This window comes from Homalodisca vitripennis, chromosome 5 (genome assembly GCF_021130785.1).
Source record: "Homalodisca vitripennis isolate AUS2020 chromosome 5, UT_GWSS_2.1, whole genome shotgun sequence".
Lineage (NCBI taxonomy): Eukaryota > Metazoa > Arthropoda > Insecta > Hemiptera > Cicadellidae > Homalodisca > Homalodisca vitripennis.
The window spans coordinates 132,258,419-132,330,507 of NC_060211.1; the positions used below are offsets into that span (position 1 = coordinate 132,258,419).

The 72,089-nt window shown below is 31.8% G+C and overlaps 1 protein-coding gene across 1 annotated transcript; it reads left to right on the plus strand.

Moving 5' to 3' along the window:
* The first annotated feature begins 38,634 nt into the window (after positions 1-38,634).
* LOC124363629 (vegetative cell wall protein gp1-like) lies at positions 38,635-46,143 on the plus strand. The gene is made up of 4 exons (XM_046818889.1): positions 38,635-38,693; positions 44,866-44,939; positions 45,064-45,233; positions 45,769-46,143. Exons 1-4 carry the CDS (start codon positions 38,635-38,637, stop codon positions 46,141-46,143), a joined length of 678 nt encoding a protein of 225 aa, XP_046674845.1.
* The last annotated feature ends 25,946 nt before the right edge of the window (positions 46,144-72,089 follow it).

The window sequence follows — 72,089 nt, forward strand, 5'->3', positions numbered from 1 at the left end:
TTTTTATAAATCTGTGATAAACATGGTCTTCATTGACAATATAATTTTTTTTAATTTTAACTTTTTTCATTATAACAAACACTTTCGATCGCCTTTCTTAATATACTAAAGAAAAATACCTTTATAAAATATTAAAATAAAATTATATATACTTTATACTCAGAATATGTGCAGTTTTTATGTAGTTTCAGAGCACAGGATCATTGCCTGATTTTGGAAAATTTCTCATCATTTTTCCAATTAAAAAAGTGTATTTAAACTATTTTGACTAGTAAAAATTTTAAATACACTCTCAAAAAAAAAGTTCTAAACATTAATGTTTTAACTCAAACTTATAACATAGGTTACCACGTACGAGAGGAAAATATTTTGATATGTTAATATCAACTTCTACTTGTATTGGACATTGAATCTTACTTTTTAAAGCAGTTAGTGTCAGATTATTGTAGCTAAACACCGATTATTTTGGACTTTTGCTCTAAATTAAAGTACCGTAACACACTACGTTAGTAAAATTTAATAAAAACTGACATTATTTATGTGTGTTTATGGATTTATTGAGGCATTTGACTGAATTTTATAATTTGATTAGTAATGAATCTCTCTAGTAGACGTAAAGATTGTCTGCAAGATGGTCGCTCAGCTTGGGTAGTTAAGCAACTGCAATACTCTCCATAACGACTCGTTCACATGGACATGTAACAGATCATTAAACTATTTACTTTATAGTAAAATCGTAAAGGCGAAGAAAATAAAATCTCTACAGGAGTATTAATAACGGTAGAGCACTCTTGTGTAAATTCCAAACACGAATAAAAAAATATTAAAATTGAACTAAACAATTGAAATAATATTAGCGTCCTATAAAATCTTAAACTATAATATTTAAAATCAGTTAGGTAAGTTTTTCACGACTTTTAGATGCATAATTTAATTTTGACTCATCGCAAGTAACTGTACTATTCCACAATATTGGTATTTCTAGTGAGATTGAAGTAAGAAATTTATTCTTGTAAAGAATTATATGGTTCTGTTTAAGAAGAGTAGGGAGATTATAGCGTTAAGTTCTGGTTTTTGACTAATTCCTCCTAATTCTCTTTGTACACTTTGGGCACAGAGAGGATTCAGAACAAATCAAAACTCGTTATTAGTAGCTTCTATACAAACCATTTAGTAACTGTATAGGTAAGAACAGGACCAAAGCATCTAATCAGGTCAGTCATATATTAAAAAGAATTTGTTTCTTATCAGCAATACCTCTATTAAAGAACATAATGTAATGGTATTAAAGCTAACCAAATTATTATTAATGCTGTTATTAATCTATGTTGTAACTGAGTATACGTTTTGGAAACTAGATATAGCGAGAAATACATCTATGATATTAATAAAATTATAAAAGTAACTCATCCATTTTGGGTCCTCGAGATATCTTGCTATGTATATACCACGTGTAGATAGGCGGCCGAATGGTGAACAACGCAAACGTCTTAAAATTTAAAATTATTTTAAAACTCCAAAACTTTATTAGTCGTTTCCAAGGCAATTATTAAAATTGTAATTAATTGTTCGAAATGTATGTTTTTATTTATTTCATATTTACATAAATGTTTCATGCAGTGGTAAAAAAACTTTTTGATTTATAGCAGTATAGTATATTGCAATAATTGCATTAGGTAAGACTTAATAATAACAGTTCTTGGGATTTCATTTTATTTTATGGTAAGGGATCCTACTTATTATTAAAATAATTGTAAAAGAAATTAATTATGCTATGATGTTAAAAGGACATTTACGATTCAGTTTGATATTAGGAATCCTCTAATTTTATGATACTATAGCTACTTTTTATAACTTAATAATTATATTACTCATTTACGAAACGTTCTAAGAGAAATAACTTGTATAATTATTTAGTAATGAATTCGTAATAAAAATAAATTAAAATCTAACTAAACCTTATATAACCTAGAATACAGTGTACTCGTATATGTAATAACATTAAGATGGCAGGGTAATAATGTGTTAAAGATAGAACCAGTACTAATGGGCATTATTGCAGGCAAATTATGCTGCAGGGAGATGCATTGCTTTGTGGAGGAATTTACATACCAGGACCCTAATATGAACGCCATAGTTGTACGTTTATATTGACACAAATATATATATATATATATATTATATATATATATATATATATATATATGTGTGTGTGTGTGTGTGTGTGTGTGTGTGTGTGTGTGTGTGTTTACATTCATTAAATTCGTATTCATTGCAATAGCCGAACTTAATTTCATTAAACATTTACTCGCCAAAAGTAGAGAATTTAAATTCAATACAGAAAGTGAGAGATCCGGGTTCGAGTCCCAGCGGGACAAGTACGTTTTGAAATTAAATTATTATTGAAATTAAATTCGGCTCTTGTAATTTATACAAATTTAGTGAATGTAAATAAAGTGTTGCTTGGCAGGTACTTGGTCTTCAGATCATATGTTAGTTTGGTTATTTAAACGCATATGTGACAGAAACGGTGAAGTACAATATAATTTAATCGTAAAAAGTAAGGACTGAGTGGTGTAATGGTAGCACACTTACCCGGCAAATGAGAGATCCGGGTTCGAGTCCCGGCAGAGCAAGTACTTCTTGTGATGATATCATTAATATTTATTGAAATTATATATTTATAATTCTACGTAATGTTCTTATATTTATATTATTTGCCTAAGTTAGTGCAATGCGTATATGTTTCTTTAAACAATACAAACATTGCATAATTGCAAGTTGTCACTTCGTTATGCTGCAAGTACATAAAATCACGCTACAGCAATTGTAAACTCGACATTAAAGTTGTTTCCTCACAACCCCTAAAATTTTATAAACTGTGACAACGACAGAACACAATGACAATTAGGGGCGACTGACCAGTCACTCATTACAGCGCTGTTGTTCATTAGAAGCGTTCATTGTTTAGGCACATCACGTGCTTCTTTTTACGAGATGTTCGCAAACTAAAACAGGATTTGTCGCTTAATATGTCTCCTATTTTCATCTCAGTCGTTTATTTCATTTGTAAAAGCTTTTACTAATTATTAATAATTAAATATATAGATTAAAGCAGTATTTCAATAAATCTTGTACAATTCCAATCGTTAGCACAGTTCAGAAACTTAAACAATTGTAAGTAAAGGGCTAAAGAAAGAATGTTTGGACCCGTCTTCTTATTTTTAAGAAGTGGAACTCTGACCTAAAATATAGCCTATTCCCCAAGGTCGAGACTACATATAGAATGGCTGGATTATTGCAATTTTATTCCTGTGACTTGCCCGTGGTTTTACCGTCGTTTTAGACAGTGCTCCATGCACTTGTCCCAAATCATGCTACAATATTATGCCTACACTAAGTTTAGTTTGACTGATTAGTAACTGTTAGTTCTAGACATAATGTACTGTTAGTTCCATTATAAGACTGTGTGAGGGAGTTTTCCCTCTCGCACTAAATTTTCTATCGTGCGGGAAAATGCACCTTCGTACTAGCCTTTTGTAAGTGGATTCTATTCATGGTTACTAAAGTAAAATGGGAAACAGGCTAAATGAACCACTAGTTTGTTTGATTTAAATGCTCTTCCGCGTATATGTACAATACATACGGGTGAGCTCTATTTCCTTAACCCTAATATATAAAACTTTGTTTTCCCTTAAGAACTCCCTCACTAGAACTAAAGCTGGATGGCCGACCTAGGTATCAAACCACGATCTCGTTAAGTGCAGTCTGGGACGGACTGGTAGCCCCCGTAAGCTCCTTATCCTACGTTAAAGTGCTCGAGGTCTAGTAGCGGGTTTCGTAGACCGACATAGCTGTCATGGCTCTATGGTCCCAGGTTGAAACAACGGCGTGTGTTGCCCGTAGTTCTGTGTCCTCTCGACTGAGTGGCTAAGCATTACATCCAAAATCACGACTCCTACGAGTACCTCTGATCAGGTAGCGATCCTGCATCACATTGCATATGAAAACATACCCAAAATCTATTCATATGTGTCAAATAAGATGTGGAGGTAGTAGAGGTCTATCCCCATCCAACCACACTTGTTACTAATGACATCGGTGGCAACGTGCATTTCCGATGTCCTGCTGGCTCAACACACACATGAAAGGATGTTGGGGTCTCATTCCCATGGGCTTTACATATCCTCAACACCTCCAAAACGGTTCGAAATAAAAAACTGTGTATAACAAATAGCTTAGGAAATGTTATAAGCATTCCAGAAAAGTTTAAGTTTTCCCCTAGGTTTGTAGATAATTGAGTTGTGAATGCTTATAGGTTAAACAACCGCCATATAAAAACGTAATGGCGAATCAACATGCCCAATCGCCTTAGTAAAGATATGTATTAACATCAATAAACGCTTCTTTTAGTATTCCTTTCGTGGGGATCTTAGGGATTGAAAAACTCTTATGAGATTTACATGATATATATATATATATATATATATATATATATATATATATATATATATATATAAATCTTGAAAACCGTTAACCGTTTGAGGTACAAAATATTTTATATAAAAATACCTTTAGGAGAATATGTGATTATATACCACATTGTGTTTATTTTCTAGTTCCACAAATAACATAATTGTGATTTTGTTTTGTTGTAATAACCGCGAAATAGAAACGAAATTGTCTACCATTCTGGCCAAAGAACTTAGCTAGGATATATATAAGATACATTAGTTTTTTTCAGGTTTCAACCTATATGGGCTTTAAACGGGTGGTAATTTTTGAGTTGTAGTGATCATGTTCATTGAAAGTTATAGAGATGTTTTCTACATGCTACCAGGAGGTAAATGATATTATAATTACTTTGTAAACACTAGTGGGCAACTATGATAACGAAAAGAAAATTTTAGAAAAAAAAAATATGTAAATAAAATCATTATGTTATGCAAACTGTATTGTGTCATCCAACAAATATATTATATTTAATTAAACAGGTCAGTTAAAAAACATACGGAAATAAACAATAGTTATAGCTCACTTATATGAAATTTACAACTCTTTAACACTTATTGATAGGCATTACTTGAAACAAAGCAGGCTTAAAGTTTTTATGAACTTTCGTATAAGTAGAGAATACAATTTCCAAATGTAACTTAACATATTTTTTGTATTTTTCTTCTAATCCAAATGTTTTAATGCTTGAAATAAACGTTATTTCACAAGCGAATATTAAATCCAAGATCAGTAAGTTCACAATACATCACAAGTATAACGTACAGGAAAGTACAGCCATACTGTTCTCTAAATCACACCCACATCACTGCGTAATTTTCGCCAGCAACGCTTTCGTTTTCCACATGACAACTTCCTCCGCTCCAGTGGCGTTTTCCGTGTCTTCTAACTGTAGCCTATATGGAGACTTTAGTTTTTTTTAAGTCTGATGTTGATATGTTAGCTGATGATAACCTAAGCGAGTTTTCTCTTAAAACTAAAAATAATTTCTTCCAATCTAAATAATTAGCTGGGGGTAGCGGAGCTTATCATTCGAGAGGGCTAAACAATTGTCATTTATTTATGTTTATCCGCACGATATCTTAGAAAGTAACTGGCCTATAGACTAGAAAGTTAGCATCAATCTACATTTATATATAGGTAACACTGAGTTAAATGATGGTACATGTTTCACCATAGGATTTGGCTAAGCGTTACCGAATATTTTTACTTTGGTCTTATAGTTGGTAACAAGAAAATACCAAAATAACTAAATTTGTAAAAAAAACTGATTACTGAAATACAGAAAGAGACCGTGCATATTTAATTCATAAACTTAAAAATGGTAAAAATGGAATACAAATTCAATGTTATAAATAGGTGAAAATATCTATTTATGCGCACTCTTACGTTGTAATAACCTTACATTGGATCATTTGCATTAAACCCTATTTCTATAAAACCAAAATAAGTTCCATAATAGTGCATGTTCAACTTTTAATTTGGCTGAGCGTAATTGGAGTCAACTCAGCAATATGAAACATTTATCGTTTGTATGACGGTGGGATGTAAAAATTTATTTTTTTATATAACTATTACAAGTCCATTTGTTCTCAGGACATATCGATAGTGAAAACGAGTTTTAGTATTACAATTTTACAAGAGGCCATGCGTTGTGGCATAATCGATATTGTAGTCCAGCATTAAGATTATAAACGTGAAGTTATTTTTTGATTTGTAAATTTCTGAATATCTAAATATCTGGCAAATAAATATTACTGAACCAATTGCGTAGTAATAATTAAGTAAATTTATGTACAAACACTGATCAACACAATTCTCAGAATGTTTTAAGGTTATTGTACTTTGAAAGTGTTAGCCAAATGGGTGATTCAAAGTGGGATATGGCTAGACTCCCAGCATAAGGAGGAAATTAAATTTATATTTTTCCAGAGTGAATTTATCCCCCAACACAAATAGTTGTTTTGGTGTAGCACGTATCAATATTCAAAACAGAACTTAAATGTGATATTGTACGAGAGCTATATATATCGAGATTTTTTGTAACTCTTCTAAGTATGAACATTTGGTTTTATTTTATTATTAGCAGATAAGCAAAAGAATGTAACTTACTGATGGGAATATTTTGTATCACGTACATACCTAAATAATCTATTATTTAAAATGGTTTAAATTTAAGATTGACTCAAACCTTGTTACTGTTTTCATATTTTTTTAATATTGTCGTGTAAATATAGTCATCAATATGTTTCTAACTGGCCAATCCTTTTAACCCATCGTTCCTTACGGTATATATCATATACTACAATACCTAACAAAGATTCTACAGCACTGGTGGGCAACAATTCGTTTCACATAGAATAATACATATAACTTTCTCAAACAGCTACATTGGTGGTAACCCTCTAACACCAAATCACTACCCCAAACTAAACTACTGTAACCTAACACCGAAGGAGTTGAGACACAAACACAAATTTATACATTTCACTTGAATATACACTAGTGAAACTTCATTGTGTAATTTTATCTGGGCAAACGTATGGACGCCCAAGGGGTGACACGTCACTAACCGCAATTGTCGAAATATTCTATTGGAAGGGTAAATCCATAAGCACAATCTACTGAGGAGGATGACAGTTTTAGGGATTGGAGCTCCCTTTGTGATAGCCAGCTTGGACATGAAGCATTGCTGTCCTTCCAAAAGGATTGATATATCGTCCGCTAGTCCTTCTCATTTGCTATAGACAAGAGTCAGACTCTAAACCAGAACCTTAGTCAGAAGAAAGCGCAAAGTGCAAAGAGAGGTTTTTCAGCTTCTTATCCAAAGTGAAAAAGATTCACCACCTCTGCTTAGTGCTCAACGACCAGGGTAAGTGTCTCCACCAACTATGCACATAAATATTTACAGCTGCACTTTTACTCACAATATATTTGAAGACCAGTTTTGTCACATATAACGTAGATTTACTACATTGTAACGCACAGTGACTATGCATGTCTTAGTTAAAATAGTGTACAGTCGATGCTGTCGTGAATGTTATATGCACTTTCCTTGGTTTGTTTTTAACAAATCAAACAAAAAGCTTATACAAATTAAGTCAAAATGCTTGGTTTTTTGCCGTGTCTATATGTGTATGTGTTTGTTATTTCATAAACCAGTAAATATAATAGAAATTCCAAATTATGCAAACATTATTTTTCTTGCAGTCTCAAATTAAGAAACAAGATTGTATCATAATATCACAATGATTGAGGACGCTAGAATATTTAAAGCATAATTTCGTAAAAAATCATAAGGTTATTAATAAAAGAATTATAAAATGTTCTAAATCCAATTACAAAAATTTTGAGACTTAAAACAAAAACATCAGTCAGTAAATAATGTATATGTAATTTGTTTACTGTTGTATAATGTGGTTAATGATGTTGAAGACGTGTATACAAAAATATTGTTTCTCATTTAATAAAACTGTATCCATCATTCTGAGACGTGATATTCCAATATAATAATAATTTACGATTATATAAAAATATTTGTTCAAAATCTGAGATTTTTCCAATAATGGTTTCTGAAGTCAAATAAAAACTAAAACACACTTACGAAAAACAATTTCTTAATGTATTGTCGAAGGATTCGTTAATACCTTGTCTATGATTATCTTAATACATTATAATACGGTCATTACATATAATAACACTTTTCCTCTACTTTTAATAATTCGCAAACGTTTGAATTTACAGTTGTCAAGCGGTATATCAGACAGAAAAAGAAATGTCTGAAAAACATTAAAAACCCAATTGATTCTCCGATAATGTGATAATAATTCAAATTTGTTTTAAATAAAATTGTATTTATGCCGTGCACTTATAGTTACAATGAAAAGTGATGTGTATTCTCTATGGTCTAAAAGAATTTCTGCGAACACCCGTAACGTGGTTTTAAGCAGAATAAAAGATACAGCTCTCTCCCTTTCCTCTCCTTTCACTTGCTTTCACTCATACGACCTCCATTTTGTTGAGAAGCTGTATTTTATATCAGCATTGACTGTAATCTGCTTTATAGCTACTCTCTCACTTACTTTACTTCCAGAGAGAGAAACGTTCCTATAATCTCGTAAGAGTTTTTATTGTTATCCAGAGTATGTTTTTTTATTCAATGACTAAATAAACTGTATATCAAACAACATAATAACAAGTAAATATTAGATTTCATATAAAAATTTTAGTTCGTAAATAAGTTTTCATTGCAAAATTTAGTTGCGTAGAAATTAGACTTCTACAAACAATCGAATTTTTCTAATTTGGATGAGTTTAATTTCCTAGCAGAGGAGACCCTATTTACCGAAACATGATAGTAAAAAGCCACCGTCTTTTTGGTGGGGGATTGATTAAGGGTTGAAAAAAGGTCTTAAAATATTAAACGGTATTTTTTTAGATTTACTTTATTAGCTTGATACACTTACTTGATTATACCGACTGTAGACACGTAAATAATAGATGACACCGTCAGATAACTGGGGTGAAGAGAGTGAAAGCTGTCACTATAAGTTATATTTTGCTTCGCTGACACAATTAACATTTATGTGTGTGTTTGACGGATGGTTTTAATTCCATAAAGGTAAAATAATTTATTTCACATATTAATAGAATAATATTAGCGTTCTCTTAGTATGAATTTAATTTTTTTTATTAGAATTATTTTAAATGATGGACAATAACCACCGTTATGTATTACAAAACTGTAACACAACTTTTTAAAAATTTGCTTCTAACTGAGGGAGGGGGGGGGAGAGAGAGAGAGAGAGAGAGAGAGAGAGAGAGAGAGAATTATTATTATTATTACTTTCTTCTATATTGTTCATTACAGAATCATTATTTAACATCTTGTGTTTAATTACCAATTGAACGTTGTTCGTAACACCAATTGGATTGTTGTTGATTGTCATTGAGTCAAATAATTTGCTTTGTCACATCTCGGGTCATATGGCATTTCAAAGACACATTATTGTTCTGATTTGTTTCTGATTACTGTATTTATGTACTGTACATGGCACGGAAATGTACTAATTATTATTCTTATATGAAGACGAGGAACAAAATACGATCACAGGTTGAGTGAATATGTTTTATTATTTATCGCATGTCAATTTTCATATGCCTGTAAATAGTTAAGTTACTCCATTAATAAATCGATAATAAATTAATAAATTGCGATAAAATGCCCTTGTGTTACTGGTATATTAAAGATCGGATGGTTGTTATCTACATTTTTAATGAAACACAATATATAAATTGGCACTTTATGAAGCTACCTAATTTACCTGTTTTAAAAAAATTAACAATCTGCCAGCTTTTGCTTGAATGAGCAGGTTTCTATATGACTGTAATGTATAAACTGGCACATGTCAGAGTTGACAGGGGAATGTAATATATGTAACAGTTCGACATTTGGTTGTTCCTTATAATACGTTAAATTCGTGTTCATATTCTCTTGTGCAATTCGGATAGTATAGCATAAATAGGCGAACTATTGTGTGGTAAGCAATAATAAAATGTACGTTTTTATTCATAGAATGTAATATTTTACTATGTATGTACAATGTATTGATTAAAGTTACTTAGATTATAGTGGTTTTATTTCCAAGCAAAAAGTCAGTAACAGATTCTATTTATTCCCTTATGAAAACATGAACAGATCTAATTTAAAATTTTAAGTATTTGCCATAATATTAAAGGCCTGGAAATGAGTACATTTGCACACATTGTACATTTGCGACAACTCTGTACACATTTACTATCTGTCATCTCAATGTTCTAATATAATATTGTTTTTTATATTCTGTTAATATCTATTTTGAGGTACTACAATGAAACTAAAATTAGATTACAACAAAATAAAATTCCTGTACATATTTATTCTGTTTAGCCCAGTCTCTGCTTAGTGCTGGAGTTAAAGATCTTCATGTAGGTTTTAATGTGGCCAATATTACTTTTAGTGCTAAAGGGATGGAACAAACAAATAAATTGTAAAATTTTATTATACAATTATTAAGTCCAAATTTTTGAATAGAAATAATTGTAGCTGTAGTTTGTTGTTTTGTTACAAATAATTCAAATAAAATGTTACATAAAAATTATATTCATAATCACCACAGTAATAAACAAAATTAATATTATTAAAGAACACAGAAACAATGGAGCTTATAAAAAAAGTCTCACACATTTAGTGTTTGTAGGACTGTACGTAAATTCAGATTCAGGAAATTTGAGCTAAACATTCACAAAGGACCTCTCAAACCTGCAGTATTATGCTTTAGTTTAGAGTACTATATATACGCCAGATACTTAACGGGATACGGCACTGAGAACCCAAAAATTAAAAAAAAAATTATGGTTGCCTGTAAAGTCGGTTTTACGGGCGAAGATTTTACGTGACAACGTCTTTTTCTCGTAGAATATTTATTGATATGAATATTATTAAATTGCACAATAGGAACAAGGAATTGAATGAAAATAAGAATTGCACAAATTTTAACTATAGAAATATATTTTGTTTACTAAAACATTGTACATAATTTGAAATTAATTAAAATTTGTTATTGTTAATGGTAAAGTTGAATAAAACATTTACTAAAATTGGAATTTGAAATTCTTGCTAAACACAGTTAAATTCTAACTCCGCGCGTGGTGATTGGTCGGTTTAGTTCGTTTGTTTGGTCGCACTGTTATGACAGGTTAGTGGTTATAATTTGTTATTTTAAGTGTTTGACTAGCAATACGCGCTTTTTCTTCTCAATTGACTGAATTACGATTGATTGCAGAGTGATTTAAACTAATAATTTACTTAACACTATCAACATTTGTCACTAGTATGACATAACCTATAAAACTCAGTTTCTCAACTTTTGTGTCAATCTAACAATTAATCAATCAATCATAGTTTACGATAATGAAATATCAGTGTACAATTATTTACCTTTATTGTTGTAGTTGTTGTAAATGACGAATCTAAGCACTCCACATTTTCACGAATAAACATAGTTATCTGCTTTATCCCGTGCGGCGGACCCACAGTTATCTGCTTTAATCCCGTGCGGATCCCGTGCGGCGGAGCCACTGGACGGGCATCGTAACGTTACCAGGCGTTACACTTTTTCATGAGTGACTCCGAGCCGCAACCTAATTTAAGACGTTGTCACGTCAAAATATATTTTTTATTATTTTTATTTTATTCTTTATACAGATTAAAACTATGAAATGCATTAAAACATTTTTTTTTTGCGAAAAAAAATATTTTAAAGGGCTTTTATTATGACTGTGCTAAAATCAGAATTCCACATTTATCGAAATATCTGTTCATTTCAAGGCTCTACAAAATTATGCTATAATCAAACTAATATATGTTTGTGTATTTTAAACTACATGTTTATATACATTTGTATAAACAGTATATTATTTTGAAAAAAAAAACACTAATTAATCAGCTGATTATACAGTAATAACGTTAGAAAAAAAACACTGACAGATGATGTTATAATTTGGTTTGTCTATGTGTGTATTGTGATTTATAAGTTATATAGGCTACTATGGAAAGTGAATTTGTACATTAACATGGGTTGAATATTTAAAAAGAAACAAAACATCAAGATGTAATTACTATCTTTACCAAACAGTGATATTGTGTGCCAGCAGAGCGGAATCTACTTACCTGCTACATATTCCTATTATGTATATATATATATATATATATATATATATATATGTATATATATTTCATGTAACTAATATTATTAGACATCATAGTAAACTAAAATGGGAGCCATTCTTCTGATATACTTTTAAATAATAAGCGGCGGTCTAAAGGTCATAACTCATTTGCCATATTTACTTAACCTACTTGCTGTGGCTATAATATCCCATGTGGAACTTTGTCTCGCCAGAACACTAACCCAGATGTCTCTACATCTTCATCCTCTTTTCTTCTTCCAAATCTTCTTAGGTCCTTGCTTATCTTGTTCCATAACCTTAACTTTGACGCTACAAGAGGTCTTCTATCTTTAGCGTTGCTCTCCAGAATTGTCGTTGTCTTGGCACTATACTCTTTCCTCAAGATGTGCCCTGCCCACCAGAACATTCTAATTCGCACTCCAGCTACAATATCTGGCTCTGTATACAATTTTCGATTGTGCTAGGTCCTTCCATCTCCAACTTGGAGTGTTCTTCTGAGATAAAGACCTATTACCTTTTTTATGTCTAGGTCTCCAGGTTATACCTGCTACATATATATATATATATATATATATATATATATATATATATATATATATGCCTAAATATAAGTTATATTTGTTGTACTGAGAATTTTGAAGTTCAAATGATGCTCCACATACCCCAACTTCAAATTTACAGATCTAAATAAATCGAAGATAATTCCATTTACATGTATAGCAATGAAAAAACATTTAGGAATTATGGAATTATAAAAATAATTAGTATCTCAATTTTTCATGATTAAGTTATACAAATATACATTTTGATTCTAATACGTTACAAATATTTAAAGCGTATTAAATTAGACTGTTGCGATGATGGGGAAAGACGCTTGAGTGTGTGTCACCAACAATGATGTCGCGTTATTTGTCTGCCTTTGTAAAACCACAACAGCGCTGAACATTTTAAACTCGCCTCAAGAAAGTCAAGTAGCGAGGGAGAGTCTCTTTTGTACACTACAGAAATACAGCGAATTGTGGGAGAGTTTTATCATAATTTATTAATTTGTATGGTTGTAACATTGGTTTCATATTATACAAGAATATATTATTTTGTAATATATATGAATAGGTCACTTAAAAATGTGTTAATTTTACTAAAACTGTTTTAAAATTACTAGAAACTAGATGAGTGTTTTCTCGAACGTCTAGAAGGATCCAGTGGAATCTTTGTTCTCTTAATTTTGTGTAAGCTTTAACAAACTCAAATGTATTTTTTGTGTGTAATGTTTCCCCTTTTATAAAGACTTTATATTTAAAGTCTTATAACAAGTTGAGACTGCCTTTAAAAAGGTCATAACATTTACCCATTTCAAATTGTAAACAAAAGGAATGAAAGGACTCGTGGCATCACTGCGGGACGCTACGTGTGATGCGCATAATTTAAGATTACTGTGCACTAAATATCTTTTGAAGTATGACGTAACTTTTTTCCACCTAATAGGTTCATTGACTGAAGCTTGCTTTCTCAATGGAAGGATTCCGAAGGAAATAAGTTTTTTCCGGACATTTGCCATTTCCGTGGTAAAAACAAATGAGTAACACTACCTTTTCGAGATCTGCAATCTGATCTCTTCTTCAGGTCAACAACTAACCTAACACGTTGGCATTTTGTATCACTAAACGATGGGAAATATCCGTGAAAAAACAATAGATATTAAAATGCCTACGTGTTTCAAAAATAAAATCTGAAGGAATCATGTATATAAAATATTTACCCTATCAGTTTAAGTAACTGCCAAGTTCTTTTGTCTCCGGTCACCTCATATCACTGAAACAATGATTTATAATAAGAGAAATAAATATTGGCTTTATAGATAAGGCAGTTAAAATTTCTTTTACTCTTTATAAATTTATACATGTAAGAAATTATGTAAAACATTTAAATTTGACACGTTGCCGCTTTAGTTTTAGTTAATTTAAAGTAGAGTAAATATAAACCACTTCCACATTTGACTACAAACCAACATATCTTAGCTTCTTTAATAAATTCATCGACATTTCATACAGCTCCTCTTACATCCTGCATATAAAATATTTATATTTTTAAACATTGCTAATCCAGCTCATGTTTAACTATGTAATTCATTCCTTAGGCTAATAAGAACTAGAGAAATCGATTCAGAAGAGGTTAGGTGTCACTATTTTGCATTTGTTTAGGTTATATAAAATCCATTTTCTACTCGAACAGTAAAATTCCATAAAAACGAATATACAAAATCATATTTTGGTGACTTTGTGTAGACTTGTATTCATATAATAAATAAATATAGTGGAAATTCAATGTTCATATTGTTAAACTATACTCGATTACAGCGCACTCTTGCGTTGCTGTACCCTCACTAGCTGACCGGAACTTTTATCTTATGGACTTTGCCAAGAACCCATCTTAAAGAATAAACGTGTGAATGTATCATGTTTTTACGATATGAAGAGAAATTTTTCATCTCTATACTATACACTTTGCTGGAATATCATTTCTTCAAGGATCGTTATAATTTTTAATTGTATCTTTCAGTAGACTGACGCCATTTTTCATTTATCCGCCAGGGGATATAACAATGTCTTATCTGTGTGATTTTTCTTCTACTTTCTGTCTTTCAGACATATTTATAGTAAATTTGAGTTATATAATTGAAATTTTGCTAGCAACGCCAGCGAGGCCTATAGCACGACTTGTGTGGTGCACATCTATCTTTCACTAATGAAGAAAATAAATAAACCTTATGAGGTCTGCATCTGGTTCCATCGCAAAATATTTAAAAATAAAATCATTTTCATTTTTAATGAGGATAATACTTCATTTTTAATACTTGATTTTTGAAAATAACTTTTTCTTACATGCATAGATTGGAATCAAATAAATTTCCCAATTTATTATGACATGAGTATGTAATATTAAATCATCAACGTAAATCTTGAGACCTATTTAATTATTGAAGAAATCAAAATTAATCAGGTACAAAATTTGGATTATTACAGGTATCGAATAGTAATCCTGCAAAAGTACAAATATCTCATTTATAAAAAAGTAATTTATAATTTATATTTTTTTAAATATTTGAATGCCAACTGTATAGATGTTTGTTTATCTGAAAAGTTATCTAAAAGCACAATAAAAATTATGAAATAAAAAAATTTTTGAATCATACTACAAAGGGTTATAGATAAACAACAAAGGACATGGGAGAAATAAGAATACTAAAATATATGTGATGCACTCTTTATCAATGGTGCTGTTATTGATGGCAATGTTTGACGTGTGGGCAGAGTGATTGACAGGGGTCGCCCTGATTGATTGATGTTCTTCAATATTTCAGTACTCAACAATTTATTCAAAAGTCTGTATCTGTCAGATACAGAACAGGAAACAAATAGAATAATTAATTACTGTAAAACTTTATAATAAAATCTGAACTATTGTATACCCTTATTGTATAAAAACATTGAATACCCCTTAGAAGGGTGTTGGGAATAAATTGGAATTATTTAGTATTTTATAGTTAAAGGTATTGAAATTTATTTGGCTCTAATCAGTAAAACTAATCTATTAAAGTACCTTAACATAGAAAAGTATTTTAGTCTAAAATCAATCAAAATATTATATTGAAACCATTTTTAGACACAACTGTCCCTTCTCAAAGTAAAATTTAATCTAGGTAAATGATAGAGAATTTAAATTTAAATTTAAGATATAGAGAATTTTTATGTTCCAAGTTACTCTTTATATATACATACAAATATATATATATATATATATATATATATATATATATGTATAAACATATATATATATATATATATATATATATATAAGTAAATAGTTTTAAAGTGTTAGTTACATGTATTATAACTAGGCATTTATTTTACAGTTAACTAACACGTAGCCTTCAGTAGACATTTTATTTTAAAGAACTGCATTGAGATAATTAGCTTTGGTATAGACCACAACATGGAGTTAAAATAACTTATAATAGTTATTTTTGTGAATTATAGTCATTTTTTAATCATTTAACTACGTTTGGTGACCAAAATATTACAGAAACATCAATAAGTAAGCTACTATTACTTACTTCACTGATTATCCAACATTGTGACAATTTAGTACAGTGTTTCATCAGGTGTGTTGAAATTATATATATTATCTATTCAAATATAATAGTTATTAACAGTTATTGATTTTAATGTTCTGAAATGAATAATACTTCAGCTTGTCAAAGTGACAAAAAGCGATTTCCAGAAACCATGATAAAGTTGTGAACTCAAGCCCGTCTATATAAACAAACCGCGGACAAACGACACAAGGCGTTAATTGGAGTGTAACAGTGCATTCCGCTTACTCAGCATCAACGAGCGGAAACCTCAGTATTCTGGCTGTCATTGTTGCTGCTATTCTCGTATCTCGATTACAATGTATGTCTTTCTTCTCTAAACATATTGCAACGGTCATCAAATACAAACACAAAGATATTGTGTAGTGTCATATAAAATAATATTTGATGTCAACATACAATTGTAGGCTATATCAGAGTTCTTTACACACTTAAGATGTTTAGACAAAGTCAAAGGATTAAATTTTCCTGCAGATATGGTAAAATCTGTTTCACACAAAAACTATGCAACTTCTATTAAATATGTTCAATAATTCTGTGAACGAAAAACATTTTCCGTGTCACACCTTATAAAATTAAAACTCTTTATGGTACATGTATTACATTCGAGAACTACGCTAAGTTTGTGTTTTATACGTACTAGTTCTCAATATTTTACTGACTATTCTTTAATTGCTAATTTTATAATAATTAGTTTTTTCATCGTGTCTAATTGTACAGTATTACTAATTGATTTATTTATAATTTAATGTCAATTTAACAACAAATGCAAGCTTGAATATAATGCTATAGTATGGGCAAACTGTACTTATAACGTTTCAGTGTCACATAGCAAAACCGGAATTTGCAGTAACGAAAACAATTCTTTTGCGGTAAAACGCTATAAACTGTAAACTGGCCGATCATGTGCCATTTTCAACAAGTAGTGTGGTAAACAATAATCACATATGTGGTAGATACTTCTGCTGATATTTGCTATTAGAGGTAAGTTCAATGCGCGTTACAATAATTATGCTAATTCTCGTAAGTCGCATAGTACTACTCTGTGGATTAATTTATATAATTGGATCATGCAATTTATAAGAAAAGTGAAATTATTGGACAAATATATTTTGTGAGGCTTCTGTTCACAACCCTACAACACATTAACCTCGTAATACAAGTTAAGAGCAAGGCGCAACATGTATCGCAGGTTAGTTGACTTGAGTTGTTGACAACAACATAGATTACAACAGAGTAACTGTTGCCTCATTATTTTTTGTGGCTTGAGTAGTGGATATTCCAGAGTGTTAGGCATACAAAAAATCACTAAAAAATAAAGATATAACAATCTTAGATTTTCAGAATATTTCATGGATATTATCGATGACAGTTATTCAGAGAATCGGTCGATAGCTCTAGGATAAATCCAGGGTTACTTTTTACATGTGGTTATCACTGTAGAGAATTTTAAGCCTGAAGAAGAAATACCCTCCAAAATACAATAATTTTAACCATATGTAAGTGGCTCTAAAATATCAACAGCAAAACTTCTTTGCAGCTCACTAATGAGCCCATACCTTTATTTTGTAAATGGACTTCTAAATGAAAATGATTTTCAACACTTCACTAGGCGATACAGAAGAAACAATAAAAGTAATCGTTTGCACAGTATTAGCCTTTATCAGATACTTGACTTCTGCACTGGTTGTGGCATTGAATTTTATGCATACTCATCTACTGATGAGACGAAGAAATGTTTGAATACATCAGGATGTATGCTGTGTTGAGTTCTTAACCAAGCTGGTGGTTCCTTCCCTTTGTCTATTAAGAACTGTCCAAGTTGCTCTACATTTATTAGGGGAATTATTATTTCTAAATGGAGCTTCATGCATGATTTAAGTATATTAGTCAGTTGATTGTGGATATACCGGACAGAGAACATAAAATGAAAAAATGTATTCCAGAACTGAAGTGATAAGCGTTAGTTCTTGTAGTAAACTCATACATCATTCCTAATTAACATAAACAGCATAGTAAAAAGAACAAAGAACTATTGTTTGATGATTTTTAAATCGTTTTATTTTGCTGTAAATTAATAATATCACACAAGCCAGATGTCAACTGCAATGAAAGCGTAAAGGAGGAAACAAAAAGTGAGACTTGTTGTCCCATGACTGTTGTAGTTTGTTGTCAGTGGTATCTACTGTAGACTTGAGTAACTTTTAGCTTTTTATTATGACTTTTTACTATATAAATATATATTTAATATATATATATATATATATATATATATATATGTATTTATATATAAAATTTGTATGAGTGGCAATAGCCTAAGATAATATACAAAGCTCGTAAACAAGCCGTAATTAATCTGGATGAGTACCGTTACGGTATATAAAATATATAAACTATTGTAAATATATATATCACAATCTAACATATTTGAATAAGTATAAGGTTAGAATTATTTTAGACCGTTCCTTCTATGGGGATATGCGATTATTCAAATTATGCCCAAAACATTTAATTTCAACTGATACAGATTTAAGTTAATGTTACTTGGAATGTATCACGGAATGTTTGTCCTATCCAATGAGTATATTGTATGTCTATTACAAGGAACATTAATAATGTTTACCTATGATTATCTGATGGTGGATATTAAATAAAATGTCTAACCCATCAGTGTAAAAAAATTACAATGCGTGTACTGCGAAACGTTACTCTCCGGGCTAATATACCTTCTACCCTGTTATAACTGAAACAAACTGTACTAATACATATGAAATATTATTAGTTTTTAATGATAATTGATACATTGAGTGTTTGTGGAGCGGAATGTAAATTCATTTTTAGGAAATTAACATCGTAATGTGGATAAAGGGTCCCATACACCTCCAGTGTTATAATTTAGTTTAGATGACTATATCTACTCAAGATAATTAATTTATGTACAACACCATCATTACCAAACATGGTGCAGTGTGCCTGAGGAGCGGAATCTAACTCACCTGATCCATTTTTCTAACACAATTATTTAATAGACAGTGATAAGTCTTTACAGGGCATAGCTCCTACACATAATACAAAAATAGAATTTATATTTGTTGACCAGAAAATGGCTTATAACTATGTTTTACATATTCCTTCCCATTTGGAAACTTCCACAGCAGTCCGAAATGACGGACTTCAAGGTGGTAGCTGATGTTGCTATAACTTCTAAACGTTGCCCACCGACCTGTAGATACGTCTTAACAGAATGCAAGCATAATTAATTGCACCGTTCAAATTTCATAGAGGTGTATTTAGATTGTTGCCTCATTTCGCAATGTGTATCTTCCATCATAAACGATTCAACTGTCCAGTTAAGGGTTAAATGAGCAATACTTTAAATGAGCGCACATTTAAGTATTGCATTCATCAGATTGATATGATTAAACTTGTGCTAATAAATCCCCTTTGGATATAAAGCAAATTATAATATTTATGAATGAAATACAATATATCAAAATCGAAGTGACACATAGTTTTCATATATTGAAGATGGTCATATCATTCCACTGTATTTGACTAAGCGTTAATAAATGTTCTTACATTTGCCTTATGAGTAACTATGGCAGCGAGAAAATAGGTAAGTAATTAAATGTGAAGACCCACTGAGTAGTATAAATCATCAGATTTTACGTGCGGCTTTTTTATTGATAGAATAAAAGAAAAATAATAGACTGAAATGTAAATGTCAAAGATAGGCAACATCATTTTATTTTAGCACACTCTTGCGTTGAAGCACTTTGCCTAGCACCCTCCCTTATTTAATAGTTAATACTATTTACTTAATACTAAATTTGTATTTTATAAATAAAAACAATATTCATTTATACATCGACATGAATGATCTATGTGATGGCGCATGTCTAATGGAGTTTTTAAAGCCTATCTGTCTATCTGTTTTTCTACGTATTAGTAATTAGCAATAACCTATTGAAAGTTTCTAAAGATATTGTTGAAGAAGGTAAGTTATAGAGAGCATTGGGATTTTTATGTTAATGAGACGACGAAATGATTTAGAGTAAATGTTATTTTAATTACTTAGAGATCCATATAAAGTATTTTCCAGTTTAATCAAATGAGATTGTGAATTATAATCAATAATGTATGAGAGGTATTTAAACCAAACAAAGGATATACGAAATTTTATTTTTAAGCCTATTATAAATCAGGTCAATTTAAAAGTTTAATTGGCTATGCCTAATTTTAAAATACATGTTGGTAAGAGACTAAACTACACAAGGTTGGAGAACTAGGTTAGTTTCATAATGAAATGCTTAGTAATTCTTGTAAACTTAAAACTCTGCAATACGTGTTGGTAACTATGACCAATATAATTATATAACTAACCAGAAAAATATGAAATTTTAAACAAATTTTTTAGAAATATATGTGAACTAAAAGTGAACGAGGGTCAATTTATACCACAAAATAGTATTTATTATATATTATTTGTTAAAACAAGAGTGGAGGGTTCAGATACTTCTCGATCTCACATTCAATAAATACATATGTAGTTCGTTTGCATACTTTACATCTATTATAATGGATTTTGTGTGTTTGAAGTATTATTTCAAGATAAGCAAGAAATTAAAAAGGAGTTAAAAGCATAAACCTGGGCATATCGATGTTCAGCCAAGTTACCGTTTATCGATCTGATCAGGACGTTATTTCCTTATTTATTAACGGAAAAATTATTCCTGTCCTAAATTTTCCTCCTAAACTTCATCAAGCCGTAGCAATATTAAAATATATCTGATATGCAAATATTTTGCGCCAATTAAATTATTAATTTGTGCTTAGTTTCTCAAATTATAAACCACTATACCTAAGTTCTGTTAAGTATTCAGTGGTATTGCAAATAGTTTTTGTTTTACTTCCTGTATATACAATATTTTTTTATTTCACAAAAATGCTAATCTATTTCTTAGCCGTTGGTTCTGCTCTTCCTTAGCCGCTGCTTTAATATTTGGTTATAATTTTCATAAATCCCACTATAGTCTCACTAAAGAGTACTGGTGAGTACTACTTCAACATTTCTAGAAATAAGGTACTGTATAAAACATTTAATTATATTGTATAGCCTTCAGTTACCAGATTTCATTTTAGCGCTATGGCGTTGTAGTGCCATTGTAGTCCCTTGTTTACCAAAAATATTATTTTAAAATTTTCCTGAAACAAATTGATTAATAATATTTTGATTGTATATATCATATGACAAGATATATCAATAAATTTATTCACCTGTTGACGTAAACTTTGTATGAACATTTTTAAATAAAAACAAATTACTTCAGTCCTGATTATCTATCAGAAAGCCTATCACTTAGTAGGCATTTCTCTACCGCCGAATGAAAAGTGTTTCCGTCATATACCTTCCGTAGGACAGTTCGTGAATGAAATTAGCCATCAATGCATTTGAAGTTTTGAAACAAAACCGCCTAAACTTGTTACGTGACACTGATGTGGCATATTCCTACCTTGTGAATTAAGCTTCAGATATAAATTCTATGCAGTTAGTAAATATGTCTCGTCTGTATCCTCAAACTATTTTGAAAAAAATTTAAATCTACTTCAGTAACTTACTTACTACTATAAAATCCAGCTATATAAACACAAACAAAACAGTGTATAAATCATTATATAAATACTTAAAAATTTTAAATGTTACAATTTAACATTTAAAAGAATAAAAACTTACGTATGTATAGAGGTTAACATTAATACACTGCTGTAGAGCAAATTCATAGCCTACCATTTAGTAATACTCATATTTGTGATACAAGCAATAGGTTTAAAACTTGAAACTGATAATTGAAGACATTTAAATCAAAAGACAAAATAATTCCGTGTTGAAAAACTAATAAGTTAGAATATGAAAATTGTTGTTGTTTGTTTGATACAATGGTTATTTCAATATCTAGGTTACAACTATAAATTTGTTGTTAAATATAAACAGGTAAAATAAGAAATGATAACTAAAATAAAATAAATTAATTATGAATTTTTGTGGAACAGTAATAGCGAGCTGTTTACCAACGGTGGTGTTATTGATGGCACTGTTTGACGTGTTGATGCAGAGTGACAGTGGTCTCCTGATTGATTGATGCTCTTTAATCATTGAGTACTCGGATTCTTATTCACTGTCAAATACAGAACATAAACAAAAATATATTAAATTAATTTGACTAATTCGAGAGATTGATGATTAAGACTTATATAAGCTGATTAATTTTTCAAAACATTTGCCCCTCTGCGAAGGCAAAGTAAAATAAATGCAGTTTTATCGTCTTGGGCCATATGGAACTGGAAAAACTATTGTTTTTTTTTTTTTTGGTAAAATATCTCATGCGTGAAGTAGCAAAAAAATATGAAGAATATTCAATACAAAATCTAAGTAACTGTAAAATGTGTAAATAAAGCTGCTCAAAATGTCGATAAATATGGTTTGGACGATCAATTCACATTTATTTCCTAGTTAAATACAACGAAATGTGTAATAAACTAATCAGTAAACATATTACAATAAAACAAGTTAACATACAATAATAATTCAAAATATTTAATTAATATACGTTTTTAACAGCTATAACATACATAAATATTTGTTCAACGAGCAGATTCCTTGTGTTTCAGCTTCAAAATAACTAAGTTCACGCTTAGTGTAAGGAAATAAATCAATTTGAAGTTAGAGTATTGTATTAGATAAATAGAAAAAGTGTTGATGTATATTTTTTATTTTGTTTACATAAATATAACTGCCAATTTATTTAACATTTATTAAGTTCATTAATGGACTATAAAATTCACATAAAGCTATTTTAGGAGCTCTAATAATATACACATTGGTACTACAGGTGTACAATTTTCAATAGGTAAAAGTCAAAATTGGCTTTTCAGAATTGTATAATTATGTTTATATTCTATCATTATAATTTTCGTACTCGTTTATTTAAATATTAATTTAATATATATATATATATATATATATATATATATATATATATATATATAGAGAGAGAGAGAGAGAGAGAGAGAGAGAGGTGACTTGTATATTAATAAAACATTTATACCTAGGATTCGTGTTGATATATTTTATGTATATACTCATATTTTGTAGATGTTTACATATAAGGATATTATGTCCTATGATCGCTTCGATGTAATGTACTCTTGGAAAGGTCTCCAGGGTATCGTTGGGGGATGGAGAGCTGCGTCCTGAGATAGCAAAGCCGGAATTCTCAAGAGTCTAAATCCACCTTCAACTAGAGAATTCAGTTGCATTGTTTTTAGTCTTGACTCTAATGACATTGCTATTCCACATTAGAGATTTGTTCATAAACAATCTACAAACTACTAACCACTTACATTTATGAATGAACTAAACCTAGCTTTTACACGACCAGGTTATATTCCTTCAGTAAATTTACCCATTTCACTAACACATTGCATTTATTCTCACATTACCCTACCCATTATATTCACCTTATTATAAAATAATATTCTTCATATTACACTACCACATTACTCTCATTTATTAGTAACACATTTTTTCACATTCTCACATTACTTTCGCCATTGCACTAACACAACAATTTCACCCTTTACGCTGATACACTATTCTCACCCATTACACCAACACATTCTCACCCATATACAAACCAATACTTACTCACATTACTTTTACACATGACACGAACACATTAATCTCGTTATTATATTACTGCATTGCCCTCACACATAATACTAACACATTACTCCTACTAATCACACAAATGCATTACTCTCACCTATATTACACTAACACATTACTCTGAACCGTTAAAATGACACACCAAAGTGACCCATTACACGAGTAAATTCTCTGACCCATTACTCTTATACACTTATTCCTCACAATAACACATTACTATCACTCTTTATCTTAACAAATCACATCGACCTATTACACTAATGCATAATTCTCACCTATCAAGGCTGGCGCAATACACGTATTTTTATTAGTTAATACTTCAGACGGATGTTTGGATACTGAAGTTTTATTTTTGTTTATTTTTTGGTGTACTTATTTAAGTTTAAACAAAACACTAAGAAGAGGGTTGGAGTAATATGCACTAAACAAATATTCTATTAAGTCAAAATGTTCTTTTAGAAAAGGATAATTTATATCACTTAGTAAATATTTTTTAAGCCATTTAGCAATAAGATATATTGATACATACGTATGTTTTATTTTAACGTATCTTATTACACAATTTACCAAATTATATTTATTTTAAATGCACATATAAAATTATTTCGTTAAAAAATTTGCCTGTTAGTGAAATGTGGGCACGGTAATGATTTTGATTCATTATTGAGAGTGCTCCAGAAGACAATACGAACTTGACACTGCCGTTCTGCTCATGAAAGCGTGAGAAGCCCTTATACGTACAAAACGTGGTGAATACATACATAGTACGCAGCTTTTCTGTCCTTTTGTTGAATATTCTCTCGTAGAATTGCTCTTATTTGTAGATCAATTAACCGTTATATAATAATACTAGTTATTGTTTTACCTAAAGTATTAGTGTTGTTATTTCGTATTGTGTTCTAAAATAAAATAAAAATTAAATTTAAACGATAATTAAATTAGCTTAGGTTTTAATATAGACCGTGTTTTTTATATTAAAATGTACAGCCACTATATAGGAATGTGATCAATGTATTATTGTTATAAAATAGTGTACTAAAGCAACTTAAACTTTTTGTGGTGTATAAATTAGTATGTGTTCAAGCATTAAAACAATTATTTTATGTACATTTCTATAGCAATGTCTGGAAACAGATATTTGGTTCACCACCACCACCTACAAAAGGCTATTGTCATAATTCCATCCTGAAATCTACCCTCATAATTAGAAACATTTTCTTAATAATATACAAATTATTTCGTTAGGTTTTATAAGCGTGAAGCCCCACCCAGTTTCATAATTTGAACATTTTCATATTTTAATTATAATAATTTTTGTATATTGACAACTTCACAGAAGTACTTAATTTCTACAATTCTTGGTTAAAATCTATGTGATGTCAACCCACGCCGAAAATCCTCTTAACTTGTAGGATTTAATAGGGAAAAATTCTAAAATTATCACATTTAGAGAGGGAAATAAATTTGTACAAGTAAACATTCCCTTAAAGTTCCAATCTTAGATTCACATCTGACAGATCTGATATTGAGAGACCCTACAATCTTTGAATTCTAAAGTTTTTGAATTCTGTTATATCACTACATCGATATGAAATGCAATGCTACATTACGTTACTTTTATTAATAATTTTAGTTAACGGCGTCATATTGAACCAGCATATCACTTGCCGAGGTAATAAAGTGATACATATTACCTTCAATACCGTCTCTTCTGTAAATATTTGTCAATAGGACTCTACACAATTTATATACGGGGTGTAAAAAAGTGCCGCACGGGATTGATAGTTCCCAACCGATTACAGGTAAAGCAATTGAACTTGGTACATTGTTACTGTACCTACAAATCTAGTTTTTGAAGTAACTACCATTTTGTTGTCATGTCAGTGTATGGCGCACATGGAGTCAAAATGTAATCTTAAATTAGAGCATAGTTTGAATAGTACATAAAATCAAATGTCTCTATTAGTAGAGTACAAAGTCGTAAATCTGACCTAAAAACGTTCACTCTTTAAAAACTTACGCTGGTTTAAACTTTATAACCTTTACATTGTAGGTCCTGCTCTAGATGGTTTACTATTCTTGTCTTGGCTCAAGCTGTAAAGGTTAAACTTACAAAATTAATACTGGATTTAAGAAACAGATCTTAAGGTACTTATTGAATCTTCACATCCAATGGAGGATGTTCTACAAGAAGTTGATCAAAATAGTTTAACTGAAGCATAGCGCAAGATGTTCATTATTTTAAAGAGGTGGCTTAGCAGAGGTGAATGATAGAAATTATCATAGCTTGTAATAAAAAGTTCGTTTTGTTAATTTCGGCTTTGGAATTTACGTGATGTACATTTTGCATTACACTTTAAGACAATGTTCATCTTAAGCTATGCTTACGTTAATGTTTTTAGCCGAACTCCTTGTAGACTATCCACCATTGGATGTGAATGGTCAACAACTAACTTAAAAAACTATTTCTTAGGTCTAATATTCACTTTTTAACTTTAATTTTCAGAAATTGAGCTAGATCAAGAATATTAAATATCTAAACCAGGACCGACATTGTAAATGTTTTAAACTTTAAGAAATTAAGCTGGGTCAAAGACTCAACCGTTTCAGGTCGGATGTTCCTTGTACTCTACTAATATTGACAGTTTGATTCGATGTACTATTTGACCTATTAAAATTGACCTTTAAATTATTACCAAAACTCTGATTAGACGGTCATATAATTAAAATTGAAATATAATAAACGAATTAATATCGAAACAAGTTAAGATATTTGAATAAAGAGATCCTTCAGATACTGGAATACTGTAGATCTAGCTTCCCCTTCTTCCAGGATAGCATGGGTTGAGATAGCCCCCAATGTCCCACCTATAGGAAGCGGTAGCATAAGATATAGATCGGATGCATCTTCAGGTCTTTACTCTTACCTATCCTAAATATTAGGAAAACCACAATTCGTGCATTTGTGAGGTTTAAGTACAGGAAAGATATCATCAGTTTTGTGTTTTGCCATATTAAACAATGCTATTGATCTATCATGTTGTGTTAGCCATAGAAAAATGAATATGGATATTTGCAAATAGACTTTCAAGAGAACATAATACATTTTATTGTTACCTTACACAAACACTGGAATAAATAAAATATCGAAATATATTTTTTAAGGAAACAGCTGACTTTACATTCCTACTTGTTATTTGTTCAACTTTAGTTTGGAACACACAATCGTACAAACTTTTAGAGGGGCGAAAGTGATAGCACAAACAAGAAGTAACTCGGGGAAAGTGTGAGCGCTATGTGATAAACTTATCATTGCATGGCAATTTGTAGTCTAGTTTATTGAATTTTTTTCCAAAGCGTAAGGGTCATTTTCCATCAAAATAAAAGGACACCCCACTTCGTTAAGGAAATATTTTTTAACTTAAAGTGTTTACCGATATACTTTAGCAAAATCTAAATATTATAAATAAAACTAAGCATAAAAGGGTATTATCAGCATATGTATTACTAATACGTCAAAACATAAAATTACCTAGTGACTATTCTCTTTGCAAACTTTATTAATTTCGTTTTAAATTTATATTAGTACTTCGGCCACCATTTTCAAATCATTCCATAGCTTTTTTAGTTATACCATGATAATATAAATGGTAATATCAATACATTTATGGATAATTGACTTTTTCTGAGAATAACACGTAGGCCTATTATAAAAATAACACAATATACCAAATAACAGGTTAATTACTTACATTTTACTTCTAGAATGTGTATACAACGATAATGACTTTTTAACTGTAACACATAATTGCATTTATTAAGAAAACCCATTCTTAACGAACTCATAACATTCCATACTTGAGAAACTATTCTGTAACCTCAAAAAATAGTGAGACAGTCACATCTATGCACTATTATGACAAAGTATCTTAATATTGAAATTATCTTTAACATTTAAGGCACACATAACGCCAATCTCTGTAATATTAATGTAAGGACATTTTCTACGTATGTAATGGGTGTACTTAATTTAAATTTGTACAGAAAATCTAATACTATCTAAAAAGCTGTATAACATTACAATATTTCCTTTATATATGTACTTCTAAACGTACATACAATTTGTTTCGAAATAAGGCAATATATGTTTTATAGCGGGTGAATGGACACAAACACACTAAAATATACAAAAAAGCACATTTAGGGACAGCAATTTTCACGAGACCAATTTTCTAATTGACGTACTAAAAACGTAGCTTTTATATATAAGAGAGTTTTAAATTCAGTTTTGTGTACCATTCTCATTTACACTTGTAATATATGCGCTATACATTTAATATGAACTTATGTCAAAAAGTATTGGGGTTCAACTTTGCACAAGTATTATTGCTATTTATTGCAGATATACCGGGGTACCTTCGAAATCTACCATTACTTCCAATATATATGATTTCCGCACATAAATTCCACATCTCGTACTTTTATTATTTTCAATCGAGTGGAAGAGTTTTAACTCTTTTGTGTGCAACACCTCCAACGTTCATTTTTTAAAGGTGCAAACATAATATTTTGCTATAAAATATTTGTTGTGTGAATTGGTAATTTTGAAATGAATTTTTCAATCTTTGAAGAAATAAAACTGTGACAAAGCGTTTATCTATAAACCCTCTCACCGTTTCCTTTGTACCTGTCCTACTGCATAAAAGTAACAAATTACACCCGGTTCCTTTGATAAGTGCTGGAAACATGACGACCACTTATTATAATACGAATCTAATTCTAAACAAGATTCAGTATTTTTACTATCACGGACTATTAATTTATATAATAAATGGAAAAAAAATATCCAATATTAATGGCATTATTGGCATGATCATCGGATTCATTGGTTTCATCATCAGGCGCTTAAAAATTTCCATTCAAAATTCAGTATGATAATTTATAGATAGAATTTGTTTTCATTTAGAAGTTATGCAATATTACCCCCTAGGTATGCAAAGTGTGTTTTTCTAACGTGAATCAGGACGTCAAAATAATAAAAACTATAATAAAAAATAATTTATTAGTTAGAAAAAGGTTTTGGAAAATCGCCTTGAGTAGATCTATAATGTAAAAAATACATTTATGCAAAATTCAGTATTTCCCTATACTTGTGTGTAGATAATATGGTTATAAAATTCTGGCTTGCAAGCCTTTATGTAGACGAGGCGATGCAAAGTAAGTATGCATAACAGTAAGATAATCTCAAAGGAATAAAGCGAACGGTTTATTAGTCCACAGAGTACCGTCTGTACTTTAAGACCTTGAACTCGACATGTCAGCAGAGTTATTTATCGCCTTATTACCCTTATATTTTAATACTAAAATATACATTTTAGGTATTATTTTGATTAATATTTTAACTGTAATTGCTATTACATGTAGGTTTTAATTAAATATCCTACACATTTTTTAGTGACAAAATGTTGTATTTACTTTGCTGTATTTACATAATGACAATGAAATGATTACTCCAATTAGTATATTCTTACATAATATAAAATTCACTGGATAGGTGTTAACCTTGTACTATCTAAGGGTATTTTTGTATATTGAGATTTTCTTCCTTCAATAAATACCTAAGGTATAAGAATATATTTTTTATTTGTTAAGTAATTATGTTTTGAAAGTCAGGAACTAAAGGCTTAAAATAATAACTATAACCCTAAACAGTTAATCTTATTAATGTTCTGTTAAAAATTTTAATTCCATATTCGATAATAATTGATTTTATCTGTTCAAAACTACTGCATTATATTAAATAAAAATATTTAAAAATATTAACTTATCAAAACTCAAAATGTTTTATATATTAATTTATTATAATATTTTTCACAATAATATTAATGAAATAATAACTTTTTTCAGAAATTTTCAAGACTTATACTATGTATAAATTGCTATACCATTAGTTTAACCCTTTGCACTCCCCGTCCGCATGACAGTACTTGTGATGTGCACTCCTCTGGCCACCTCTTATGGCCCAAGGTCATATCCTCTACAACTCTGAATATTTTGTTGTGAGCCGTGTCGTTGCACTCCTCTGTCCATATGTAGTGGCCGATGCTAAAATGCTCCTAAACTCCTCTGGCCACCTCTTATGGACAGTGACATTTAACTATATTACATTTTTTGTAAATAATTCTGTTATATATATAATGTTCTGCCATATCTTGGCTGATTCTAAACTCTATAATCAACAAGATTGTACAATTTTTTGGGGGAAATATTATTTATCTGTTTCTTAAAATACAAAATAAAAATAACCCTTTCTATTGATGACTAGACTATAGATGAATAAAATATTTTTTTAATAGTTTTATTAATTTTTATGCCACTTATTTAATGTAAAACAGCAGTAATAAATATGAAATAATATTTTTGAAGTCTGTTTTGTAAGATGATTGCCCGCTGAAACTCAGCTGGCAATTATCAGCTGGGTGACTCATGACTATTTAAACAAACCCAAACAATTACCTTCCAGTGAGCTATCGTTGTTGTGACAACCAATGAGATTCTTGTTTTTGCTTGTATGTTATTTTCGTTCAGATATTTTGTCACAGTTTGATGACGTAGTTCTAAATAATTTAAGGTTTCCATGTTTTCTTCTGTGGGTCGTCCCCCCATGGTTGGCATGTCATGGTAATAGCAAGGAAAAATAGTTTACATAGCCATATGACACTGTGCAAAGTTTATAGATGTTATCTGCTATGGTTTGTAAAATATTAAGCCGTACCCAGACTTTTCAAACACCTATATATATATATTAAAATTTGCCTTAGAATTAACTACTTATATCTGTGGATTTGCTTGTAGTAATTTTGCTTTTTACCTTTAAAGAAATATATCTAAGACTTTGATTTTTAAATCCATGCAAAATATATTAAATAATCAATAAGAAAAAAAATGAAAGCAACGCTTTAGCATAAAAAGATCATTTAAAATTGTCCTTTTAAAATGCCCCTTTAAAATCTCCTGTTGTTGTGATTGTGAATAACATGTCAGAGTGGAACAGACATCTGGCACCATCTATATTCAGTGTAGGAGAGAACATGACCTTGGGCCATAAGAAGTGGACTGAGGAGTGTACGGACACAGCTGCGCCGAGAATTCACAGAGTGCAACAGGTAAAGCACCATGTCCACCTTTTAGGGACTGAGGAGTGCAAAGGGTTAAGAGCATTTTTATGATTTATTGTAAAGTTTATTCAGAATGGTCATAAATCACCAACCCACTAAAGAGATGTAGAGGGATAAGAAATCTGTTTCACATTGATTTTACCACCATAAGGAATTAGAGCTGTACAAGAGTTGCATTAATAAAACCTTCTAATTGTATTTAAAATTGTATACTGGATGGGTAGTATACAAAGTTTTATTTCATCGTAATCAACATAAGCCTTAATTTAATGACACATTTATAGCTATATATAGTTAAAAATATAATAAAATATTGTCTCTTATCCCCCACTATTATGTATGTAACCCTTTGTTAATGAAAATATATATTTTCAACTTCTGTACATTGAATTGAATAGTTTGAAGAGTACGGTGTAATAAGCCATAATAATTTTTCATATAGTCACACATCATTCATTAACCGATGAAATTATTTATTTCACCGTTTAATGTATGCTATTGAGTTCATTATGCTCATTGAGTAACATTACACGAGTTCCATAATCCGTTTAATAAAATTAAAGGACTTGGAAAATACACTTTTTTCACTTAAAATCCAAATCTGAATATGTTAGCTTTAGGTTAGAAATATCTATAAACAATCAAAACCCACTGTGATAAATTCATTGTCAAAACGTTACTAATTTAATGAATTAAAACAAAATATCCGTTTATATTTCCACAACAATATCACAGTAAAGGAATGTTAAGATATGTGTAAAATATAATATTTTACACATATATTACTACCTGAGGGGCTAACCAAGCCGGTTGTATCTCAGATAAGAGCTTGTGAATCTCGTGAATCAATTACTAGATTACTTTTAGCTTTCTTATCTTGTTTTTCTGGAAATTATCCATTACTGTTCCTTACTTATTTTTCTACGTACGACAAGTGCTTCTCTCTGTGTCAAGATAATAGCAGTTTATATGTGTCATTAGATGCTCATGTTTAAGAACATATCTGTTTTGATAATAATAACAATAATATTAAAATAAATACAAACGCAATTTAGGTCAAATATTATTATTTATGTTACCTGGCGTATAAGACATTAATATAGAATGTAATGATCAGTTAAATATTTTAACTATATTTATATTATATACTGTGAAAGGATAGGCTCTCATTTTTTAGTTCTTTTTATGTATTTGTTATAAACATACATTTATCCCGGAGAAGCTAATACTATATATTAAAAGGAAAGCCTATATCTTAAAAGGCTGGACCTTATTAATGTTGTATGTCTCTTTATTTGCCTGACTACAGATATCTTGATAACGAATTGAAATTTATACACAAAATTCTTCATAGTTCTTTAAATAACTTCGTTAATAACAGCAATAGAAAATATTGTATATTGGTTTCCTTAAATTTATAAATATTTAAACAAATTATTATTATATATATCAGTGCATTTTAGCCAAATGAGGTAAAACTTTACAATATTTGAGGTCACGAAATTCCTCAATTGTTCTAATATCCAAAAGCAACATACTCTAGTGAGTTGGATCTACGGCGTTCCGAGCTCTATGGCATTCTACCGATAAAGATGTTATTTTGCAGCGTTTCAAATTACCTTTGTTCTTTACAAGCATGTTATTTCTAACGTCTCTTGAATACAGATATGTGACCTCATATTATCATTTGTTTAGAATTTTATTGGTTGTAATAAAACTTTAAAGCCAACGCTTCATGTAAAATAGAAACGAAGTCTTATTTACTTCCAGTAATACTAATGAAAATATGTTTTTATTAATATAACTAACTGGTTGAACCATTACTAACGAATAAATATACCTCGACCGAAAATGTTATACAATGGAATGAAAATCGATATCTCAACGGATAAAGTTTCAGTGTATCAAGACAAAAGAAACGATAAAAAGCTCCGGGGGACTGTATTGTTGTTGCCTCATTGTCTTGAAGTAGCATCTGAGTCTCTAATGAGGTAGTTGTTCTTCCATAGCTCGCGCACAAAACTGCAAGTTCACATGCTTACTTCAGTCAATCAAATCCCTTTACAATGTTATCACATGGAAATTTACTTAATATGTGTTATAATTTCTACCTATTTTAGATGGTCAATTACTTCGACGAATTAATCTTTTATACATAATGTTAATATTTACTTACAGTGTGATAAGGAAACTAAGAATTAAAATATTCCTAATCTATAAGTAACAACATATAACAACTAAATAACACAAAACACTTAAATTTTTGCATAAAGTGTGTATTTTAACTACAGTATTTAAAAAATATAAAATTTAGAAATTAATTAGTTAATTTGACTAAATATTGAAAAAAAACTCAACTGAAGGTTCATGAAAAATATTGTGTTTGCATTTAAATGTATTGCATCAATATGCACCTCTCATATAAACTAATTATTATGATATGTAATATTTTAATGTTCTGGCCAATTCCCTTTAAGCCTTATTCTGCTATCCTAATGGACTACAGGACTGAGCGAGGATCTTATCAAGATAGAATAAGAAGGAGTGTCGATACATTGCCTGGCGATGGTACTGATAAAATATGCATCTGTCATGGACAGGATTTCAACCTGTGCGATATCAAACTCACAAAGCCCACAATGCCTTAAGTCCGATCGGCCATCGGCACTTCCAACGATGAATATAATGCTAATCGTATGGATAAAATATACATGCCTGTGTGTATATATATATATATATATATATATATATAAGTGTGTATGTGTGTGTGTGTGTGTGTGTGTGTGTGTGTGTGTGTTACATAAATTATGCTTTGACAGTATAAACTGATAAAATGTGGTACTTAAAAGCCCAATGGAATGAAAAAAAAACGTAGTGCTGGTACGTAGAGAGAGAAGCTTTACGGAACTTTTATTCTTTAGCTCCCCTATCAATAATAAGATCATTCTAGGATTCAGAACAATTGTGTTTATACAGTTGTGTTTATATTTTTAGCATCGATCAAAGTTATCACACAGAAAGGCAGACAGAAGAACGTAGCCCTTTTCTTTTTAACCACAAAATCCATAGTGTTTTCCTTCGGCCAAAGGAACATTACCTACCAATATATTTCAATTCTCTGGGACATTTATATGGAAAGTTTTCACTCAGCTGTACGGGTAGACAGGTGGACTTTATGTGCGTTTTATCGCAAATATGACTAATTAACCTGGGTTAAAACTTAAGAGTTACAAACATGTTATTATAAGTAAGTCTAAATGTTTAAATGTCTCAATTGGATTTGTTACAATATTTAATCGAATTTTCACCATTTAATAAGAGCCTCACACAGATTTAAAACTTTGTTCGTCTTTCTTTTTGTTGACACAACTTTCTGAGCGAAAACTATTGACAAAGTAACCTATAGTTTTGAAATTGTGTACAAAGATTTATTTTATTACATAGAATAACGTTATTGCATTTAGTATCGTAAGTTTAAGTAGCTGTCCATTTGTATGTCTGTCTGTCTAATTACTATTTTATTTTTAATGTTAATGAACAGGTTGGAGAAACTTGTTATTTGGTACGTACATTTCTCTTGGTTCAATAGAAAGGTCTAATCACAAGGCAGTTAGTCGGTCGGTGCACTCTCTCTTTGTTACGTTCAGTCAAGTTCTTCACTACTTCGTCTTATCAGTTCATCTCTTGTGCAAATGATTTTACAGATCCAGTTACAGTAGATCTGTATAATGAAGAAGCGTGCCAGAAGAACAGCCGCTTACGAGGTAGGTGCCACAGGATTATAGTGTAGATGAGTTTTCTGATCCTGTTATAGTAGATCTGTATAACAAAGACGCATGGTAGGACAGCATCAACTAGTGACACAGGATTACTGTGCAAGTGATTTCCTCGTACCTGTTACTCAATCTTGTTTATATAAATTTAATTAAATAAAACCTACATTCTGAGAAAAATGGGTTAATTTGCTAGAGAGATGGATAGTATCAAACTAGCTCTCATCTGGTGGCTGCATATCTACCAAAAATATACTTCTAAAAACTTGAAATTAAAATAAACATATTATCCTATTACAAATTACAATTAATTGTAATTTGTAATAAACTAAACGCAACGTTTTGTTCTGTTATTTCGGTTTTTAATTTATCATTGTAAAACATCAAAATTCAACCAATTCGTAACAAACAATTTGATTAAAGTTGAGATTTATCCTTTCAGAGGAGATAAAACAAGTACGTATTCTCCATACTAAGTAACATATGCAATATTTGAGATAGTTTCAGAATACAGTGTAATAAATTGTATGTTTTAAAGCAAATTTCGTAATATTTGTTTAGATTATTGAGATATTTCACACTAACGTCACTATTCAAAATTATAACTAGCGTCTCAACTGACATATTAATGATAAATATTTTTTCTGTATGTTAATTTTTTTACTCAAATCAACATTATAGCTTGTTATTTATAAACAATCTTACAGTTTTTCAGCTCTTTTAGACTGTATGCTAACTTGGAAATGAGAAACATAAAACAGAAATGTTCAGTTTACCATCTGTCTCTATATATGTGTTTTAGTCAATATTATTTTATTTCAAAAACAAGGAAAGGTAGCAAAAACTTAAATATAATACGGTTATTTTTCTTTCCATATCAAATGGCAGAATAATAATAAATCATATGACGTTGGTAGGCCTGGTCCTACACATGTTGACGTGCGACGGTACGCTCCTGAATATTAAATGTAGTTTTAGGCCGGATTTTATCTATAGACATTTATTTTAACAGTGAACTGACTTATTGAATTGACTAAATTGTGTTTTGAAAAAGTTAACTTGGCCTAATTCGACCTAGAACGTGAGTAAAGAACGGCTTCGACCTACTTGAATTTATGGTTAGATTATACATGAATAAACCGTTCTACTCACCTGCCTTGTTTATCAAAACTTCAAGAGCCGCACTACTTGTACAAATATCTAACGCCGTTCTTATCATCCGGCGTGGCTCAATAGATAACGCTTCTACCCACTGACCTGGAGATCGCCGGATCGGATCCACTTCTAACCGTCAACTTTTTATTCGAACTCTAGTCAACAATATACCTTTTATTAAAATCTTTACACTGCCTGTAAAAAAAATCTATTTTATTTATTTTATGTGCATAGTTTATTTATTGTCTGCTCGTCTATTTATATATTATCAGCTGTTTTATTTATTTTCTGTCATTTATTTATTGTCTGCTCGTTTATTTATTGTCTGCTCGTTTATTTATTATTTGTTTTCCTGTGAATTGTTAATTAGCCTATTTATTTACTGGTCTTTTGTCTTTGACACATTTGCTAGTTTTGGTCGAGTAACTGTACATGGTCCCAAAGACCATTATGTCTTTTGTTTTAGAAACAGTAAAAAATGGCAAAGACTTGATATTATATAATCAGAATAAATACCGGGAGAGTTACGTGGTTAAATGTGGAGACATCGTCTGGCGCTGTTTGGGAAGGAAATGTAAAGCGAATGTTAGGACTGATAATAAAAAACTATCATTTACACCGCTAATGAGACTCATAGTGGACCACACCCAATAACCATGAGGGTCCTGACACCATCTCCACAACCACAGAGACGTCTTCCCCTCGTCACGACTCCAAGACCTGCGGGATCTTCACCTTTTACGACCACATCTTCCAGCACACCCGAGTCCGCATCCTCGACTGATATTCCGCCTGCTCCCGCAGCCGCTTCGCCACTCCATTCCAGCAATACTCCAGCCACTTCATCACACAAAGCACAAGACTCATCGGGAGAAATCTCAACATTAAAAAATGAAATAACTCGTTTAAATAACGAAATGCGGGGTCTTCTAGACCACGCCATCGAGTCGGATATGCGCTTGCTAAAATTTACTGACCAAATCTTTGTATCAGACGCATCAATCTCCGATAATAAGGAAAATAGGCCAGCGACTCAAGACTGCAGTATACAGTGTGATCTTCCCGTGAACGAAAGCTCGTCTGAACCTATTGCAACACGTACATACACAGACGTGTCTGCGCAGTGTGACCTAACAGACCAGCGGGCAGCGTGGAAGGAATTGGAAGAATCGGTGCGTAGTTTAAGAGGAATAGTGGAAGTTTTGGAAGCAGAAACCATTGTTTAAGGCTCCAACTAAAGTCCTGCAAGTGTGCTGAACAGTCTCGCCAACCATTGACTGTGATTCGCAGCAATTCAGATACATCTCCTCCAGTAACAACTCAAAATAAATATGAATTATTGCAAACGAAAAATACAAAAAACACCGACTACAGCTTGACATCAAACAGCGGACAAAATAAAAAGTATAAAGCTCAAAAGCACCGGCTGCCACTCGCAAAACATACTCTCAACCTGCAATCTATTTTAATAAGAGGCGATAGTCACACTCGGCACATCGCAGGTCTTACAAGAGGACTGGTCGACTCCTCTACTTCGGTCACCGATGTTTGCAAACCCGGCGCCCGCCTACTAGACATTGTCAGCCTGCCTCAGCTCACACCTCCACCTGCGAGCACTGTCGGCCTGGACCAGCCCGCGTCTCCACCTGGACCTAGGCTTCATTGCGAGGTGCTGATTGCCGGAACAAACGACCTGGCTACCGGCGCCCAGCACACGATCTACCAGCATCTGGAGCAGTACATCACCAAAAGACCGGCCGACACTCAACTAGTAGTCGCCACTATGCCACATCGCCACGACCTGCAAGATCCTGACAATCCAATCCATGACGAGACCATGCTCGTGAATGCTTTCATTGAAGAACTGGCAGCCAGACACGACATCCAAGTGCTTCGTCTTGACACCATTAGCCGGAAGTATTTCACGAGACATGGTCTACACCTGTCGATGCGTGGCAAAAGACTGCTGGCCGAGATGTTGGTGAGGTGCTTGACTACGCCCAAAACTCGCCCCGTTTGCACAGATAGCAGACTGTCAGCTATCGCTCCTACGCCTCAACCGTGCACCAGCAGAGCGGTTCCTCCGGTAGCACCACCACCGGTACCGACGTCCCCTCCATTACCCTCATCTCCAACGCCTTCTCTGACACTTTTGGGGCCAGCGTCTTCACCGTCGTCTCCATCAACGTCCGCTCCTCTCACTCTGCCGCATATCACCTTTGCTGAAGTTGTCGCTGGGACATCTAAGCCCAATTCAATTGCAGAAACAACCAGCACTCAGTCTTTTTTAGTAGAAGCTCCACCTCTGATCCCCATACAAATTTGACTGACAAAAATAAAATAAAAAATTCCAATTTAAAGAAACACATTTCTAAAACAGTGTCATTTGTGCATCAAAATGCACAAATGGCTACGAATAAGGTGGATGAGCTTACTCTCATGTGCGAGGAGCTCAATCAAGACTTGTTAGTTGTGACCGAACACGGTTTTAACAACAACAATATCGAACACTTTAAAATTCCAAATTACCAATTGGCAAATTTTTACTGCCGCAACTCCTTCAAAGGAGGAGGTGTAGCAATATTTCTGAAAAATGAGCTCTCCTTTACCCCTCTCACTCTTTTCAAAACCTACAGACAAACACTGTGAACATACAGGTGTAAAACTCAAAACCAAACACTCTCATATTGATGTGATTGGTCTATATAGGTCTCCCAACGGAAACGAGGAATTGTTTTTTCAAAATTCGATCAAATCTTGACTGACGTTGCAAATAAAACTCGCGGTTTCATAGTCATGGGAGACTTAGCTGACTTGCTGGGGTCGTTTGGCCTGAACTGGTCGGTTAACTCTCCAACAAGAGTGACGGCCAACTCAGCGACCGCGATTGACAACGTCATCACAGATTTGACAGACGTTGAGGTCTTGGTGGTCGACACAGCCATTTCAGACCACTATGGCCAACAGGCCATCATCAATGGTCACGAGGCACCAAGGGGTCCCATCTCAGAGAAAACATTCAGAGATACAAGGCCCACAAACATAGCATTGCTCAAATTTCAGCTGGCAAAAGAAAGTTGGAACTTTTTGAATTCTAGGGATCCTCTTGAGTTGCAATTTCAAAAATTTGAACAAACGTTCAATTTTCATCTAGACGTGAGCTGTCCTCTAAGGAAAACCAAACAAAGACCTAAGAAACGAAAGTGCAAATGGATTACCAAAGGTATCCTGGTTTCTAGAGAAAATTTTTTATTTTTCTCGGAAAAAAAACAAGCACACAGTTAACGAAGAGTTCAAAAGATTTTTTCAAAAGTACAAACAAATTTATAGAAAAGTCATCAAAGCTGCAAAAGCCTATGATGTAAACAAAGCGTTGCTCACGTCGAAAAACGTATCAAAAACTGCATGGGCCTTCATCAACAATAAAAATGTATTAATTGATAAACCGATTGAACTACAGATCAAAGATAAACTCATCAATGATCCTTTAAGGGTAGCTGAGGAGTTCAATAAATTCTTTTCCTCGGTTGGAGCTGAACTAGGACATCGTCCTCCATATAGCCAGCCGGTTCACATGTCAGTGCCGAGTCCAATAGCTTCATTGGCTCTGGTCCCGGTATCAGAGGAGGAAATTGCTAGAGTGATACGAGGCTTCCCATCAAAACGGTCTAATGACTCAAATTATGTGTCAACGTGGCTCCTAAAGCAATGCTCTAAGCATTTATTGGGCCCGCTCGAACACCTTATCAACCTCTCTTTTCACTCTGGAGCGTTTCCTTCCTCTCTCAAAATCGCTAAAGTCACTCCAATTTTTAAGAAGGGTGACCCTCTTTCAACTCAAAATTACCGCCCCATATCGATATTGCCGGTCTTCAGCAAAATCTTTGAGAAGCTCTTTCTTTCCCGTTGTGTGAATTTTCTGGACAAACACCATCTGCTGTCTGTAAACCAGTTCGGATTCCGAAGTGGTAGATCGACGGTAGACGCAGTCGTGCGTCTAGTCGATGCGATAGTAGAGGGAATTGAAGGTCGAGGAGATACTTTGAGTATTTTCCTTGACTTATCAAAAGCGTTTTGACTGTGTCGACCATCAAATCCTCATTCGCAAACTGGAGTATTACGGGATGCGAGGAGTGTCGCTCAAGTGGCTGAAATCGTATCTCAGTGATCGAACACAATTTGTAGGCATTTCAGGCGTCAAATCGGGAGAGGAGGGTCTGAGCTATGGTGTTCCTCAGGGCTCCATACTTAGCCCTTTACTCTTCTTGATCTACGTAAATGATGTTGGTTCATCGGTACAACAAGGGAAACTCGTCCAGTACGCAGATGACACGACTCTCTGTCTCAACTCAAAATCAAAAGAAGAACTTGAAAAAATTACGTTCATTGAGCTCAACAGTGCAGTTCAACATTTCAATGAGCTCAATCTCAAAAAAATCCTTTGAAATCAAAATTCATTCAATTTAGTTTCCGACAAACAGATTCAGATTGTAGTCCTACAGTCATGTTAGACGAATCTGAAATCACTGAAGTGTACTCAATGAAATTCCTTGGAATACACCTAGATCGAGGTTTGACTTGGGATTGTCATGTAGACTATGTTTGTTCAAAGTTATCCTCAGGCATTTATGTCTTAAGGAAACTGTCCGAATACTGCCCAACGCAGGTACTGATGACGGCATATTATGGACTGATCTACCCACACCTTTCTTACGGATTGGCATTGTGGGGAGGTTGCACAACCGCAAACTTTTCCAGAATTTTCATCCTTCAAAAAAAAAGCAGTTCGAACAATTGCAAAACTGCAATGGAGAGAGTCGTGCAGGCCAGCTTTCAAAAATCTAAAATTGTTGACATTACCTTGCCTCTACGTCTTGGAAACGTGTCTTATTTTCAAATCCAAATGCGAACACACAAGAGGTAGTGATTTACACTCTTATGCAACTAGAGGCAGGGATGACTACCGAACTGGAAGACACAGGACGGTAGCTCGCGAGCGTTTGCCTTCTCAGGCAGGAGTTCGAATTGTCAACAACTTGCCGAACTCGATTAAATGTGTCCCCATGCTGAAGGCATTCAAAGCTCGTCTAAAAACAACATTGATTACACATGCGTTCTACAGTATAGACGAGTTTATGGCACACAATTGGGAGACCTCTCAATTGGCTGACTGACCGGGGAAGTGGTGGATCAATTCGAATGAGTGAGAGAGAGTGAACGCAAAAATTGTATGTATGGAAGGGACTTCGATGGTAGAACGACTGGAAAATTTAGCTTTTTAATTTTAACGATATACGTGACGATTGCTATAACATTGTTTTTATGTTCTACGCAATAAATAATTTATTATTATTATTATTACGTTTCAATATTGTGGACGTTTGAATTTTTTTCACCAAATACCGTAAACAAGTTATGGTTTGATCCTGGACAATGAATATTATTGATTTAACCGTTTAAAAGTTGTAATACACGGTTAAAAAGTCGTATACATATAAACAATTACAGCTTCTCCCAGATTAGAAAACTTCAACCATCCATCATCTTGAATGTGATATGGCAATGCAATATTTCCTTTACTCTTTGGTTATTTCTGAATTTAAATAAAAGACACATATGAAGAAGTTTCCGAAATATTGCTGGAAGGTTCGTGAACATCCTGTGCACGATTCTCTTGTATTACCAAAATACTTTTAATAATTTCTAAAACTTTTTTATTTATACTTGTCGATATTGGTATCCTCAAAAACATTTTACACCCAATATATTATAATATATATTCTTTGGTACTGTATTGTAAAAAATTAAGAAAAATGCTTTTATCCATAGCCTAAAATAATATCTGGTTTTTACATAGTTTAAAGATGAATAAAAAAACATTCTTCATTTACTATCCTTTTAATTTATTTTACTTAGACGACCTCCACGTTGACGAAAAGCTGTCTTTTATATCAGAATAGACAGTAATCTTCTTCATAGCCACTTACTTTACTATCAGAGGGAGAAAAGCTCTTGTAAACAAAGGATAACAAAGGTCATATTGTTATCCAGAGTACATTGTTATGGTATTTGATGAATAAGTGTCGTATATATTAAATATTGAATATCAATTGTAACTGCATCAAATATTATCAGTTCCGTAACTAAGTTATTTTTACTAAAGCATTTACAAGTTTAAATAATTTTTAAGCTTTAAGGCTTAGTTTTGTCGTTACTTCATCCCTAAAAGGGTAGTGTTAATCAATTTCCATAACTATAAAATACAACGACCAGCAGTACTTGGAATTTAAGGTTCTCTTATTCTTAAAGTAATCATAAAGGTGATTAGAAATCTGAAATTGATTAATTTTTAGCATCACTTATACTGCTCATGGAAAAATGTCTGTCTCTATGAATCTAGGGTCTTTCAATACGTTCAGTGTTAGTTCCTATTTAAGTCTTAAACCAACAAAAACTTCAATGTTTTCGTTCTTAGGTATGATTATTTATATTTGAAAATGTGTACAGTGGTCACATTTCTTCAATTGTATAAATTTTATTTAGAAGGGAAAGATTAGAAAGTACTTAAATTGATCTTAGCTGTACATATAAACTAGCAATTGTGAAGGGGATATTTACTTTGCCATTTTAATATTGATTGTTATTTTACTTTTATTCTTAGAAGGAAGTATCAGAGCTCACTTTCTGTGCCTCAGTTTATAGAATTGGAAGAGTTATCTCTTGTGTAACGAATACAATCAAAGGATACAGGAACCACTATTGTATGATATGGTGCTTTGAGATAAAGTGTTATTGAGAGATGAAATAAGGTCAAGCGTTTATGTTTTTAGTTTATCATTTCATTATCACCTACAAACAACCACAGACACTACTAACTAATATTATACGATTGGTCTCTATACTGTATAAGATAATATTTTACAACATATGTTTTCAAGACCTTGTTCTTTGTTTATATATTAGATCATCTAAAATAAATGCAAACTAATATACTGCATTGACAAATCATTATAGGTAACTGATACTTAATGCTAAAACTAAATAATTAGTTTTATGTACATAGGTCAAGTATATTGCGCGTGAAATAATTTGTTATATCTTCTTAAGTTGAGAATACTCATCATAATGGTGATACGCATCTGCAATGCTATCTAAATATCTTTAAGTCCAGATCACATTGTGTGCATTATTATTGGCATTTAAAACCATAAATCAATTGTTCTAACTTAGGCAATTTTAAAATGGTATAGTAAATATTTCTGCCAACATTTAGCAATCAATCGTAGACAAACAACAAAAAGAAACATATTAGAGAGCGTCAGTTATGTTTTTATGTTGTCTAAACCCCATTTAAAGTTGTACATAATCGTATTTGCTTCGGGGAATCCAACCAACTGCTATTTTAATATTTTCTCTATTATCTGAAACAACACATTAAACAAAGAGATTGGTCTAAAATACGCTAATACCTTTGTAAAGTGAAAATACTTCGGCAATATTCATATTATCAGGAAAATTCCGAATATGAGGCTAAGGTTAAATAAAAATGAGTAAAGGTTTGGAAACGGAGAAAACGTTTTCTTTAAGAACTTCAGCTTTGACATTATTACACCCTAGTGCTGAACCTCCACGTAAAACGAAATTTTCCGTGACACGTCATTCTCAGTTACCCTAAGAAAAACTGTCTGCAGCTAGTCAGACGTCCATGTCATCTACCATTGGAATAATATTACAAACCAGAACATGAAGGAAGTAAAAGGATGTCTTTCATTGATTTAATGGATTCTAAAGTTGTTTTACATAACTTATCATTTTGATCAATTACGTCAATGTATATTGAAAGGCTTAAAGCGTTCTGTCGAAACATTTTAACATAAACAGTTGTTGTTGTAGATGGAGGTTATATTGGTTACTTTCAACGTAATTACAATAAAACACAAAACCAATATTTAATACTTTTATTTTTGTGAGGCCTTTCGATAACAAGGCCTCACAAAAATAAAAGTATTAAATATTGGTTTTATGTTTCAATGTAATTAAATAAACAGTTGTATTTATTTAGGAAACAACGATAACAGATTACATTCAGCTAAACAATTAAATTTTCAGTTAATGCAATGAACGATGAACACAAGATCTATCTACTCAAAGGCCTATAATGTTCCGTGTAAATAAGCAGTAAAATATCCTACGGAATTATAATTAGAATAGATTTCTTAGAACCAATTGCCATGTAAATAATTAGAATAGATTTCTTAGAACCAATTGCCATGTAAACCATTACGTTAGTGTGCTTTGTTATTTTAATTTCATTACTACAATATAGACACGCATTTGTAATGACCATTTCTAATTAAGACATAGCTACAGGTCATATTTTAGCAAGCTGGCGTTATAGCCATGTATGTAAGAAGTTTTGCTTTGTAACAGTTGTTTTCCTCGTATTGTTTTTGTTATCTTTTCCCTGGATAAAAAAAAAACTGATAATTCTAAAAACCAAAACATTAAATTCACGTATTAAAAAAATCAAATATTTATCGAATTTATAACAGATTCAACTGACACAAAAGTGCAATAAACAATATTGGTCAACAAGTCTCACCTATTGTTTACACCCAACCAGTGGGTTAATTTCAGTGGGAACGCAAGTGAACGGCGTCCCTTACCTCCCAAGAGTGTCCCGGAACGCAAGGAACGCTTTAAAACTACGAGTACAAGTGTTTAGGTTAAAAAAAATTGTAGGTAGGATCTATATTATGACTATGCTTTTGCTTGCGAGTGACTCGTAAGCAGATAGTAAGAGCGGCCCGTACAAGCAGTCGTGAGCTGTGCTAGTGAGTGTGATCTTGCACGGAATCAAGGCAGAGGAAGTTGACGAGGCGAGTCCATACCTAGTTTTATCGCATGCGCAGCTGCGCCTCTCAATACAAAGCCAATACCCACCCCACACCCTTCCTTTCCCCCTCCATTCCTTCACCGACGCCACCGCCCCCGAGATCAACAAAGTGTGTTGACTAAGTTGACTTTGACCTTGGTTGTGTTCGCGTTTAAGTTACACTGTGCTGTCGCATCCCATCACGCTTAAGTTCGTTTTTGAGGTGCAGGTCGTTGATTGTGTTCGTGTTTTATGCTTATTCATGCTGGGTGCAAGTCTAAATATTTCCTAATTGACTATGACTACCAAAATAGAAAAATTGTTGATTTCCTTTAATTAAACCTAACCCTAAGAAACAAAAGGTTATGCCAATAATGAGAACAGCAGTTCGGAAGCATTGACTACAACTTCAATATGTTGATCAAGATAAAAAAGAAGCGCAATCGGATCAAAGAGGATAATTGCGATAACCATATCCTCATCGACTTCCTGGGCTCTGTCAGTCAAAATAGTATCCCAGTTGGTGGTTTCGGGATCTGATGCAGAACGAAGCTAAGTTTAGTAATGAAAATAATGATTTTTGTTTATAGGGGTGAACAGAGACAGCGGAGGGATCAAAGAAGAGTTAGAAACTGCATAAGAAACCAGAGGTACGGTAAATACAGAACCGCGCAAGAAAAACAGCACCAAGTGCTCAGAGCACACAACAAAGCCACCCGAATCGTTCTTCCCCCTCTGCCCGTCCCCCCTCGGTCGCTTGCAGTCCCCTTGTCCGCCCGCCCCCTACCCAACCACCCCCCACGAACGGCTACCCCGCACATCTAGGACCCACTAGCCCACCACCTCATAACCCTCCCCCCCTTCCACCCCCTTTCTCCCTACTATCACCCCTACCCCCAGCCCCCCCCCCTTCATCTCCCAGCTCCTACCCCCCTTGGTCTCCCGCTTCACCTGTCCCTTTCCCCTCGTTCAGCACCTCCCCTTCTCATCTCTTCCTCCCGTCGACTACCTTCGTACTTCGCTCATGTACCCTCCACTGACACCCCCCTTCTCCCAAATTCCCCCCCTCGACTTCTCCCCCCTCGACCCCCTACGCTACCCCCCCCGTGGTCTAACCCCTGTGCCCCCCTTCCCCCGTTTCACCCCCCACCCGGGTCCAACCCCCCTCCACCCCCCTCCTTGATAAGCCTCTGACACCCCACCGCTCCGAACTGTTCTGTAGTCCCACGTCTACCCGCCCCTTGCGCACCCCGACGCGCCCCTGAGCCCCCGCGTCCCACCGTATACCACCCCCCGTACCCCCCCCCCCGTCCCTCTACACCTAAATGATTGTACATAACTAACAAATATGTAAGAAAAAACAGCTAAAAAGACCAATGAAACATTGTGACCAGAGAACTAGGTGTATTGCGAACGTTTAGCCGAAGTGTGAGTACTCTAGGTGCAGAGAAAACGAAGTGCCAAAAGATAAGCGAAGAGTGGGATTTAGGAACAGATACCGCTATATAGGAAACAATAAAAAAGACCAGCAATCCTCATCTTAGGAAAAAGAATATATTTAACACCATGGGTTTCACGTCGCTCATTCAGAAGCTGAAAAAATACTCATTGAAGCTAAGAAAGATACAATGAAAAAAGCTGTTGCATCTATGCGATAAAGAGCAGCAATATTTGACACTGAGGCGCATTTTTCCTCAACGGCATATAAGCAAGCTAAACTAAATAGGCCATTTATTGAGTTTGAAACTTGAAATTGATCTTCAAATAATGAATGGCTATAGATATTGGGAGCGAATCCTACATTCAAATTTGCTTGCTCCAATATAATTTCATCATAATTCTGATGAAATGAAAATCAACATTGATAAATGGCCTAATCAAGCCCAGACTCAAATTTTCCCTGCTATTGGATGAAGCACACTTCAGTTTCAACAAACAAAAAGCTTTGGTGGTTTATGACCAGAACTGTTTCTAAATGAAGGGAATGCAAAACCCTATGACAGTGGTTCTTAACACTTTTTTGAGCTAAATAGCACAACAACATCTGGTAATTTACAAGAACTTTTAAAATACAGTTACAAGCTTTAGATTCTAAGCTTTGAATTCAAAAGACCAATGATTGCTCTAACTTTTTGATGGAGCCTTCAGTGCTACTAGGAAAGAAATCTGGCCTTTGCAATACATGCTTACGGAAACGTTCCCCAACTTGTTCATTTGGCATTTTTTTGAACCAGCGTTTAGAAGCTTAGCCGTGCACGATTCCAAAGAAGTAAGTAGCTGGAATCCAATCATTTTAAAGATATTCATCGGATAAAATTAGAAACATGTTTAGTTGTTCACCGAAAAACACAGAGGACTGGCAGAAGTTTGCTTAAAGGACTAGATGAGCAAATGTTGAAAAACGGCCGTGTTTTAGGTACTCGTTGGTAGCCTCCAGCTTAATGGCGGTGAAAGCAGTTTGGACAGATTTTAAAGCTTGTAACAATCATTTCATTGAAGCATCTGAAGTACAAACAAAGGGACTCGAAGCAAACGTTCAACTTACAAAGGGCTTTGTAGTACATTATCTTCTCCAACTTATGTACACAACCTGGGCATTGCAATGTTCGGATGCTCTAGAAGAGTTATCAGATTTGTCCTTACAGCTTCAAAAATCAAGCCTCAAAACCTTATCCAAGCCCACACAGTGATGTACCACTGTTAATCAAAAAGGTGTATTGAAAACCGAGTTGAAAAACATGGGTTTTGACGTCATGGAAGCTAAAATTGGCTAATTGACGAATTTGATGTTTCAAGATTGTTAAACTTTGTGAAAGATCCAAGATACCCAGTATTCCCAGAAAAAACAGTTCTATCGGAGCCATCGCTAACAACTTAGAACTTCAAGTGTTCTATCATCAGTCTTCAAATGCGGCTGAACACTACCACCAAAAACATGAATGACATCCAAGTGATCCACCCCATGTATTGGCCAAAAGACCTTATCCATCCACTACGGAGAATGTTGAGATCCAGCGAATCTGCGATAGATTAAGATTAGCACTCCAGATATAAGAGAGACTTCATTACACTTTTTCAAGCAGGACTGAAAGCCATGTTAATGAAGGAGAGAAACCTACTATCCTAGAGCAACCACCGGTCGTTTAAGAAACTGATTTTCCATCATAATATATTGCATTGTCTAGTGCTGAATGTGAAACGTGGGTTTTTCTGCATGAATTCTAATTATGTCTCCTCTTAGATCTTCACTCTAACATTACACTAGTTTGCGATTTATTGCGGATCAGGCTCCTAGGACCTCCTGTGGCTAGATACAATCCCGAGCGACAACGTCCCAAAACCTGGCTGCGACAGGGACAACCATTCAGCACTTAGACACCAATCAAAACACGAGCAGAAAACTTACCATGAAGACAGCATTGCAATTGTGGAACTTTTTTCCTAAATCTGTTTTTTATAATATCTTTTAGAATTTCAGAACATAAGTTTTTCATTAAAATAACTATCCTATGCCTAACTTATAGTTGTGTTCTGAACACAAGTTTTTCGTGAGTACATTTTTGTACTTTAACCAGTTACTTTTGTTGTATTTGTTGTTTTGTGTTTCCTTTTGTAGATTTCCACTTTAATATTAAACATAGCAACTAAACTAAGTTAACCAACAGTCTTGCATTTGCCTATACAATATTATACTACAAATCCGTACATATTTGTTATAATAACTAATAAGCCAAATAAAATAATCAACCTTACTTTTAACTACAACCACTACATTTAAAAAAATGAAACCTGTTACTCCCTCTGTGTGTCATTTTTTATTTTGTGTGTAATTAAACGCTTCCTTTTTCCTTTTCCAAGAAGTTGGTTTTATTTTATGAATGTAATTAATATTGTTTTTGTACCCATAAGGTATGCAATTTTTTTTTTGTAAAATATTCAAACTTGTAAAAAAAGGCTGTTATATATTAACAAACATCCATATACATTATTAATATTATTATTATTACTACGTGTAATGTGTATAATAAAACTGTGAATAAGGCTCAATTTGTTTTTATTTTAACCATTCATTTTACAAAAATTACTATTGGGCGAGCTTTCATTGAATCAAACAAAATGGTCAATGAAAACAAACCAAATAGTGTCTGGAAATTTAAAGAAGGCAACAAGGTGTTAATGGAGTAGAGTAAGAGTTAGAGAGTAAACTCCATAATTTTAAAATTCATGTTTTTTATTTTCTTACATCCTAATCAAGCACCTTAAAGAAGTAAAAACAGCATTAAAATATCACTTGGTATTTTTATAAAAATGAATGTAATATTTTGTCTTGGGTGGCCTAAAAACAAAGGTTTACAGTTTTAATTTTCAAAAGTTTTTTCCTGGGTGGGGCACCCCTCCTTCCTGGGGTGTATTTCATACCATACCACTTCGGTCTGAGCTTTCCCGCTTTAAAGTGTTCCCACAACCAAAAATTTTAGAAATTAAGCACTGCAAACCCAACGCTATAACTGCAGTTACCATTCAGCTTGTTGAATATTGTTAATCATATTTTGAAATCACCTAACAAGAGACGCTTGTTGTATCTACATGTCTTTAAGGTAAACTATCAGGAAAAATATAGGATTAAAAAAAGAACAAATGCTCTATAGTGTGTTTTTGTCCAGTATAATAAACTAGGTAGAATCAACTAAGTTGCAGACATAAAATAATACATGACACTTCTTTTATATAAGAGGATCATTGAGTTTGATTACGGTAAAACGACGTGGGATTTGGATGAGCGTTAGCGAATATTGCCGCATTTGTCATATAGGTGACTATGACAGCAATGAAAAAATAGCGTAAAACTTAATAAACTTTAAAAAAGATAACTTGAATAGTCATTACATTACAGGAGTAGAGTACAGCACCAGGTACAGTTTTTGAAATGTGTTAACATCGAATAATATAGCTGCGTAATCGTTTACAGTAATATTTATTTATCTACGGTTTACTACATTACATAGACTTAGCCACACCAAGATACGCAGAAGCAAATGGACTAGAAAGGTGAAGCTGACTGTGTACAAGTATCTGTTTGAAATGATCACCAAATACGGAATTAAAATATGGAGGACTGCTATTTATACCCACTAAAACGTTAATACTAAGTGAATGACTCAAAAAGAGTTTAGAACTGGTTTTGGGTGTGACGCTATGTAAAATAGGAGCTGTGAAAACCCCTAAGCGAGGAGTACCATTAAATGATTTACCATCTTGTTGGAAGAAATAACGCATACTGGTATTTCTAGACCAGCAAAGAATGAGGTAAGAAACTAAATAAAACATTGTCCTAATGGGATGGAAGAAAAATAGATGTAAGACAGAATAGTTCTAAGGATTCAATTTTGTAAAATGTGAAAGAAATCTTTAAGATAAGAAAAAGTATTTTTAAACTTGTAATCACTATAGCATTTACAAAATTGTTTGTTTTATTCCTTTTACATGTTTTTATCCAGCACTAAAATTTCAATCTCTGATTTAAAAGGTAAAGAAATTGCATCTTGTGTTCCGATTACTCATGGTTTAGCCTAAAAGAAACATATGTAAAAAAAATTTTAATTTAGCTCTAGAGTAACAAAATTGAAATTTTATTTAAAAAATCCAAATACAATTTTTGCTTTTTCACAGTAACATAACAGTTTTTGTACATTAAAAATTATTTTAATGAAATATAAAAAATAACGTATAAATTTTAAATTAAGATTAGCTTGAAAAAACTAACCGTAAAGGTTTTATTATAATGCACAACCGCTATAGTACTTAAAATTCATAATAAAGAAATTTTTTATATTTATAAAGTAGTTACCAAAGGATCTCTATGCGGTGCAGAAGTTTATCTGTTCCCAAGCACAAAATTAAATGCTGTATGATATAAAGCTTTAATTCTGTCTGCAAATAGGTCTTTGGTACATCACCGCCATCTGGAAAATAGACTTTTAATAACACCTACAGATCTACCGATTATGTTTCACTTGGCCACAGGTAAAAAATGTGTTACATTACCTTCAAGTTTAATATATTCCACTTCCCATATGAAATTAGCTAAGATGTGTGGTTAATTTCTACACAATACATTGTTTCTTTTTAATACTCATAGCTTTTATTTAGTACTCCGAGTTTATTTCTCGTGATTTCACCGTTACGATAGATAATGTATTATGAGATTTAGGTACATATACCTCTTTTCCAGGCATTAATAATATATTGTTTTGACACCTAACAATATTTCTGTGACATATATTCACAGACCATTGTTTAACGGACGAACTAATCCAATCTACCTTATAAATTATGCTAAGGAATAATGACACTCTATCCATACTCTCTAAAACAAACGCAAATCCATGAAATAATTTATGCTGTACTTCAAATTCCAGTCTGAGAATGTAAAATGTAATTAAAATATGTACTCACATAAACGGTATCCGTTTTGTAAAATTTTAATATTTTAAGAACTTGTACAGTATAAAGTATTCTTAAGATGCTTGTATACAGCGTTGAAAATATAATATTAAACGAGCTAAAGGGCAAAACAATCCGGTTGAATATCAGTTGAGAGCTTGTGAACGTTTCACTAACTATATTACTTTTAATTTTTATGTCTTGCTCAGTTTTATACATTGCTGTTTCTTATTTATTTATCTACGTAAAAAAACTAGTTTTTTTTATTTTTCTCAAGATGATGATAGACTGTCTATTTTACACCATCGTTACGCTTAAGGATATATCTAATTACATAATAATAATAATACAATAATATTATATATATATTTTTTTAATTGCGAAAATACAATTTATTTTTGCCTATTTATCTATCTAACTGTTCATACGATACTTAAAAAATGAACTGACCTATATACCAGAAAGTATGCATTATTCTATATATAACATCCTTAATAACAGTGTTTAGGGGACATTTTCACATTGATCTCATGTTTAATATGGAAATTAAATATTGCTGAATACATAAATTTGTAAACAAACAGATTAAACTACGTTCATATGACATTGAAAGTAGACTTGAAATTGTGCATGCAACCTAATAGAAGTCTGTTGCACGACACGTGGTGTCCGGCATTCTTATCTAGTAAGCATGAACAGATAGAATAAATTATTAAAAGGCACTGAATGTCTCATTCAATGTAATACACAGTGATTCTATAATGTACCAGCATCCACACATTGATTCCTGTGCTAGAAGTATACCGGTCCTTGAGTAATGTGTTATATTTAACCACTACTGCTTCATTCATGCGGATATACTAGTTATATGTTTTCTCTGCATTGGCTTTTCTATTTACTGATTCTTCCTAGTTACGGAATTACAACGACCTTGTAATTTCAATATTTTATAACGTTTACGTTTGGTAGCTAGGGGAACTATTGATCTTTGCAATAAGAGACATGTCATTACTAGCTTGGCTGTTTGGCTTTAGTATTGATTAATAGTGTAAAGAGATGTAAATTAACATTTTAAAATCTAGTGTTATCGCAAGAAAAATGTACAACTTTACACCAATCCCTGGTGCTTAATGTTTTTAGATGAAACAATTGTAAGGTGTTACTAAACTGACACACAACTTTTCAAGGTATAATTTTAAGGTTTTTAAAGAGTGTAAACCTTAATATAAATCTGTGATGGATAAACCTTCACAGGCTTTTACGTGACAAAATTTTTCTAGTTGAGTTTGGAATTAGTAAAAATATATTCAAATATTTAAGAAGTATAAATAACCCTAAATAGCCAAAAATATTTTCATTGAATTGTAAGTCAATTGATGTCTCAAAAGATAATGTTTCAGTGTATCAAGGCAAGAGAAAAGATGAAAAGCTCCGGGGGACTGTATTGTTGTTGCCTCATTGTCTTGAAGTTACATCTGAGCCTTGCTAATGAGGTAGTTGTTCTTTCATAGCTCACGCACAACTGCATATTTACATCCTTACGTCAATCAGTTAAATGCTCTAAGTTTTTATAACATTAAAGTATTCGTATTTTGTATAATTATTTTTCCTATTTTTCGGATGTTTAAATAGTTTGACATACTAATCTGATATTATATGTATTGTTAATACAAGCTTATAGTTACATAGGGTACTTATAATAATGATTCTAAAAAATACTATAAAACTTAGACCTCTCACAGTTTTAATAATGAATTACTATATATTTAAGGGTAAACTATTTATTTTTCATATGGTAACTATAAAAGTATTAAATATAAACTTTATTTATTTAATTTCAAAAAATTAAACACATGTCCATTTAAAGTTAATGAAAAATATAATTTTTCAATTTAAATATACTTTATTGATAACATTATATTTAAAAAACATTATTGGTGATATACGAACTTCACGTTAGATTGAAACTAGTTGTTATTTTTTGTACACACTGCTGTAGGTATGCATAGTATATTATATTGTTATAATTGTTAAAAATCATTATTATTTTAGAGGAAAAACCCATTATCGGAGTATCGAAATGCCCGATAGAAAGAAATGAAGGTAGTGCAAATACAAAGAAAAAGAAGCTGAACGAATTGTTTTTTACCTTTTCTCAATTTTAAAAGAATAAAACTCTACCTACGGCTGTGAGCAATAAATGATAATTTAAGATTTTACACCCTTTCTTTCAAAGCTATCACATTTACGGGTGAACATACAGACAACTTACGGACAATGCGGTCTTTATTTCTTTACCTAAATATCAATAGTATTCTTCATATTGTAAAAAGGATGAAACATAGCAACCACATTCAATTTCTGTAGGGGCTTTTTACCAAAAGTGATGGACGAATAGATAGGTGAATTCTTTGTTAGTTTTAACGCAAAAAAACACACTAAACAGATTTGGTTAAAACAAATTACAGTGATACATATTTATAATAATAAAACTAAATAATTAAATGTCTAAATTAATTTTCGATACTGTATTACTCCACATTTTTAACAAACTATTAGAAACCTCACAGAGGTTTATTGAATTGTTTATTTTTCCCACTGTTTATCCGTATACTTGTCTGACTGACAAATCTTTATTCCAATACTCTACAGACACGAAATTTGGATTATTTACATACAAGAAAGAACCTTATTGAATTTATAAGGATAAAAAGCACCCCTTCTGTCCGTTCATCTTTCAGCATATGCCAAATTTTGATACAAGGTTTAGAGAGCTAGTTTATAGTTGGCACACAGATTGCTCTTGCTCTAAGGAAGAGGTCTAATGGTTGTGAGGTCAAAAATAAAAGGGCAATTAGTCCGAGTTTCTGTCCGTCTGTGCGCTTCCTTATTTAAGTTAAGTTAATTGATGTACTCGTATTTAGCGTCAGTTACCGTAAACTGTTACATGTTAGTAATACAAAAATATTAGTATGAACTCATTCAATATACACATAAAATTTGCATTAAGATACCACAAATAATAATTGAACTAAATTTAACGTATAACATATGTATTAAATGCATCGGTAACATTGAAGGAGAGATGACATTAGTAGGCTTTAGAGCCATACAGATTTGTATAAATAGCCAAAATCTTCGAAGTTGACTAAAATATGCAAAACTTTTCTCTGTATAATGTTAAAAATAATTGAAAAATATAATTTCTATAATTTACACAAGTTTTATTCCAAATAACCTTCAGTATTTTGTAGACACATTTTTTATAGTTTATAATTAAATAAATGGAGAAAAACTATATTAGCATTTCTACCTGGAAAAATGGTTCGTAGAACGTCGTTGCAGTATCTTATCAAATATTTATAGTGTACTTTTTTAATGTACAGCTTACTTTATATCATTGTTGAAACCAGTAATATATGTCTAATGATAAATTGGAACTTACACCGTGACTGTTATAATGAAAAACCTATCCAGGAAAGCATACACTGGAAAGTAAGTGCCACTGAATTTCTGTGGAAGTGATTGTTCCGTACCTCTTAAAGTAGTGTAGTATAATGAAGAGGCGTACCAGGACAGCAGTAGCTTATGGCATACTTAGCATATAAGTACTGTGAAAGTGTTGATCTCTATCTGTTGTTACTCATATCTGTTAATCTCCATTTAATAAAAAATGTATATTGAGAGGAATTAATATCAAAATTGACTACCAAGATTAATAAAATGTATCTAACTCTAGATTAAAAACTTCGTTTTTATCATGAAATATATTGTAGAATAAATGAAATTTGAATCAAACCAAGTATTTTCTTGTTGCATTTTACAATTAATTCTTTAATACAATACACAACATTCATGATATACAAGGTATGTACGATCACAATAATTGGTTTTGAATTTTCATTGTATTACAAATTTTAATCAACGAAATCTATAATTCATGCATACTTCCAGACTAGATAAAATATTGAAATACAAGCATGTATACTTCATATTTGGTAATGAATGCAATACTTGAGATAGCGCCAGAATATAGTATGATTGTCAAATTTTGGCAAATATCCTATTTTTTCACTGTATTAAGATAGTTTAAACTACTTTTTCTAATAAAATTTCACCTTCCATTTGAAAAGGAAAATCAATAATTTCGCTATTTAAATGTTGCTTTTTTCTTAAATGTAAATTACTTACCTAATAGTGTTCCACAGGAGTTGTAAAACTGTTATTGTTTTATGTGTTGAAGTTAATATTGTATTTGATACAACTGGATATTGCATGCGAAAAATTACTATTGAATAGGAAGAGTTGAGCTCCATAACTTTCCGTACTGATCTCTAGTATGTATGGCAAGGATATTTCAGCGCTAAGATATAACCTAATTGTATATTGGTAAGATATTTAGTAGCCTAAATAGATCAATACTTTTATATGACACTAATAAACAGTTTTACTGTAAATTTATGTTTAAAAGAGTCAAGATATTGTTTCTAACACAACAGATTAAACAAACTCACGTATTTAAATTTATTTCATTCAAAGTTTGTATTTATATTGTTACCAAAATTATGTCGAATCATAACTTAGAGAACTAAGCATTGAATAATTTTCAAATCAACGTAGGATGTCTTTGATTTAACGATAAGATACTACACAATACATTATAGTGCGTTAATTTAATTATTAAATTAACTATATTTTGCAATGTCATTCACCGAACTAAAATCAGTTTATACTGGAAGTTACAAGAAAGCTTCGTAAACAGTATATTTTTATATAAATTTGTCCAGAGGATTTTGTACTACATGAATAATAACAGTTCGAGAAAAGGTTGAAATAAAACTAATAATGTAAAAATAGGGTATATTAACTAAACATGTTGTTATCTCCTAAATTAATGTTATTGACATGGAATAGTTAAAAAAATTTAATGGGCTCTTTGAATTGTATAGTAAAATATGTTTCTTATTAGAGAAGAACAGATTGGAAGTAAAAATATTTACAGTTGATAGTACGCATGGCGGTTGTAAGTGGAAACTTTTGGTAAACATTATTAAACATATCGAAAAAAAAACTATTTGGGAAATTTCTTTTAAAATGTTTATTGATAAAAAAACTGATAGGCACAATTATTTCTTACAATGACAGAACACATCGACAATCAGTGACGAACTGTCCAGTCACTACCAACTGTGTGCAACAGTAGCGTTCATAGTCTAGTAACATCACGTGCTTCGTTACAGAAGCTAAAATATAATTCATTTCATGACTTTAGTTTTTTTTGAAATTTTTTTCTGTTCAATACATTTATTTAAATTTTTACTTACTATTAATATACATCCACAAAAGAAGAATTAAATCTTGCACACGACTTTGAGCATTGTTTCAGATACTTTGGAAATTGTAACATAAGTCCAACTATGATTTCATTATTAAGATTATTACAATAGATAGAATGTCTCAAAATCATTCCCTATTTATTTTTTCCCTAACTATTTTTATACCATATGTGTCATTCACGTTATAGTCGCACTCTAATTTTAGAGTAAAACTCTTTACTTTTACTTCGTCTTATCATGTATTGTTTTAGTACAAATTAAATATATATATATATATATATATATATATATATATATATATATATATATATATATATATATATATATATATTAATTCTATAAATATTGTATTTTAATTTATGGATTTTACCTAGAGACTAGTTTAAACACCAGCTATGGCAATAAATGTATCATAGTTTTGTTATGTATTTATATGGATTGTTTTTCTCATAAATCATGAATGTTTTTCTTCACTGAATACAATGGAATAAAACATTAGATAAGTAACTTCTTGCCCATATAATTTGAAGTAAATCTTAATTAGTCTTAATATCCTACAAGAATTTTACGATAAAAATATTATAAGCCTACACTTTAATTTTATATTTATTTTGTGTGTAAAAATAATGCCAAATATATTATATATTAAAGGAATCAAAAAAGTTTCATGTTTAACTTACGCAGATTTTGGCAGCACAATCGTATGCTTTTTGTAAAAACCTTATTTGCCGATCCAAGTAAACGTTCCCATATAGGCTGTTACTATCTTGTCATCACCAATAGATAGCATCAGTGATATTCATGCGAATGCCACTTGGGTAGGTTAGGATATCATAAACACAAGAATGGTACACTGCGGCTTTCCCTAATTACAGACCTACAAAAGCATCAATTGTGATTTATTTTCTGTGTACCTTACCCTGTACATAAATTCCTGTAGATAGAAAACAAACCTATCAGTATTGTTCTCCTGATCTCATAGATTTAAGATTGTTACGCAAACAAATGTCCTAAGCCCCTACTGCAAAGCTTCTCCAATAACACCTTAATTTTAGTTAGCATTAAAACTTGAGAAAACCCTGAAACATTTAGGGTTAGTAGTAGAGTGGACCACGTTATTGTCTTAGCGTTAATAAAATCAAAGGACTGAAAAGGTTTCACTTCTCTCTGTTTGTCGGTCCGCACTATGTATCAAGAACGAACTCACGTATACGTTTTAAATTATGCGATAAACTTTATTTCTATACAGGCAACGTCCAGTTAAATTATAATTCACTTCCCTCCAACGAGAAAAGCGTAGAATGAATATACTTTTAAACAAACTGAGTGGAGTCAAAATTGAAATTTTAACGTTTTAATGTGACATGGAGCAGAAGTTTATTTTTTATTGCCCGGTAATACTTTCGTTACGATTTCTTTTATGTGGTTGTCTGGTTCTTTGATCCTCCAATTTATTGGGTTTTATGTACGTATCAACAATCAGATTAGATGACGATGCATATCCCTTCACGAGAAATGGCTGAGACTTATCAAACTCAAGGTGATATCATAAGGATAAAATTATCTATAAACGAGCAAGTTACATGCAAACTTCAGCGTAACGTAACATGTGATCTCGCATACTAATATGTTGTTTGTTAAATTATGCAAACATTTATAGGAGATATCAGCTATTTAAAACTCTTTCTATACTTGAGTTATTAACTCAGTAAATAGTTTTTGAAAATAATAGTACGTTCCAATGAAGAGGTATTAATTAAAATGCAGCATAAGTTAACTACCTTATATGATTTCATACGTAGTAATACTAATCCGAAATACATGTCTTAGAATTATATCTTTCACAGCTTTAGAGTGGTATTGATTGATTCCTCAAGAAACTCTCGGAAACTTCAGCAGATCTCAGAGGCAATGCGCGTGAAATTGGTATTGATGCTTGAGCAAGGTGCGAGGGAGAGCCGAGAGCGATTTAACAATGGCATGTTTGAGAATAGAAGCATCTTTAGATCAAGATTATTAAGGAGTGTTAAAATGATCTCACCCACCATAATGTATGTTGTATTGATATATCTTTGTTTTGATCCCGTAATTTAAACACATAGTTTAAATATAAAGTAGAATATTTTGTATTAAAGAAGTAGATGTCTAGTTTCTAAGAAACCTGTAGTTAATTATGTATATGTTAAAAAGTAATAATTAAAGCCTATATGTAAAAGTCAATACCGCGCATCGCTCGTGACTAACCGAACCTTTTTAAAGACTTCACACAAATAACTACAAAAAAATTAGTTTATAATTTTCAATACAAAGAATTATGACTAATATGGTGGGATTGGAATATATTATAAAGTTAAAATGCATGTATAATTCTTTTAAATTTATAATAATCTTTATATTGCTGCGTTTTCATTTAATGTAACATTAATTACTTTAAAGTAAACTGTAACAAAAGATAAGCAGATCCAACCAGAGTGCTGAGTATATGTTCCCACCAAGGAACTGTTATCTTAGTATATGTATTTGAGAAGTACGCTGTACAAGGATAGGCATGTCCTTTTAATTAAGTTTTATCTCCCTGAGGCCCTACTCCCTGATCATTCAATAATTGTTTTTCAAGACCCTTACTGAATGTATTACTGAAGACATTTTAGTATAATAACAAATATGTTTTTATATTTTTATGCTATACATTTATTTTACAATTCATTCATGGTAAGACATATTAATGTTTTATATGTAAATGTTTTATTTTAAGAAATGTTTCTTCTTGGCTTTTAAAGTTAAACTAGACGTAAAGTAATTTTGAAAGGTATGTGGAAAACATGATATGTGGGGAATTTGTTTATCTTGTATTTTTCGTTTGATAAATTTATAATTTCTATGGGTTATTTAATACAGAAAAATTTTAAAAACATAGTTTTTCTGACATGTCATAGTAAAACATTATGTGAAAAAATTCACTTGCAAATAATTTTTTTCTTCTTCTTTGCGAAGCTAAATTTTTTTCTCCCTTCATCACTGTTTCACACTTTCATGGTCTATTCAATCATCTTTATTCTTCTTTTCTAGAAAACTTTAAAAGGAACCATGTTTGTTGTTAATTTTATATGAATGGAATTCATATAACAGACAAGATTGCGTATCAATGCGTGCTCCTTAATCTTTTTTGTATTCGTGTTATTGCGGTTTTAAATTGTTCCCTCGACGTGCGATCTAATAAGGCAAATATAGTTAAATATTGAATTTTAAAGTATTTATAAATTATTACTATCTAATAAATAAAAATAAATCGCCAAATTTGATGCCAAATGCTAATCTCAAAAGCGGCAGAGAGATTTGGATAATTATTTTTTAAATATTCATTGAAGTGCGAGGAAGGTTATCAAGAAACAAAGAAAGTTTTTTTGGAATAAGTTACAACTGTGGAAAATTTAACAAACTAACAAACATTATTTTAATGCCAATTGAGACTAAACAGCTGTTTAAACCTTTTCAGCCGAAGTTATAAAAGAGGCAAATATTAAATAAATAGCGCTTGATCAGTAGTTTAATGTAGATTGTAAAGACTACATTACTATAAAGTTTATATTGCATAATGAACAACTGACGAATGAAAACCATCTAATGTAATGAAAATACTATTAAAACTTTGATACAAGCCTAACTTAGTAAGCATAATAGTAAATATTTGTATTTGCTAACTACTAATTAAACTATTTAACGCTAGCTAGAGAACCATGGATACAGTCATAATATATACCTGATATATGTATATTTCTTTTAAAGAATATAATAGGCCTCTAGAATATTACATTATAAATGCTTTTACTAAGTAAGCTTAGGCTAACACCATGTTTTATAGAATTGTTTGAGAAGCCGAGGGTAACTTGAATCTGTTTATAAAAATGTATGCTACTTTTGTTGAAATACCAGAAAACAGACAGATTCTAAAATGTTCTTTAATATTTATAAAACGTAATTTTTATCGCTGATATTTCACGCGATCTCCATCACTGTCAAGGAATTGTTATTATCAATATTTAATCCCAAAATATCGTATTATGCACTTCAAATTATTTTCATAGAATACTCACACATTAATATTGCCTATCTTATGAGGATTAAAAGTATATAAATATAAGTGTTATTGTCATAATGAGCAGAGTAACTTTTTTCTGTACAATTTGATCTGTGGTAAGAATAAATAAATATTTATCAGTTCATAACTGCCATCTTCTAAATTCTGTATGTTTTCACAAAATATTTTATTCGTCTTTTAATAAATATTTATTGCAATAATACCAAAAAAGTGTCAACTTAATCTATTTCGGATTGTTCTTGGAATTATAGCCTAAAGAAACAAACATTCTTGTTCATAAAAATTCGTACGATCAACGTTTGTCGTAGTTATATAGCTCAGATTTTTCTGTCTAAAGGGAAATGCGACGTTTGACAATGAAGGTTTTATTACCAACTTCGACCCGGAAGCGTTCTAAATTAACTAGCGTACCTAGCTTTATAACATCTCAGCATTTAAGGATTGTTTAAAGCTAAGTAAAGGAAAACAAACTATATCGGTTGCTGTACTGACGTAGGACTTTAAATTATAATTTAATATCTCACTATCTAATTGAAAATAAAACCTTTAAAAATATTTTAGATAACTTCTATTAAAATATTAAAAAATAAAATTAATCCGCACACTTGTAATCACAGACAGCTTTAGTATTAATCTAAATACATTATACTTTTATAAACAATTAGAATAAAAAATTTTTGATTAACCCTATTATTTATGTATATTGAATTAAAAATTAAGTTTTGCATATATTAAATAATACCCTACAAAATGTATATAAATACATTTACTAATTGTCAAAGTACAATTCACACATGAATAAAAATATGATAAATTTTATTCTATAAATTAAAAAAATTATATACAAAGACATCTATAATTCACAATATTACTTTTATAATGTATAACAAGATTTTTAAGAATTTTTTCATTTCTTTAGTATAGCTGGGTTATTATAAAATTTAACATATATTTTAATGGGTCAATAACTAGTTGAAGTTTACAGCTTATTTTATCATATTTATAAGAGATGAAATTACTGAAAAAAAAAAACGAAAGATGGAGAGATCAAACGTCACCACGGGGTTTCAACGGGCAAATCAAAACAAGTACTGCAGGTTAGCTGCTTCTCATCATCATCGTCTAACGTTTCCGTTATCACGGGTCGTCGTACACAGCCTCCTCCACTTTTGTCTGTCATTCCAGGTCTCCTCTTCCTCCACCTGCATTCTATTTTTGAAATTAATCTCACGTCATTCTCGTCCTTCTCTGTTCTGCTAATGAGGATTAGGCACGGTCCTTCATCCTGGGGTAAGTACTTCCTAGGGTAACGTGATTACTACGCTATTTACCCACCCACGTGACTTTGAAGTAGTTTTAATTTGAAAACTAAATCTAAGTATAAATGTAGAAACGGACTGTTAGTTGATAAACCAAATGAAAATTGTGAATGAAAGTATGCAATACAAATTATTAGTAAACAACATTTATTTTATCAATGCACACTGGCTAGGTGACTCGAAAAAAAATAATTATACAAAAAATTTAATTATTTCCTTAATAGTTTATTATTATTATTAAATTGTCTTGTACTAGTATCAGTAATAACAAAAAAACAGTATAAACAATTTTTTCTACCAAATCATTACTATTCTTATCCACAAATTATGATATCTGAAGAACTCTTAAACTGATACGTTTGTGCAGATGTCTGCCTAGAATATTTAGTGTTAGATTAAACATTTTTCACAGAGAAATCCAACGGCCAGAAGTATACAAAAATTGAGTCTTTCAATACAGTAAAATGATCTCTTTCAATAATTAAAAAAATCCTGGTCTAGCATTACAGAATATTTTTGTATTGGCTTTATGGGTAAACTATGATCACAACCATAAGATCAAGGAATAAATAAATCTGCAAATTAAACTGAATTAAAATGTTATATCACATCAGGGAATCTATTTATACGACGAAGTGTGGAGTTGTACTTGTAGTTTATTTAATAAAATGAAGTCAGCTATGAAACGGCTCATGATCGAAATAAACAAAAGTAACAGGTTATTTCTGTAATGTTTTATATGGCAGGGTAAACTAAATTTTTGTAGTACCCTGCATATAAATAGATAATAAAATCTACAAATTTCAATTTATAAATTCTTTAAGCTCTGTACCTCCAATCTTATTTTGACTGCTTAAAAATAGTTTCTTTATACAACATAATAATATATCCCAGACATATTTTTACGATAGACCACTAGTTGAACGTACAGAAAGGTAAAGCCAAACTGTCCTTATATAATGTATATAAATGGCAAGAAAAGCTAAAAGGCTAAAATTCACAGCTTTTTTTCAACACGAAATATAAAAAATAATGGGTTTAAAAATGTAAAACTCCCTTTTTACATGGAAATATTATAACACTGAATAGAGAGATGATTACAAATAAAATACAAGCGCAGCTCTCTCTCTCTCTCTCTCTCTCTCTCTCTCTCTTATCATGACATGTATTTTAGTAGTAAAATGACTTTTTACTACTATATTTGTATTCATTAAAATAACATCAGTGCTAGATAGGATAATCATTGTACTTGACATGTATAGTTAACTTCTTCGTAAATTTAATAGTTTTTAAAAATATATTTTTATAATATGCACATTTTTTAAACAAAAAAATTTAAAATATATGTTTTCTGTCTGAGTGGGTGGGAAATCTCAAAGGTCATGTTTTTGGGAAGTATATTAATGAATACACATACATACATAAGATTTAAATTTCATAATAACTATTTTATTACAAAAGATTTAAACAAGATAGGAAAATTACCCTATTAGTGAATATTTTCATTTCATCGAGTTTTAATAAAAGATAGTACAAACCTGTACAAAATGCGACCTCAATATCGATATAATGTATCAAGATACTTGCAAAAGAACAGAAGCCCTGTAGTGATAAAAGAATATGAATAAGATATGATGGAAGCTTTTTATTTGAAGGTTGACATCAATGGAGGTAATCTTTCTTTTAATGCGAGTTCTGCTAGAAAATATTTTACAAGTATCTCACTATGTATCTTTGCTACAACGTGAAGGTCAAATTGGACAATGTTTGCCTCAAATCCCTATCATTGGCTGGAAATATTTAGGTGGTTTTTTTTGTTTTTCTTGCTGTAGTTTAAAAAATAAGATACGTTTAACAAGGTACTGTAATTTTAACTCTTAATACGTTTCATACTTTCTTAGCATAATTAAATATGAACAATCTGTGTTTGACTGTTATAATAAATTTTGCGAAAGTTTATAATGGGCATAATGTAACATGTCTTAGCTATCGTAGGTTTAAATAAATTATACCAATAAAAAACTCAATGGATATCATTAATTTAATCAATTTTTTTTCATTGTTATCTATAAAGAATTAAAATCCATATATTTAAACTTAGAGGCATATAAATAATACTAAACAACAAAGCAGGTACTATGTACTATATGTAAAGTAGGTGAATATATATTGATAAATTGAATTTAATATTTAATTCCTCTAGTTCTCCAGGTGTGTTGAAACGAATTTAACTCTGCTTCCATTACTTAGAATTCAAGATTATTGGCTTAAAATGCAAATCAAACTGAACATTAGGAAACACTCCACAATGAGATCTATGAGGTATGAAACAAACCATAAATTTTTTGTGTCAATACAAATTTACTTAGCTTTCCTCTTTACATGAATAATAAAATTAAGGTTAGGGCAGTGGTAATGTTTTATTTATAAAATTCTTCATTAATTACTGTATTATAATGTGAACTCTGTAAAAAATGTATATTTAAAATTTTTTAAATACTATGTAGCAGGTAAAAAATTAATACAAATTTAAACAAAACCTTTAGAAGTTATGCCGCCTTTAACAGTGCATAGGCATTAAAATAAATTTAAGGAATAGTTCATAAAGTTATAAATTAATGTTAACTGTAACTATTTTAGATTGCACTGCTGTTATCATTTGGAACTAAACAACAAGAGAGATGGCAGTAATGAAATTGCACTTGGTAATCCGAGAGTTGTGATTGGTTGAGGGACGTCTAATGTCCAACATCATTAATTAGATTTCACTCCTCTTTAAGTACTCCTATTTCCAGCGTATGAAGTACAAACTAACACAGTAACTACGTTGTTGTCGGTGATCAGAGAGTTTACGTGGGTTGAGAGACATCTGATGTCTGACAGATTTAATTTCATTCCCACTGACAGTTAGTTTCTCAGGTATCTCTGATGACAGTAACGATTCGATGTTTAAATTGGTGATATGAGAGTTTATATCGGTTGAGAGACATCTAGCATCACATGTACTCCTACTGCTAGTTTCTGAGTTACAATGTTCAGGATCTTAATTTTTAAGATTATAATCTTCAAATTTTGTTAGTGTTATAACATAGGTTCCAGACCAAGATTCATATCTTGTAAATAATATTTTAATCATTTACTTGAGTAATGAAAAGTGCTAAGTTACAAAATTATAACCTACCTTTTCATCTCTACTTTTTACTTTATTATCATTACTAAGACATTTCATTTTTTTTGATTAAATTGGAAAAATATTGGACAGAAACATTTTTCGTCATTTTATAGGTTAGATACTCGCATGATCATACAATGAAATTTGTCTGCACCTTAAATGCTATATATGTTTTGAATTATTTTCGGTGTAGGAGAACAGATACATCAAACCACTAAAATATTGTCACTGATGGGAAGTTTAGGAAATTAATGCCATAATAAGTAATTAAATATAATTAAAAATAAAGCCGAAGCAGCCCTCCAATGGGCAATGGGATAAGTAAAGTATGCGCCACGGTCTGTTAACTGTACTTACAAGTGAAATGCTTTGATATAGTAAATCTACTTAATTAATCAATCCCATTGTAAAGCAGTAAAATTACGAGGGTAGACATGCGTTTGTATATAACGTCAATATTCCAGTATTTTAGTTCTATATTTTTCATATAATTATATAGGTTGAATAACTCCCCCCCCCCCACCCCCCCCCCCCCCCACCCCCCCCCCCCCCCACCCCCCCCCCCCCCCACCCCCCCCCCCCCCCACCCCCCCCCCCCCCCACCCCCCCCAAATCCAGCTTGTAAATGAGTAAAAAAAAAGATATTGTAAGAGCGCTAGAATTTATATTACTGTAGTGATCCAAATAATTAAATATATTAATTATTATTGTTGAAGCAATCATAAAAACTTAAAATTCGATTTTCCCATGCACTCAATGACAAATCGTTTCTTACAAGTAGCCTTGTTTGGATTCAGTCTTTTGTATATATTAAGTTACAGATATAGGATTTTTCCGGACATTTGCCATCGTTAAGTGAAACAAGAAAAACAGTAACACTACGTTTCGAGATCTGCAATCTGATCTCTTCTTCAGGTTAAAGAACTAACCTAATACATAATTACAAACTAGGTTAAAATAAACAAATCTTACTAAAGCGTTGTGGCACGCCTGAGTTCAGGAATCACAACCTACATGTTGTATGTCAACTTCACTATACACTAAAGACATGCACTTAATAAAAAAACTATACAAAACACCAATCATTAAAACTAAACTACGGAATACAGGTCACAATATGTCTTCACTCGTCTACTAACCATTTACGACTGACCAGAGGGGGTAGCCAATGGTAATCGTGACGGCCGGCCTAAAAACAAGATGGGCGGAAATACAAGGGAAGGGGAACAGGAATGGGCCCTTTCGTTATTATTGGTTCATGCGAAGATGAACTTCTTTAAAACCATATTGTGACTCCGCATTTGGTTTATTGCAAATATCCGATCCGTTTGATACTTTTGGTATTCTCTTTAGTTCATTTTTTAGAATTGGCAACCAAAGCGGCCTAATCTCGACTGATGGTTGACTGATTGGTTGGTCTGCCAAATTTAATGTATGTTGTGCCTCAATTAATTTCCTTTTTTGAAGAAATGTGGTTCCCGATGTATTATGTGGGCTTCATCCCAATTCATATGATGGTCTTCGGACCAACAATGGTGTGCAATTTTTGACTTTTCTGTGAAAACCCTTTTCTCGTGTTTTCTTTGTGTTCCTTTTATCCTTATGTTTAGTGGTCTTTTTGTCTCGCCTATGTATTCCCTATTGCAGCTATCATTTTATACTGTAAACACAGTTTTTTGGAATCCTGTGTGCCATTTTTTGGTTTTGTTTTTACGAGACTTTGTCTAAGAGTGGTGTGTGTGTTTTAAACGCGGTTCTAATGTTGTACTTTCTACCTACTCTTCTAATTTTCTCCGATAATCCCGGCACATAAGGGATTGACATAAACGCAAAATTTATCACAATTCTGTTTTTCTGACTCAGGAGATGATTCTTCTGGTTCGTTTGCACTTATTAATTACTAATTGAGGGTATCCATTGCTTCTGAGATCCTGATTCAATTTTCTTAAATTCTTCTTTTAGTCCATCTTTTATCTGAGCACAAGCTCTTTGCTCTATCAAACAACGAGTAGGCTACTCCTTCTTTGACAGATTTTTGATGGTTGGATTGATAATTTAAATATTTTCCTGTGTGTGTTATCTTTCGAAAAACAGTTGTCTTAAGGACATCCCTATCTCTTAATACACACACATCCAAAAAGGGAAGCTTTGTTTTGGACTTCCACTTCCATTGTGAGGCGGATGGAAGGAGAAATACTATTAATGTGATTCAAAAAATTATTTAATTCAATGTCTCCATGAGAAAAAAATAACAAAGGTATCATCCACATACCTCCACCAAAAATCTTCGGTTTGAACTGAGCTGAAGCCAAAGCTTTTCGCTCGAATTCCTCCATAAAGATATTGGCGAAAATAGGAGACAGTGGAGAAACCCATTGCCATCCCCTCATCTTGACGGTAAATTTTACACCTCTAACTCAAAATAATTGCATTGAGTGCATAGTTCTAACAGTTCCATAATTACTGGCACGGGGAAGTTTAGTTCTATCCTTTTAATGTTTGGTCTTCTTTGAGACGTGATTTAATAATTCCGAGAGTTTCTGGAACTGGTACATTTGTAAATAGACTTTCGACATCAAAACTTACCAGTTTGTCAGTTTTCAGTCCAACTTTAGGGATTTTGACTTCTCTACGAAATCCCTGGAATTTTTTGATGAAAGAGTCAGTTTTTCCTACCCAATGGTGTTAAGATGTCCAAGAGGACTTTAGACAATTCCCTGCAAGGTGAATCACGAGAACTAATGATGGGCCGGAGAGGGATGGTAGGTTTGTGGATTTTGGGAAGGCCATACATATGGGGGATTTTGGAGTGGTGAGGAGTTAATTTAGATCTAAATTTATCTGAAAAAAATTCTTTATGTTTTCTTTAAGGTGTTTGCTACTTTGCGTTCAAATGAATCAGTCGGGTCTTTATTTAAAACTGTATATTTGCCAGTATTTAAAGTTTCCGCAATCTTTTCTTTTTATACGCTACTGAGTCAAGTACCACAGTAGCGTTGCCTTTGTCGGCAGGTTAAGATTTTGACCGTGTCATCTTTCCCAAGGATCGACCTGGCCTTTTTCTCCTCTATTGTTAAATTGGGTTTTTGTGGGAGGAAATTTTTTCTGAGTAAAAGACTGGCCTCGCAGCGGAAAGCGGTCACCCTGTTCCTCAGGTAACTGTGTGAAACAGCCGACTCAATTCCAGTTACGAAATCCAGTGCCTTTACCGATTTTTGTGCCACAGAAAAGTTTAAACCCTTGGATAATTACTGATATTTCCGCTTCATTCAGGATTTTCGAAGAGAGATTGATTACGTTTTTATTATTTGCATCTCCGTATTCACGTTGCCATCCTTAGGCAAATCACATTTTTTAGGATTCTCCTAAAAAATTCTCTAATTTTTTCCAGTTTGGAGGAATTTCTTTTTCTTATCTGTTTCGGAAACTTTTATACATCTATTTTGGATGCTTTCGAGAATGTTGTTGAATTCTGTACCGATCAATGTTTTTAGTTCAGTTTTTTTACACTCAATACTATTTTGGAGGAGGTATTTTTCACGATGATGATATGCAATTCTTTCTTTAAGTAAAGATTTAGAAGCAGAAGACAAAATTTTACTGGCTTTCCTACTATGAAAAGGAGTTTTTTAGAGTTAACCCTATAGGCATAAGGTCTTCAACCTTACATTTATGCAAGAAAGTTAAATGATTAATGTGTTTAGTTAATTTAAGATGCAAGCTCTCAAGGTCTTTGATTTGTTTACTGGTTCCGGGTTCCGTACCGAGAATCAATTCTTTGTTTGAAGGTTATTTTTGACGATGGAAGGATTGTGAAGGAAACAGGATTTTTTCCGGACATTTGCCATCGTTAAGTGAAAACAAGAAAACAGTAACACTACGTTTCGAGATCTGCAATCTGATCTCTTCTTCAGGTAAAGAACTAACCTAATACATAATTACAAACTAGGTTAAAATAAACAAATCTTACTAAAGCGTTGTGGCACGCCTGAGTCAGGAATCACAACCTACATGTTGTATGTCAACTTCACTAACACTAAAGACATGCACTTAATAAAAAAAACTATACAAAACACCAATCATTAAACTAAACTACGGAATACAGGTCACAATATGTCTTCACTCGTCTACTAACCATTTACGACTGACCAGAGGGGGGTAGCCAATGGTAATCGTGACGGCCGGCTAAAACAAGATGGCGGAAATACAAGGGAAGGGGAACAGGAATGGGCCCTTTCGTTATTATTGGTTCATGCGAGATGAACTTCTTAAAACCATATTGTGACTCCGCATTGGTTTATTGCAAATATCGATCCGTTTGATACTTTTGGTATTCTCTTTAGTTCCATTTTTTAGAATTGGCAACCAAAGCGGCCTAATCTCGACTGATGGTTGACTGATTGGTTGGTCTGCCAATTTAATGTATGTTGCCTCAATTAATTTCCTTTTGAAGAAATGTGGTTCCCGATGTATTATGTGGGCTTCATCCCAATTCATATGATGGTCTTCGGACCAACAATGGTGTGCAATTTTTGACTTTTCTGTGAAAACCCTTTCTCGTGTTTTCTTTGTGTTCTTTTATCCTTATGTTTAGTGGTCTTTTTGTCTCGCCTATGTATTCCCTATTGCAGCTACATTTTATACTGTAAACACAGTTTTTGGAATCCTGTGTGCCATTTTTTGGTTTTGTTTTTACGAGACTTTGTCTAAGAGTGTTGTTGTGTTTTAAACGCGGTTCTAATGTTGTACTTTCTACCTACTCTTCTAATTTTCTCCGATAATCACTTAACTTTTTTTTTTTTTTTTTATTAAGTGCATGTCTTTAGTGTTAGTGAAGTTGGACATACAACATGTAGGTTGTGATTCCTGACTCAGGCGTGCCACAACGCTTTAGTAAGATTTGTTTATTTTAACCTAGTTTGTAATTATGTATTAGGTTAGTTCTTTACCTGAAGAAGAGATCAGATTGCAGATCTCGAAAACGTAGTGTTACTGTTTTCTTGTTTCACTTAACGATGGCAAATGTCCGGAAAAATCCTGTTTCCTTCACAATCCTTCCATCGTCAAAAAATAACCTTCAAACAAAGAATTACAGATATAGTCTAAATATTTTTTGTTTTGCAAAAACACTCAACATACAATACAACATAACATACATACATACATACTCAACAAAGGGTATTCAAAAATATATTTTTGTTATAAACAGGGATATGCTTTTGGATGATTCTATCTTTTAAGCGAATTTCCTCAAAATCCTCACAGTTTTACAACATTTATTTTACTTTTGATATATTTTATCATTAACAACTATCTAGAATTTTCAGTTTGCTAAAAATGTTGTAATACATTTTTGAGAGGTTCTTGTGCACATACACCAACTTTTTAGAACTATCGGTTTTGTTGCAGTGTTTTCTGATAAAAAATGTTTTTTAAAACGTATAAAAATGTTTTCATTAGTATACGGCCTAAATCATTCCCTGACTATTTTAGATGGAATTTTATTCTTAATGGAGTCATTTATTGTTTACTGAAAGTTAAATATTCTCAACTTACAGTACCCGATTGTTTTCTTGAGATATTTTATGGAAATTATTGCCAAAACCCCATTAAGTAAACAGTCTATAACGTGAGTCAACTATAAATAGGAACTTTAATCTAATTGAACGCCATCAGTTGAAACAAATAAGAAATGAAAATAAACTCTAAATATTGAGTTTATGCTGTTTTACGTCACATAAAAATGGCAAAAATCTTTCGCTACATATTTCCACCCTTATATTATATCTCTCATTTCCGTAGGTTTAGTACTAAGTTAGATATTTTTAGTGAGTTTTTCAGCCTTAGAGTGAGTTCGTAACAAAAATGTTTGAAGTTTTTATTTGCTGTAAAACCAGTAAAAACATTTTCTTTTTCTTTTAATAATCACCAACTTGTGATCACCTTATTCCTGGATTTAATTTTTGCTAAAAGATGTGTAAAATTTCATACACAGGTTTAGCTTATCTAACTTATATACAAATAACTTCTGAAAATATACGTCGAAATATTTTTTGCAGCTTCAACAGCACGAAGTGTGAGCACTTATATAACCAAGACCTATTTAATGTTTTAATTATCTATTCTTCCATGTATAAAAATGAATACATTGTGTATACATTTCATACACATCACGCAACAACAGCTTGCCCAATTCTCAAGTTCAAGTTCAAAAAACCTTTATTTATTTAGGAATTTACATGTATTACTACCATTTCATATGCCAACATGGCACGTGCGAAATGAAAAAAAAAAACATAAACAAATTTTATACAATTATATTCATCAGAGTCCTTCAGCTGGCTGCGGTTTTACTTTCAGTCTCTAATATATTGTGTACAAGAAAAACATACACTTCCACCCAAACATTCATGTGAATTACAGGACGGTAATATACCATTACCTCTATTAAGTATAATAACTAACAGAATAACATATAAATAAATTACTAACAATAAATAAATAAATAATTAATGTATATAATCCAACATGATAATAAATAACTATAAAGACATAACATAAAAATAATTAAATGAATTTATGATATAATTTTTGTAATAGTCAATAAAATAAATAA

What these genes read in the sequence shown, in the direction of transcription:
- LOC124363629 (XM_046818889.1), top strand. Translation starts at nt 38,635, where the DNA reads ATGGCTACGAATAAGGTGGATGAGCTTACTCTCATGTGCGAGGAGCTC. An exon ending in GGAACGCTTTAAAACTACGA is followed by an intron (nt 44,940 to 45,063) that starts GTACAAGTGTTT and finishes GAGCTGTGCTAG; the next exon opens with TGAGTGTGATCTTGCACGGA. An exon ending in CCGCCCCCGAGATCAACAAA is followed by an intron (nt 45,234 to 45,768) that starts GTGTGTTGACTA and finishes CGGTAAATACAG; the next exon opens with AACCGCGCAAGAAAAACAGC.